This window comes from Syngnathoides biaculeatus, chromosome 3 (assembly GCF_019802595.1).
Source record: "Syngnathoides biaculeatus isolate LvHL_M chromosome 3, ASM1980259v1, whole genome shotgun sequence".
Lineage (NCBI taxonomy): Eukaryota > Metazoa > Chordata > Actinopteri > Syngnathiformes > Syngnathidae > Syngnathoides > Syngnathoides biaculeatus.
The window spans coordinates 28,787,703-28,859,791 of NC_084642.1; the positions used below are offsets into that span (position 1 = coordinate 28,787,703).

At 41.4% G+C, this 72,089-nt stretch overlaps 1 protein-coding gene and 1 non-coding gene across 3 annotated transcripts; one reads left to right on the plus strand and one right to left on the minus strand.

Moving 5' to 3' along the window:
• Nucleotides 1-30,776: 30,776 nt before the first annotated feature.
• On the minus strand, nt 30,777-54,634 carry lingo1b (leucine rich repeat and Ig domain containing 1b). 2 transcript variants are annotated; one of them, XM_061813943.1, is made up of 2 exons: nt 54,564-54,634; nt 30,777-35,010 (listed from the first exon to the last, which is right to left on the minus strand). In XM_061813943.1, the coding sequence occupies exons 1-2, from the start codon at nt 54,573-54,575 to the stop codon at nt 33,151-33,153; spliced, it is 1,872 nt and encodes a 623-aa protein (XP_061669927.1). In that variant the 5' UTR covers nt 54,576-54,634; the 3' UTR covers nt 30,777-33,150. The 2 variants fall into 2 exon arrangements, with proteins under 2 accessions (XP_061669927.1, XP_061669928.1); XM_061813944.1 differs by lacking the exon at nt 54,564-54,634 and adding an exon at nt 47,068-47,226.
• A 1,374-nt stretch (nt 54,635-56,008) lies between these two features.
• Nucleotides 56,009-56,081, plus strand: trnat-agu (transfer RNA threonine (anticodon AGU)). Its single transcript has one exon. It is a non-coding gene; the product is annotated as a tRNA-Thr (tRNA).
• The last annotated feature ends 16,008 nt before the right edge of the window (nt 56,082-72,089 follow it).

The window sequence follows — 72,089 nt, forward strand, 5'->3', positions numbered from 1 at the left end:
AAACAAAACAAAAATAACGTAAATGTACAATGTTCAAACCTATGTGTTTGAGCCAGAATACACACAGGCAGAACTTGATGTGTGGGAGAGGGGGCATGACGCTGACGAAGGATCAATCACAGAACATGGACCTCGGAGATCTTCCAGACAGGGTCATTTCGAAAGACTGGTGTTCGTGTTCTCTTTGTCACATAATGCCAACTGTGGCAGAATGCCAGTGTTGCCGTGAGTTCGAAAAGGTCAAACAAAAAATAGAGCGTATCGGAATAAACTTGGATCACACTCAACATGTCTGCATAACTTCCTTAGATCGATGCGAAGTTGTTTGTTTGGACGAAGACCTGTTACATATCAATTTACTTATGAATCATGATGGTTGGATGAAAGGACCACTTGTACATCCAGTGGAAAATCGGTGAGTACACATTTTTAACGATCTTAGAATGCTATGTGAATGCTATGGAGTATGTCCAAAATTTATCAAAAATGTGATCCTATTTTCTGAGTATGGTGTAGGACTATCTAATGGTTTATTTATATCTGGAACATAAAATGTAAAAAAAATAATAATATCTGGGAGTTGCCTAAAGTGATTACACATACATATCCATCGATCCATCCATCCATTCATCCATCCATCCATTTTCTTAGCCGCTTAGCTGCAGTAGGGTCTCCGGAGTGCTGGAGCCTATCCCAGCTGTAAATGGGCAGGAGGCAGGGTAAACCCAAGCAGACACGGAGAGAACATGCAAACTCTGCACAGGGAGGTCCAAGATTCAACCCGAGTCCTCAGAACTGTAAGGTCAACGTTTTACAGCTGCGCCACCGTGCCTCCTCATCAAGTATCTTGTTGCTTACACCGGCACATTGTGAGGCCAACGCCTTACAGCTGCGCCACTGTGCCACCTTATAAAGTATGTTGTTGCCTATACAGTACTGGTACGAGGCTATAGCTAGGCGGCTAATAACCAGTAATGGTTTGATCCGTGCAAATTTCTCCGGCTGATGAACGGGACTCAACTGTGACAGCCACAGCTTTATGCTGTCAGGTTGACCCTACGGGAGGTTAAAGAACAACACATTTGGGTGTGTTTTCTCAGTTTTGCTATAATTTGTTGCAGAACACGTTGACATCTTGGCCTAGCTAGAAGGAGTGGTCTGTATTGCTTAGCACCAGTGACATCAGAGGCAGGCGGGGTCAAGGACCTTTCTTCCGGGTCTAGATGTGAAAGCTGGCACATATCCAGATAATGCGTGGATTTAAAAAATGTTCTTTACTTTTCAATTAAGATCCAAAATATATGTAATAATAATATTACTTTGGATTGGAGGGTTTATTGTACATATGAATTTTGGACAAAGTCCTCCTTTAAGATGCTGTGAGTTCTCCAAATTCGCTGAAATAATTGACGATATTATGGACCATAGATCATGAAATCCCTAAATTCCTTGCAATTGCACGTTGAGGAATATTGCTCTTAAACTGTTGGACTATTTTCTCATGCACTTGTTCACAAAGAAGTGAACCTTGCCTCACCTTTGCCTGTGAATGACTGACCAACTCAGAGAAGCTCCTTTTATACATAATCATAACAGCCACTTGTTCCCAGTTAACCAGTTCACCTGTGGGGTGTTCCAAACGGGTGTTTGATGAGCATTCCTTAACTTTCTTGCTTGCTTTTTGGAATGCGTTGCAGCCATAAAATTCCAAGTTAATGACAGTTTGCTGAAAACAATAAATCTCATCAGTTTGAACATTCAATATCTTAAATAAATATAGGTTGAACAATTTGCAAATCATTGTACATTAATCTGTTTCTATTTAATACAATCTCTGTATTTCACTGGAATTGGATTTGTAGTTATTATTATGACAATCATGTATGCACAGAGCTACAGTATATTGCATAAAACTAACTGTCGCATGTATTTTGGATTTTACTCACGGTTACATGGCGTCTTACTGTGGTATATACAGTAATCATCATCACAGAAAAGAGCATTTATTTTGTCATGCCTTTACTAAGCCTTTTTTGTCTGAGGCTGACAATGTTTTCATGGAGAGGATAATTCGACCACCACAGTTCTGTTGCCATGACAACAGCATTCCATGGTCCAACCTTTCATTGCATCTGTCACATTTTCAACACATGGTTGTTCTCAGGTATTGTCAACACGATTTTATTTTTATTTTAAACCCTCGATAACAATTTTTTTCACATCTCCAACGTTTCAAAATACATTCTCTGCCATAAATTAATTCAAATACAAATGATCAGTCCACGTTCAGTTGCAATTGAAAAGGTAACCATAACCAAAGTGACTAATCATGTTAATGTTCTGCATAACAGGTGAAAGATTTTTTTTTAAATTATGTTTCTTAAACAGAGATATGCTTATAGCATTTATTTTATTGGATGTACACACACAAAGCACGTCAAGTGAATTTTATTGATTTAGCACCAATTCACAACAAGAGGTACCACAAAGAAAATTTGACCTCTCTTGATCTCATCGCACAGCAAGCAAACACACACGCATGCACACGCATGCACACACACACGTGAAAGAATGACACAGTTGAGCAGAAGGGGACTTATACAACAGCTCATGAAAATATGTGGGATCTAATATATCACAGAGGCAAAGTATTTTATTGTCTTGAAAAATAAAAAAATAAACAAATTTGTCTTTCAAAATCAAACAAATCTCCAAGTGTCGTTATCAAACCTTGGTCACTTCACTCACAAGCTTGCTCTGAGGATATGTTTTTTAACCATCAAGCAGGGCTGTCCCCACTGGGTTTTGTGGGGCCATTTTTGTTGTGAATCGAAAATAATAGATACATACACGAAGCAATAACAGTGTCAAACTGAATACATTCTAATTAAAAAAAAATCATACAATAAATATCTATCAGATGTGGCAAGGTGCTCCCTGTGCCTTCCATGGGTTTTCTCTCAGCACTCTAGTTTCCTCCCACATCTCAAAACCAGGCATGGTAGGTTGGGTGAAGATTCTAAATTGCCCAAGTGAATGAGTGCATGGATGGTTGTTTGTATATATGTGCCTTGTGATATGCTGGAGAGCATTTCAAGGTGGACCCCACCTCTTGCCCAAAGACAGCAGAGATATGCTAGGGATAGGAAAAAGCTGTACAGAAAATGAATTTGTGGATCAGCTAGTTTCTGTCCACTTACAGTAGAATCACTGTACCCTATCCAAGTTGATATGGGGTGAGTGACAGGGTGTACTCTGTCTCCGGTCGCCAGCCAATCTCAGATTCAATATACATTCCATCATTATCAGGTGGAATCCTTGTATTTCTAAATGTATTACTTTCCACAGGAAACAACACACCATTTTGCCAAACACGGTATCGTTTACGTTTGTATTTTACCTTATCTTCATATCTTTATTTTTAGCACAACATACACAACAGCAAATCAAGCGACACAACAACAAATTGCTGTGAACTTAACAGCAATTCAAAAATCACAACCGCCATTAACTAATCACCATAAATAACTAAACACAAATGAAGGATTGTTTTAGGGGATTTAGATCAATAAGTTCTTTGAACATGTTTGAATCATTAGCAATTTTTCACCAGTTCATTATGCATTCATGGTACTGTTCAATGCTCCAGTCTTCCACATATAGAGATCTCTCAATGCAAGCCTACTCTACCGTTTTGAAGGGAATGACTGGCCTTAAATTGACTGTGATGACACCGACACCAGCACAGACATCGCACTTCAAAGTATGCTGGTTGAACACCTGTCCATGAAGGTTTAGGCTGTCTCCTTGCAGAGTCATGCCAAGTGCAGCGCTGGATTTGTGCTTGTCACTTAAATACCCAAATATAGCTGGGATAGGCTCCAGCATGCCCCTAAGTCCCGACCTTAGTGAAGTTGTGGGGTTCAGAAAATGCATAAATGTAATCCAGTATTACTACCTTTTGCTTCATGCTAAGGGAAAAAAAAACAGCTCAAACGTACCAGTTACAAATCGTATGCACAGAAGTGGGTAGTAATGCATTACATTTACTCTGTTACATTTACTCAAGTAACATTTTGGATAAATTCTACTTGTCAAAGTAGTTTGACTAAAAAATACTTTTAGTTGAGTATTTATGTGAAGAATCGATACTTTTACTCTGTTACAATGATCGACATACAGCTCCCTAGTTTTATTTATCCGTTACGACAATGGTGTTCGCTCTCATGACCCTGATGAGGATAAGTAGCTCAGAAAATGGATGGATGGTATGCGTATGTGTTGAGAAAAAGGTCCTCATATTTAAATTTTATATTGTACTGTCGTGGAAAATTTAGAATGAATAAACTCAGTTAATTGTGGTTGTGAAGCCCGTCCGCACAAGAAGGCCATTGTGTACATCATCACTCTTTGCTGGCACATCTTTTAAATGCAGCCAGTCACCAATTGAGTTTATGAGAGTGGGTGAGCTAGTCATTAATTTGAATTTAGTTCATTAGCCAACGACAAAAATATCTGGGAACTTTGACTTGAAAAAAAAAAATACATTGTCGACTCACTAAATATTGCAGCGTTGTGATGGAATGTTATTGCTTCTGCAAAAGACAAGTGCTAGGTCAGTTTGACAGAGCTGCTCACTAAAAGACCTTTGCATCAAGGTGAGTCTATATTTATCATGTACTGTTCATGAAACTCTAACAAACTGGAATAAAATTCAGTAGTTGGTTAATTTTGTGTGTGTGTGTATCTTTGTATATATATATATATATATATATATATATATATACAGGTTCACCAATCAGACATTCATTAAACAGGACAAAAAAGGAAGCAGACACCAGTTCAAGTCCCGCGAGGAGAGAGGACTGTCTCGTACAATTCACCACTGCACTCTCTGATTATCCTCTCCTCAGCACCTCTATTTATTTAGTTTTGAGACGCCCCTTATTTACATGGATGTTACAAAAAGGAGACGACAAGCAAAACATTTTGAAACAAGGTGTCCATGTTGGTTCATGTGCGTGTACTTGTGTGGTCATCATTTCTTTAACAGGCAGCAGTTCTAACAGTCTGATGATTAGATGTTTTTGTTCTTGCTATCTCCTGCTAGGAGGCTGCCATGTTATCTGGGGCAGAGCAAAGCATTTCTTTATTGGAAGCAAATGTATGATAATTATGATCACAATTATTCCTACAATATATATATATATATATATATATATATATATATATATATATATATGCACACACACACACACACACACACACACACACACACACACACAATATCTATACTCTTATACTCCTCACAGATTTGAGGACCGAGGTTCAAATCCCGGCCTGCCTGTGTGGAGTTTGCATGTCCTCCACTCGCCTGCATGTGTTTTCTCCAGCCACTCAGCTTCCTCCAACATCCCAAAAACATGCAACATTAATTGGACACTCTAAATTGCCCCGAGGTGTGATTGTGAGTGCGACTGTTGTCTTTCTCCATGTGCCCTGCAATTGGCTGGCAACCAGTTCAGGGTGTGCCAATGACACCTGTGTTGTTTGTTCGTCTTTGGACTCAAGTACACAAGAAATGCCTTGCTAACTATCAGAGAATCTTCCCCAGACTTTTTTTTTTGACAACTCTTGAAAACTCGCTGAGTCTTTTCCCTGGTTACTCACCGGCGGGGCGTGGAGGCGAAGACGCCGTAGTGGGACAGGGGGTGGAATCCAAGTTAAACTCTGCAGGGGAGGACATAAATTGACACTCCCGTCAATTAATCTCAAAAATGTACACTCCCTTTGCAACAAAATGGACAAACTTCATCTTAAGATATAGACCCGCAAAGACATTAGACATTCTGCCGCCCTGTGTTTCATGGAGACTTGGATTTGTGGACATGTTCCCGACAGAGCCGTTACACTACCCGGCTTTCATCTTCACCAAGCGGATCACATTGTGGAGCTGGCGGGGAAAACAAAAGGCGGTCTGATATGCTTCTATATCAATGAGAAATGGTGGCGAGACATCACACAGTTCAGCACACACTGCCTTTGGAGTTGCTTGCCTCGTTCATACTCGTCGATGTTTACATTCATGAATGCAGCACTGCTAACACTGGACAAACAAGTAAGCAAGATTGAGAAAAACACCCAGAGTCAACCATCATTGTCCAAAGAGTTTTTAACAAAGCTAAACATAACCATGAAGTCCCTAAATACAAGCAGCACATATTGTCCAACGAGGGAAAATAACACTCTGGATAACTGCTATACCACAATAAAGAAATTAATATCGTACCATTCCCCGTGCTGCCCTTGGGTCCTCTGATCACTGTTGAATCCCCTTAATACCTACATAATGGAAAGTCCTTAAGTGTGCGAAGCCTTTTGTAAAATCAGTGAAAAGTGGACCAACGAGGCAAAATTCGAACTTTAAAGCTGTTTCGAAAGCACAGACTGGAGTGTCTTTGAAAATTCAGCGAACAGCCGAGATGACTACACAGATGCTGTAACTGCATATGTCAGTTACTGTGAGGAGGTGTGTGCACAACTAAAACTTTTTATATGTTCACTATCAACAAGCCATTGTTTCCAGCCAGTTTCACGCACACAAGAGGTTGCATATCATAGTTGGGATAAGACCCTCTACAACTGCAGTAGAAGCCATCCGACAAAAGAAATTAGCATTGCAAAGAGGGATTATGCAGCAAAGATGGAAAAACAGTTTGGCGCTAACAACTCCAAATCATTCTGACACGGACTACAATCGCTAACTAATTACAAACACTGATTCCCCCCCAGTAGACAACAACAGTGGGCTCGCCAACGACCTGAACAGCTTTACAGTAGATTTGAAATGGCCACGTTGACTTCACACACCCATCAAGTCACACCACCAACCACTTCAACATCTCCAACTCCTGACCATCCATGAACAAAACGTGAGACGAATTTTCAAACAACAATAGATCAACAAAGTGGTGAGCCCAAATCTTGTGTCCCCTCCTGCCTCAAAGTCTACACGAACTAACTTTCTCCAGTCTCCACAAAGATCTTGAACAGGTCTCTGTCAGGATCAAGGCTTGGCCACTGCCAAGAGGGGGGTGGCCAGGCCACTGCTGTGGGCGGTATCACCTCTGACACCTTTCACCGGGCACAGCTGTTTTTGCATTAGGCACCGTAATTAGACCAAGTATTTAGTTGGCGTATTTGTCATTGGCATTTGCCAGTTCGTTGCCCTGTGTTAGTGAGTTGCATTCACTCCCTGTGGGACTCTGCGCTTCTATGCGCAAGTTAGAGTAACCACTATTCACAGCGATTCTGTGCACTTTGATTTGATCAAGTCCTGTTAGGCTTGTTAGTTTGCCCTGTAGTCAATTGACCTTGCGAAGTGTCTTTTTGGATATATATAATAAATAGATAATAATAAATAAAAAAAAACAAAAAACAAAAGAGCAATTTCGCAGGTTGCGTGGCTTTTCTCCAGGCACTTTCCTCCCACATCCCAAAAACATCCAACATTAATTGGAGACTCTACACTGCCACTTAGGTGTGATTGTGAGTGCCACTATTGTCTGCCTCCATATGCCCTGCGATTGGCTGGCAACAGCTGGTATGGGCTCCAGCACTCCCGCGACCCGAGTGAGGCTAACCGGCTAAGAAAATGAATGGATGAATAAATGATTTTACTTTTACCTATACATTTGTGACCAGAGGTGTCAAACACTCAGCCCGTGGGCTAAAACCTGACCGGTGGGGGACTACATTGGGGTTTGCATGGTGAATTTCAAAATGAAAAATACAGAAGACATTGTGAGAGTGGGGACTAAGTATAATTTTGAGAAGTATTATGCTTATCTAAAAAAAGGAGTAGTAATTTCCAAAGTCGATTTATTTTTAAACTGAAATACTTATGTATTATTCACTGATGGTGTAATGGTACACTCGCCTGACTTTGGTGCAGGCAGCATAGGTTCATTTCCCATTCAGTGACAGTGTCAACATATGCGCTGTGATTGACTGGCGACGAGTACAGATTCTAGTCTGGCTTTTTCTCCAAGTCAACTGGGATAGGCTTCAGTGCCCTAACCACGATAAGGGTTTTGAAAATGGATGAATGGACGATACTGAATTTTTCAGTTCAAAATACTTGTCACTTATATTTTTGTGCCTTAAAGTACAATCACTGTGACCAGTTGTAATTCAGACATGTATATGACCAACTGAAGTAAAATGATGTATTTGAAATGTTCTATAGCATCAAGTTAACAGTTTATTCTTCACATTTTTGTAGGATATAGAAATGCGTAACTAGTCAAATTTGACAATTCGGTTGCAATGTCCATGTTGTGGTCATGCACATAACTTACATGGTATGAAAACAATTTGTATATCAACACTTTCAATTTTCAGTATATCACGTTGAACTAACTCAAGGACAATGATTGCTCAATGTGCATGGTACTAATCAATAGTTGCAGCCCTGAAACTAACACATTTTGACTTTGAAAGAGATTTTTCTATCCATGTACAACATTGGCTTGACTCAGGTGCTGATAGATGCTGTAGCAGGGAAAAAAAAAAAAATTGCAAAAAAAATGGAAAAAAAAAGTTATTACCAGCTTCAAAATCTATTTTTATTGTCTTCGACTGTCCGTTATCATCTGCATCTGGGATTTGTAATTTCTTGTCCAAGAATTAGACACAGATATAAATAAACTTGGAGATAATAGTTTGTTTCATCTTATCTCATGTTGTCATTTTTTTAATGTAGATCGACACCTCGATTATTGTCGAAATGGATTATGTTGCTTTTGCCTTTTACATTCTAGCCTATTGTGACAGGATTGTTGCAAGGCGTTTCTCAAATGGAAACACAAAGAGGTTTCTTCCCCATTCAGTTAGTGATGATTGTTTGGACTGTGATGTGGGTCATGGCAGATTTTCTTGGTGTAGGTGCTGTATAAGTAGTCAAAGAAACAATAGCTCACACAAGCACAGGTTGATTGCGGAAAACGTTTGTCTACCCTATCAACAGTTAACAATTCACTTTTGAATGGGAATGTTTGTGTGTTACAAACACCATTGTGCTTTTACTGTTAAATTTTAATATAATTAATATATTTAAAATATATTATAATGCTAATATTCACAAAACCTTGTTACATTCTGTTATTTTGCTGCAGATTACACAGACAGCCAATTCACAGGACAACCTCGCCTCCTCAAAATTAGGAAGGTATCATTCCTTTATGCTGCAATATACAAAAATTTTAATATCAAAACAGAAAAAGGTTTCACTGCTCAGTATCAGGAGATAGTGTAAGAGCTACATTTTACACTAAGTATACACAGCATTACAATCATGACATTACATACCACCAGACACAATGTATTAGAAAAGTTTAATTATAAATGACAGACAATGCACTCAAGATTTTACACATTTTTTTCATGCACACATTGGAAGTTTACTTTTCTGGAACAGAAAGATAAATGGGCCCCAACGTGGAGGTGTCCATTTGGAACAAATTCACTACTGAGCTCGACCACTTTTGGAGGGTTCCATGATCCTGTCATTTGATCCTGTAGAGCAGATTGTGATCATGAAATCTGCCTTCGTATGTAAGCACGCAAGAACATATAAAGCTTGATGTCTTCCATGCAGAGGTAGGTGGATGAAGACTGTTTTCTGCTATGGCAAGACAACAGATGTCAAACACTGTATCATCACAGGGGTACAGTGCTCTCTGAAGGCATTCCCCTCTGCAGACCTCTATCTTTTCTTGAGATACCTCTTTCAAATACGCTCTGCCTCCAAAAAATTCAGGTAAGGTGTACATCATCAGTGGTCGCTCACCTGGAGTTGCAGCATTTCAGCATGGGTGAATTCTGCAAGTGTTCCTGAGGTGAACAACTTTCTGCAGTTCTCTCTAAATAAAAATGGTGATGAAATCAGTTCACACATTTCATCAACCAACTGGAGTACAAATGTTGCACTTAACTAACCAATATGTAGTACAAATCAGTGCCAGTTTAAACATCTGCGCAATACTTGGCTTAACTATTAATTAAAACAAATTATTTAATTTTACAATTTTCATTTAAGTAATTATATTAAGCTGACAATACTGTCACTTTAAGGTTTAGAATATAGCCTAGAGTGAGCTCTCGACCCTCATGTCTAACTATTCATACCAGACTCAAAATAACCCGCAGGTTGGTATTCTACTTTTTGTGAAGTGGAAGACAATTGGGAGGATGGGGTTGCAGTCCTTACCTCTACTAATTCAAGACATGTGAACTGAATGAAACGTTTGTCAGGAAGTAACCAGAAAACAAGTCTAAGTCTTTTAAATCTTGGAAGCGCTTCATCCAAAACTGTGCATGTTGCCTCCTTAAAAAGCCCCACCAGTTCTCTATTCTTTGGTTGTGATTGCTCGATCTATACACATAACATCTGTGTGGAAACTTGTCCAGATGGTCGTGCCTCAAGAACCTTTGCATTTGCTCAATGAAACAATTCTCGGTGCTAAAGTCAGAACGAATTCGGACAGAAGTCCCAATTGTTGATGACAGCTTATTAACAAAGTATCCAGCAATTATCTTCAGAGCACTTTGTTGAGTAAGCATTTAGCCACATCACCATGGATGAAAACCCATTCATTGTACCATTGATGCAGATCCCATATGGTTTGAGTTTGTCATAGGAGTCTACATGCCACAAAAAGTTTGGGCCGGGTTTCTTGGACATACGGCTCAGTTGCACACCAGGCGGGTCCAGTATTTTCATCAGTCTCCTGATCGTCTCTTGAGTCACCACATAGCCAGCCTGAATGCATTTTAAATGCATCATCTTCTATCCATGGAGCATGCCATATCTGTCCAACTGATTCTGGACAAACATTGCTGTATCGAGCAGATCTGAATGTCCTTTCCTCCTGAACAAATGCAAAGTCCGCAGGTGCCAGCGTAACAACAAGTCAACAAGCTAATAACAATACCATCTATGTGACTCAAAGACAAGAGTATCTCCTAGTGTCTTAATCCCATATAAAAATGAATTTTGATCAAAGTAAATAAGATGGTCATTTTCGTTATTACGGAGTCTGCCAACAGTCACTTGTTGGTCACATCTTCTCACGTGAGTTCGATGTGTCCCGAAACCTTAATATAAAAATATAATATATAAAAATTAGTCCGAAAAACTGAAAAAAAAAACCCAGAAAAAACAGGGAGAAAAAATAGTCTGGAAAAAAAACAGGGGGAAAAATATTAGTCCATAAAAATAACCTGAAAAATGGAAAAAAAAAATCGCCTGAAAAACAGGATTTTTTTTTTGCGAGTGACAGCAATATGCTTCCGTACCATACAGTATTTTAAAAGCTAAATACAGGTGCATTTGTGCGTTTATGTAAAACCAAGACTTTTAGAGGACAATAAGACAATTATTTTAAATCACATTGTTATACTGTTGCTAACCAATGATGACAATAGTACTTCTTACCATGAATGCGACTTCTGGTGCTGCTTGTTTTTGCTGATGGCTTAAAGTCTGTTGCATAGATCTTTAGATTATGTCACATCCAAGCGGTGTGGAGGCGGACCCGAATGCAGGACTCCCAGGCAAAGGGATAATGTTCAGTGGGTTTTATTCTTCTCTAAAGAAATGCACAAATACACAGTCCAAGAAAGCAGTATCCAAAAAACGAGAAAGAGGGTTCGATGACTATGAAGGTAAGTAGTGGAGTAACCCAGGATGCGGTGAAGCATACTCATTAACACAAAGCAACGAACTGGAAAATGCCAGTCACAAAACTCCAATTTAAATACTTGGTCAATCATAGTGTCTCATGCGAAACAGCTGTGACCGGTGACAGGTGTCAGAGATGACACCTCCCAGAGCAGCAGCCCGGCCACGCCCCTCCTGGTAGTGTCCAAGCCTTGCTCATGACAAATTAAGCTTCATGCAGGCATTGACACTTCCATTCGTTAATGGTGAACATAGTTCAATTTGATTTGCCATCATGATAGTACGATGGTGAACAGTTATTGCCCACAAGGGCATGTCTTCTATTTATTTGATTATCTCGTCTTTATGCAAAGCTGTCAAAATGTTAACTGGCAACATCTAGTACGAATGCTTTGGCATACTCGCCATCGGTGAATTTAGACACAGCAGAACCCTCTCTCTCCACAAAGGCTGTCCATTCTTGTTGAAAACTTCAGTCCTCTTCATCTTTTTTTCTTTGACCGACCCTTGTCAAAAGTGTTCCCATATTTAGTTGTTCCGACCCTATTCGCGTTTGACCCTTCTGCGCCTTTGCACATCGACTGCCACAAAAAAACTACGGCAACCCCACTAGGACAAACAGTCTCTGTGTCATTTATTTTGCATGCACGACAGAAATCACATTAACAGCATGTTATGAGGGCTCTGCGAGCCATATCCAACCATCAAAAGAGCCAGATATGGCTCGCGAGGCATAGGTTCCCGACCCCTGGGTTAGCACATCCACCTCACATTTCTGTGGTGTGGGGATTTACTCTCAGCTTGGGCCTTCCTATGAGGAGTTTCGTTCTCTCTATGCTTGGAACGGTTTTTGTTCGGGATGTTGGATATTTGTTGGATATTTCAAAAAGAAGTTTATTATTAGATGATACAGATGTTTTTGGAAGATAAAGAAGGAAGGAACAAGGTACACAAGCAACAGATGTAAAAAAATATGGTCAGAATAGTTCAGTTTGTGTAGGTGCAAATAAATATAAGGCAGAGGGTGAAATTGATTGGTGGAACATAAATAGACACAATGGAGCCTCAGTAAATGTGTCATGTGGGAATTCTTTAAAACATTGCATCCAATACAGTAGATGCTGCAATGATTCTCTTAGTACAGTTATTATTTTGCTTTGTTGAACAATCCAAGGCTTGCACACTCCGAAAGACATTTGATGTGGCTGACAAAGGCTCGTTACCCTTAATGATGACATTATCAAAGGTTATTTGTGACAACAGTCCTAAATCAATGGAAGAAACCGGAACGTGTAGTTAGATATGAAAACGCTGACGAAAAATCATTATTTAAAGATCGGTAGTTTTTATGACCTTTTTACTTGATATGCAATTCGCAATCATATGAATTTATTAGCAAAGCATCCATCAAAACTGGTGTTGAGTAAATTGAAACCAACCAATTAGAAGATAAGCAGCGGGACTGTTTAGTGCATGTGATGAAACGATAATGTTGAAAAGACAATTCCAGAGGGAACACATTAAACACACTTCCTACTAACAAAATGTACAACATTGTAACAGCAGCGTCAACACATTAGCTACCTGACAAATATATACTCAGTCTGACAAAAATAACGAGACAAGAGATCTAATTTGTTTTAATGGGTTCAGGCTCCTCGCATGTTAGATAGATTTTATTTCGGGAGTTTGACTTAGCTAGTCTAAAATCTTCCACTTCTTGCCCGAGCTATCTTTCATATATTTATGAAAGATATTTATTTATTTATTCAGGTAAGACAATGTTAAACATATTCTCCTTTGCAATGCTGACCTGGTTGCAATGGTTAACACCTTTGTAATTGTAACAGCATCCCAGAAGATTCCAGACATCCTTTCTTTCTTTTTTAGCCTTTCAATTACTTTGGTTAAGTTTAATCTTAAAATCATCAGTGCATGAAACATAGACCAGTCTCTGTATGTTTGCCAATTGTCAACTTGAGCTTATTCTTCTTGCTAATGAGTGGTGGTAATTTGTGCCACTTCTTTGTCACCACTCATGTTTTGTTTCGAGTTTTTGGTTCAGTTAAGACTTTCTTTGTTACTTGGTGAGTTTGCTTCTATTCCATGTGCCTTGTTTACCTTTTCTGAAAATTAAATACCATTTTGTTGAGACTCCTTGGACTCCTGCACTTGGATCCTCTATGTCTTTGCCTTGCCTTCCTCGCGTTCACAAACCCCAACCGTGGCAGTTCATGCCCTGTGGACGTTGTTCCTTGTTGTCGCAAACAATTATTTTAGGGTATTGCTTTGGAGCCCTCTAAATATTTGTTATCAATGGATGTGACAGTATAGCAGTGAAAGAAATTTCACATTTGGGACATTATGAACAGTTTTATTGGCTATGGCTAAAGTGGTTGATGATCTTTAAGTCCATCTATTTCAACATGTTTGTTTTTCACCCATAAACACCTCTCTGAGTTGCAAATTGGCGATACTTCAAAGTGTTTTTGAGTCACAAGAAAAAGATTATAACTCCCCTGAAATTTGTGGATCACTCCATAAATTGATTCTGAAATATAATCTTGATTGTTATCTAAATGAAACCAATAAAGTTGATTTGAAGTAATAATACGCAAATGATGTTTTTATTTAATGGACAAAATGTAATTCATTCAAAGTGCAGGGTTAAAAAGGTATTTGAACCCCAACATAAACTGTCATGATCCTCCCGCTCCAGCACGAGCTGTGCGGGTGCCCGCGCAGGTGCGCTGATTGGGAGTTGCACACCTGCGCCTCATGCAGGCTTATTATGCTGTGGATTTATATGCCCGCGATGACAACCGGCCGGCGCCACTTCGTTGATCTTCATGTCCCGTTCGTATGCTCCGGTATCCCTGATCGAACCTGTGTGTACCGACCTTCGTCCGTTCTCCGACCAACCTTGTAAGACTGACTCCTTCGTTACTTCTGCCTGCTTTGATTGTTCTCCTGTGTACCGACTCCTGTCTGTCCGCTCACCTGCTCTCTTCGCCCGACGTCCCAACTACCGCTGCTGCACCGGACTGCCTGCTCGATCCCCTACCTCTGCATATAATAAACGTTTCTCCTTGAACTACCTGGCATCTTCCGAGTCCTGCATTTGGGTCCTACTCCCGTTCCGATGGGACGTGACAGAACGAACTGGCCACAACAGGACCCAGCAGGAAAGACCCGGCGTCGCCGGGACCGACGCAAGGTAGACCGTCTGCCGGAGGCTCCAAGCCTGTCCAATCCGGGTAGGCTCCCTGACGTCCTCCGCTTCCGTGTCTTACGCTCCGCCAGCGAGGTATGAATACGTCACGAACACGACCCGTCCAGCTCCTCATATTCTTCTGGACTCTGACTTTTCGGAATATGAGGAGGACTGTGATTTGTATGACCGGCTGCCTGAGTACGACTCCGATGACTTTGATTTTGAATCTCTTTGCCCGGCTTTTCATCCCAGTCAGTTTGCTCCACCTCCCCGCGTTCTCAGCACCCGAACGTCTTCGCCCGGTGGATACAAATACACCAATCCGTTTGAGGGAACCCGGTTGGCCATCTACCCGGGACCTCCGCGTGGCGACCAGAGGAGACGCCCCGGCCGGGCGCTCCCCGGTTCCTCCCGCTGCGCGGCAACTGAGACATCGTCCTCCCACTCCTCGCCGGCAACAGCGAAACCGGCAGACCCGCAGCAGGTGGCGAAGCTTCCAGCCCAGAGGGAGGAGGAGCCGCCAAATCGCGATGCATTCTACCGTGAAATGCGGGCGGCGATAGAGCGGCAGAGCGCCGAATTGGCGGCTCTCACGTCCCAGGTCCGGCATGGATTGGCGAACCAGCCGAGCTATGCTGACGTCGCAACGGCGACAGACTTGCTGCTGACGCAGGTTCACGTGGCAGTTTGAACTGACCCGCTCTCAAGACACGCCCACGTGTCAGTTTCGACTGACTCTCTGCCTACTCTCGTTCACGTTGCCGTGGAAACAGACCCGCCCCCTCGCCAAGCGCATGCCGCAGTGGGTACGGACTCGCCACCTCGTCAAGTGCACGTCGCAGTGGGAATGGACTCGCCACCTCGTCAAGTGTACGTCGCAGTGGGTACGGACTCGCCACCTCGCCAAGCGCACGTAGGTGTGGAAACTGACCCGCCTCCTCGCCATTCCCATGTCGAGGTTTTGGCTGTTCCCAGCAGAGTTCACGCGCCAGTTGACCCGCTCCCGAGACACGCCCACGTGTCAGTTTCGACTGACTCTCTGCCGACTCTCATTCACGTTGCCCTGGAAACAGATTCGCCACCGCGCCACGCCCACGTTTCTGTTTCAACGGATGCACTGCAAGCTCACGTGGCAGTGGGGACCGACCCGATGGCGCCTCACGTTGCTGTCCAGGAGGTGGCGACGTCTCCACAGCCGCTTCTCGTCCGTACTCTGGAGTACCAGTGGCGACCGGCCCGCGGATGCTCAACACTCCTGCTCTGTCGGCGCCCGGCCCGCGGTCGCTCCCCGTTCCTACTCTGTCGGCGACGGGCACACCCGTACGTTCCCGTCCAGGAGGTGGCGACGGTGACATTGACACTCCCTTCTCACGTTCCTGTCCAGGAGGCAGCGACGGTTCCCCAGCCGCCTCACGCTCCTGTCCAGGAGGAGGTGGAGTTGGTGATGCTGCCTCCGACTTCTCACGTTCCTGTCCAGGAGGAGGTGGTACTGGTGCCGCCTTCTCACGTTGCTGTCCAGGAGGTGGCGATGGTGTCGCCGCCTTCTCACGTTGCTGTCCAGGAGGAGGCGATGGTGTCGCCGCCTTCTCACGTTGCTGTCCAGGAGGAGACGATGGTGTCACCGCCTTCTCACGTTGAGGTCCAGGAGGAGCTGATGGTGTCGCCGCCTTCTCACGTTGAGGTCCAGGAGGAGCACCACCATCCTATGCTGACATAAACAGCTAATTGGAATCAGAATTCAGTCAAATTAGAGTCCAACGGATTTGATATCCCCTAGTTATAGTTTCCATTATCAAGAAGTGCAGCCCAAAGAAACCATCTCTTGTAGAGCTGTCAGAATACCTACAATTATTCTAAGTATTGTTAGATTGCATGAAGCTAAAAAAGATCATGGGCATGGGTTAAATTCACACTCAGTGACAGTGTGAATGGTCTTTTTTTGTGGCATCAGATTTAGTTTTGTCCTGTAATGGGTATAGTTGGCCATTTCCCCAAAAGTCAAGAGGGACTTACTTGCAACCCATAACAGGATAGGCGGTATGGAAAATCGATATATAAATCGACAGATTTATGAATTCCCAAGATTAGCAAGACCTTTGAAGGAGATCTTCAAATGTTTCAGACCATCTATCTCCAAATTGAAGCTTGACAGAACATGGTGTAAGGCAAAAGGACAACCCAAAGGATAGAAGTACGTCGATCAACAGCTTTCGATTAAAAGATAATATCCCATCTCGAGTGGCCCAGTCAGAGTCCTGACCTCCATCCGACTGAAATGCTGTGACACTACCTAAGAAAAACAATTAGCTGACGTTATTACTGCCAAAGGAGTTCATACCAAAATTAAATCCAAAGGTTCACATACTTTTCATACACAACATGGACTGTGACATTATATTAACATGGAAACATCAAATTATTTGAATTGCATTAGTTTTAAGAAAACTGTGTTTTTGTTCATTATAGTGATGTCCTGTATTTGAAGGTTAGCTTTTTTTATTTACTATTCCAAAGGATAAAATACTGTTAATGTAGACTTCAAAACAGAAATTCTCAAACTGAGCCTAATCATCAAGATATATTTATCGCTCCACTAATCAATGCAATACAAGCACATGGCAACAGAATATTTCAGTTACCATATTTTCTGCACTATAAGGCTCATTATATCATTATAAGGCGCATAGAATAGACGCTACAGTAGATGCAACTGCTCATTTTTGTTGATTTGGTGCAGACCATCTTGTTGCTTCCTCCACTTCCAGACCACTGATTCGTGAATGTTAAATTCTCGCTGCTGCTCTATTCCCATGTTCTACTGTGTGACTGATTGCCTTGAGTTTAAACTCTGCGTTGTAAGCATGGCTCTTTTATAGGAGCCATTTTGGGGTCTTTAAACAAACACACAAATGTAAATGCAATGGCCTACTTCACACCGTCATATATCCCAGCATGCACCGTGCACTTCCTCTTCTCCAGGGGAAAATGGAGTTGACGGACGCTTACGGTAGTTGTGAGACCTGTTGCGGCTCACTATTGATCCTTATATAAGGCGCACCGGATTGTAAGGTGCATTTTGAGAAAATTAAAGGCTCTTACGTGTGCCTTATAATTCGAAAAATATGGTACATGTTCCAGTAATTTTTCTCACATGAAAATGGGTGCGTTCAAATTATCTGAATCAGATCTAACTGCAGTACTTGGAAATTGCAGATACAATTGAGGTATCTTGATCACGAACATATATATTTTTTTTACGTCAAACCCAAATGGTTGCCTTCTACACCAATATCAAAGGAATTTGCTGCACTGTTCCAATAACGTTTGATGGGACAATATGTGGTACCATGTTTTGATACATGACAAGAAAATTGTATTCTAGACGTCAATATATTTGTTGTTGGTGGACCTACAAGATGGGAGTTTCAGTCATTGTAGACAGTATAATAGATAAGTTTACATGACTATACTGTGCAGGTACAAAAGAATGCTATTTTACAGGAGTCAGAATAACCATGTAGTCAAAACCATTTAGATCATCCTCATTTATCTTTCAGTCGAGAATCACAGAAATAGGGATTCAAGCTATCAGTGATCCTCTTTTGTCTTCCACATCTTAAGGTGATTTGTCTCAACGGTACTGCATTAGGGCCAGATATATCAAGCATGAAAGGTGGAAATTGGATTTCTTATCTGGCTAATTCCCAATGTATGTCTTCAATCATAAGTAGATTTTATCTGGAATGGAGACGCAAGAGGTGACAAGTGTAAGTTGTCCTTTAAAGATTTAATAGATTAAAAGATTAATCAAATGATTAGATTTTGACTACTGGGCCTCTTAATTACTCGTATTTGGGCCCTATTAGGGCAGCTTTCTTTCAAATTGATTTTAAACCAAGTGTTTCACTGGTATCTGGCTACGCACTCCAAGATAAACTGTCAGTTTTGTTTCTCCACAGGCATATTTTTTTGTGCTTTTCCTGCCCCGTTATTGAGGTTATTTCCTGGCAATGTGACTAATCTTAATCTCATCACAAAGATGTATTTATAAATAAACTTTTTTTGTTCTGAGGTGGTAAACAGAGAATATCTCTAGAAAGATTGTTTTTCCAACCCCAAATCTCTGCAGGTATTAGTTCATGTTGATAGAGGTGATGGATTTTGGAAACTGGGGCATACGTTTTCTATTGACGACAGCTCAAGGTCTATGAAGAGGGTTTTGGTCTAGAGCTTTATTATTTTTTTTTTTAGTTTGTTTGTTTATTTTTTTAGAATTTCCACACCTTCTGGTTCTTCTCAACAGAGAGTTTTTTTTTTTCAGGGTAACTTCTTGGCTCAACCTGGTTCAAAAGCTTTATGAGTGTATGTGCCTGTTTAATCCTAAAGTGTGTCTGCCTCACTTGTCTTCTTGGCAGTCAGGGTATAAATATGATTATATATCCTTTCAACACTCTGAACATCACTGTTATCACTGGGGCTTTTGAGAGCTGCTCCATGCTTGCAGTGGAGTGTTTGAGTGGTTAAGAAAATCTAGTAAGTCATTGGGAATGGCTTTTACTGTTAGCTTTTTGTGATTTAGACAATACATTTCTTTCTGTATACAGTAACCTTGGTTCAATAATCATACTGGGAACACTTTTTTGCAAACAAAACAAAATAAATGTCTGCCTCTGATCTCATCTTTTGGATTTGGGGATATGTATTATGACACCATCCCAAAGCAGCTTCTGGAATCAGGCATACATCACATTCTGACTGAATCATAGAAATGAGGATTTCCAAACTGAATTCATCTTGATCTTGAGACATCTCACTGGGATAGTTTAAGAAGTCAGAATTTAATAGTAGAATGTTCAATGCCCCCGCCAAAAAACATTTTTTTCTGTTCATGAACAGGCCTGAAAGGGGAAATCCAGTGGTTTCCATGAACAATCTATCCAATATGTCATATAATATGTACTCTATTTTGACAATGTGATATTAAATCCTCTCTCATTTAATAGTGTTTTGAGAAAATTTTTATCGACAATTACAAATTTTCAAGGCGCTGCCATTTTCGCGAGTCACATGACCTATGTGCGTGGATGTGAAATATATCATGCTGCAACAAAGGCTCGATTACATGGGACACCTTTCATGCCCAGCACTGATTTCTCGGATTTATCCTCATCTGATGAAGAAACAACAGTATCGGTTGAACGGGAAGACGGAGGAATACTTCCACACACAGCCATGAGTGGCACGGCCGTGAGCAGCTCGGCCGCTTGGTTGATCGGGAAGACGGAGGAATATTTCCATACAGATTTGAACCTATGGCTGCCGTGACCCTGTTCCCTGGCTGAGCGAGCTCCTGGCTCGGCGGGAAGCGAGCTCACGGCCCGCCGCTCTGCTTGGAAATATTCCTCCGTCTTCCCGATCAACCAATACTGCTATTTCTCCATAAGATAATGATAAATCTGAGAAATCAGCGCCTGGCATAACGGTGTCCCATGTAAACACGTGTTTGGAAGGCACATGTGAATGTCATGTGACTCGCAAAAATGGCAGCACCCCTGAAAATTCGTAATTGTCGATAAAAATCTTCTCAAAACGCTATTAAATGAGAGAGGATTTAACATCACATTGTCAAGATAGAGTACATATTAGATGACCTATTGGATACATTGTTAATGCAAACCACTGGATTTCCCCTTTAAATATTACCATGATCTGTTTGTGCATAAGTCTTTTTTTTTTTTTATTTGTGTGCAACCACCGAAGAAGTAAGACTCATCGACGTGGAAAGCTGACTGTAAAGCATGAAGCGTGGAGTTTTACTGAGACTTGTATATGTCATTGAAATCCATTTGGGAAATATAGCTGACTTTATATATGATAATACCTTCTGTAGCTGATGTGGTGTCGCCAGTGATATGTTGCATTGCTCCATCAAACGCACTACACTTTGATGGAGAATTTTTGAAATGAATCAGATTAAAGTAATCTTGCCTTGAATGCCGACTGAACCCATGTTTGTCGGTCCATCAATAAAAAATTGTGTGTGCCTGCCGTTCTATAGTTTAGCAGAACTCAATCTTACTTGCACCACAGACCAACAAGTCACTTAAACGTATTTGTGAACTGGCGTGGAGAATAAAAACAAATGATTCAGTATCTAATTTATTTTTGCAGCATTCCGATGACTGTAGTTATTTTAGTAGTGAACCCTGGGCTTTCAAAAATAAAAAAAATATTGAGCCACATGCAGCATATTTCAAGCGCTGGCATCGCAGAGGTGAAAAACCATCAACTGGTGCAGATATTTTTTGCCAATTGCTAAAACATTCAAAATTCAGGAATCAGTGTAATGTTGTTGGAAGAATTCTATAAAAACTTTTGTGTCAAGATACACATTTTGGATTTCCTTTTGTGGGAATTCAAATGGATTCAACAAAACAATTCTATCTGGTATTGACTGACACATTTGTGAACTGATGAACATGCTAAACAATATCTTCTCAATTTCTACAGCCTGCTGAGTTAAACTACCCTTACAAGATTAATGGAATACATTATTTGTGACAGTATTGTGTATAACCTCAAGACTTCATTGGTAAATGAAAGATATCCTGTACATACACTATATTGCAAAAAGTATTCAGTCAGATAAATACTGTACATCCAATTCCAAACTCATTGGGTTCAATGTGAGGTTGCACCTATAACAACTTCAACTCTTCTGGGAAGGCTGTTCACAAGGTTTAGGAGCGTGTTTATGGGAGCTATTGACCATTCTTCCAGAAGTGCATTTCTAAGATCACACACTGATGGACAAAACCCCTTGGCTTTCAGTCTCTGCTGTAATGTATCCCAAAGGTGTTCTGGTGGGTTGAGCTCAGAACTTTGTGCAAGTCAATCAAGTCTATCCACGCCAAACCCCATCATCCATGTCTTCATGGACCTTGTTTAGCGCACTGGTGCAAAGCCATGTTCGAAATGGAAGCGATGCTGCCAAAAAGTTGGGCGCACAGAATTATCGTTTCTATTGCATAGAAAACCAGACACCTTCCGCCAACTGTTCTACCCCGTTTGGACCCATTTCTTCACTTCTTTACCACACTCTCCATTGCTCTGTATTGTTGACCCCCAAGTATTTGAAGTCATTAACACTCGCTATCTCTTCTCCCTGGAGCTTCACTCCTCCTCCTCTGCCAATGCGTGCATCATCTTTCTAATTGTTCCTCCGCCTGCTCCCTGCTTTGACTGCAGATCACAATATCATCTGCGAACATCATAGTCCAAGGGGATTCCAGTCTAACCTCATCTGTGAGCCTATCCATTACTACCGCAAACAGGAAGGGGCTCAGCGCGGATCCCTGATGCAGTCACACCTCCACCTAAATTCTTCTGACACACCATTGGCACACCTCACCGCTGTTCTGCTGCCCTCATACATGTCATGTACTATTCTTATATATTTCTCTGCCACACCAGACTTGCGCATGCAATACCACAGTTCCTCTCTTGGTACTCTGTCACAGGCTTTCTCTACTTCCACAAAGACACAATGTAGCTCCTTCTGACCATCTCTGTACTTTTCCACGAGCATCCTCAAGGCAAAAAAGGCATCTGTGGTACTCTTTCTAGGCATGAAACCATAGTGTTGCTCGCAGATACTTACTTCTGTCCTGAGTCTAGCCTCCACTAATCTTTCCCATTATTTCATTGTGTGATTCATCATCTTTATTCCTCTCTAGTTTCCACAGCTCTGAACATCGCCTTTGTTCTTAAAAATGGGGACTAGCATACTTTTCCGCCATTCTTCTGGCATCTTCTGTCCTGCTAGTATTCTATTGAATAAGTTGATCAAAAACTCCACAGTTACCTCTCCAAATTGCTTCCATACTTCCATTGGTATATCATCAGGACCAACTGCCTTTCCATTTTTCATTCTGTTTAGTGCCTTTCTAACTACCCCCTTACTAATCATTGCCACTTCCCGGTCATTCACACTTGCCTCTTCTTCTCTACCTTCTCTTGCATTTTCTTCATTCATTAACTTCTCAAAGTGCTCTTTCCATCTACTTAGTACACTACTGGCACCAGTCAACACATTTCCATTTACTTGCTGCACATCCTTCCCATCTCTATCTCTCTGTCCGGCCAACCTGTAGAGATCCTTTTCTCCCTCTTTAGTATCCAACCTTGTGTACATGTCGTCACATGCCTCTTGTTGAGCCTTCGCCACCTCTACCTTTGCCCTACATTGCATGTCGATGTATTCCTTCCACCTCTCATCAGTCCTCTCCATGTCCCACTTATTCTTGGCTAATATTTTTCCTTGGATGACTTCCTATATTTTGGGGTTACATCACCACGTCGCCTTCTCCCCTTTCCTACAAGAAGGCACCCCAAGTACTCTGCTGCCTGCCTCTCTGAGTACCTTGACAGTAGTATTCCAATCTTCCGGGAGCTTGCTGTCCATCTAGAGCCTGTCTCACTTCTTTCCGAAACGCTACACAACATTTTTCCTTCCTCAACTTCCACCACCTGATTCTCTACTCCACCTTTGACTTCTTAAGCTTCCTACCCGCTACCAGAGTCATCCTACACACCACCATCCTATGCTGTCGAGTTACACTCTCTCCCACCACTACCTTACAATCAGTAACCCCTTTCAAATTACATCGTCAACAAAATATAATCTACCTGAGTGCTCCTGCCTCTGCTCTTGTAAGTCACTCTATGTTCCTATCTCTTCTGGAAATAAGTGTTCACCACTGCCAATTCCATCCTTTTTGCGAAGTCCACCACCACCTGACCCTCAAAGTTCCTTTGCTGAATGCCGTACTTACCCATCACATCTTCATCGCCCCTGTTTAATTCACCAACATGTCCATTGAAATCTGCACCAATCACAACTCTCTCTCTGGGATGCTCAGGACTACTTCATCTAGTTCCTTCCAGAATTTCTCTTTCAACTCGAGGTCACATCCCAGTTGTGGGGCATAGCCGCTAATCACATTATACACAATAGCCCCAATTTCAAATTTCAGCCTCATCACTCCATCTGATACTCTTTTCACCTCCAAGACATTCTTAGCCAGCTGTTCCTTTAAAATAACCCCTACTCCATTTGTCTTCCCATCTACTCAATGGTAAAATAATTTAAACCCTGCTCCTAAGCTTCAAGCCTTATTCCTTTTCCACTTGCTTTCTTGGATGCACAATACATCGACCTTTCTCCTAATCATCATGTCAACTAACTCCTGAGCTGTTGCCGACATGGTCCCAACATTCAAAGACACGAGAGAAGAAATTGCACAACCCCACATGGCCTGAAAGGGCTACAGAGAAATTGCCAAGCAGTTTGGTGAAAAAAGGTCCACTGTTGGAGCAATCATTAGAAAATGGAAGAAGCTAAATGTCATGGTCAATCTCAATCAGATTGGAGCCCCATGCAAGATATCACCTCGTGGGGTCTCAATGATCTTTAGAAAGGTGAGGAATCAGCCCCAGACTACACGACAGGACTTGGTCAGTGACCTGAAAAGAGCTGGGACCACTATTTCCAAAGTGACTGTTGGTAATACACTAAGACGTCATGGTTTGAAATCATGCATGGCACGGAAGGTTCCCCTGCTTAAACCAGCACATGTCAAGGCCTGTCTTAAGTTTGACAATGACCATTTGGATGATAAAGAGGAGTCATGGGAGAAAGTTTTGTGGTCAGATGAGATCAAAATGGAACTTTTTGGTCATAATTCCACTAACCGTGTTTGGAGGAAGACGAATGATGAGTTCCATCCCAAGAACACCATCCCAACTGTGAAGCATGGTGGTGGTAGCATCATGCTTTGGGCATGTTTTTCTGCACATGGAACAGGCCAACTGCACTGTATTAAGGAGAGGACGACTGCAGCCATGTATTGTGAGATTTTGGGGAACAACCTCTTTCCTTCAGTCAGAGCATTGAAGATGTGTCGTGGCTGGGTCTTTCAACATGACATTGACCCTAAGCACACAGCCAGGAAAACCAAGGAGTGGCTCCGTAAGAAGCATATCAAGGTTTTGGCGTGGCCTAGCCAGTCTCCAGACCTAAACCCAATAGAAAATCTTTGGAGGGAGCTGAAACTTTGTGTTTCTCAGCGACAGCCCAGAAACCTGTCTGATCTAGAGATTTGTGTGGAGGAATGTGCCAAAATCCCTCCTGCAGTGTGTGCAAACCTGGTGAACAACTACAGGAAACGTTCGACCTCTGTAATTGCAAACAAAGGCTACTGTACCAAATATTAACATTGGTTTTCTCAGGTGTTTAAATACTTATTTTCAGCTGGATAAGACAAATAAATCATTAAAAAAATCATACATTGTGACTTCTAGATTTTTCTTTTTAGATTATCTCTCTCACAGAGGACATACACCTACGATGAAAATTTTAGACACCTCCATGATTTCTAAGTGGGAGAAATTGCAATACAGCGGGGGGTTCAAATACATGTTTTCTTCACTGTGTTTTGTTGTTGAGTTGTCTGTGGCTTCAAGCCCTTGGTATGTTCACCCATGGCAAACAGATCCTAAGTGAGGGACCAGACAAAGTACTACTCCAAAACCCCCATGATGAGTACAACAATTGTATCTTGGTTTTTCCTTGCCTGGATGCGAGTCACCGGGTCCCTCTGGAGCCAGGCCTGGAGGTGGGGCTCGAAGGCGAGCGCCTGGTGGGCGGGCCTCCTCCCATGGGGCTCGGCCGGGCACAGCTTGAAAAGGTAACATGGGTCCCCCTTCCCATGGGCTCATCACATGTGAGAGGGGCCATAGGGGTCAGGTGAAAAGTGAGTTGGGCTGTGCCCAAAGGCAGGGACCTAGGCGATCCGATCTCTGGCTACAGAAAATAGCTCTAGGGACATGGAATGTCACCTCTTTGGCAGGAAGGAGCTGGTGCGTGAGGTCAAGAAGTTCCAACTAGTTATGGCCACGTGAGCAATGACATTTAGACCTGGAAAGGCTTGATTGGGAAGAACCCCCCTCCAATCAGAACTCGAGTGGTGTTCTGTTACTCGACTTCTGTGCTTACCACGGATTGTCCACAATAAACACAATGTTCAGGCATAAGGGTGTTCACATGTCCAGCTGGCACCAGGACACCCTATGGGCACAAGCTGTGGGTCATGACCGAAAGAACAAGATCCCGGATACAAGCGGCTGAAATGAGTTACCTCTGTAGGGTGTCCGGGCAGTCCCTAGCAATAGGGTGAGAAGCTTGGTCATCCGGGAGGGGCTCATTGTTGAGTTGCTGCTCCTCTGCATTGAGAAGAGCCAGATGAGGTGGCTGGGGCATCTGATTCGGATGCCTCCCGAACACCTCCTGGTGAGGTGTTCTGGGCATGTCTCATCGGAAAAAGACCCCGAGGACGACCACGGAAATGCTGGAGAGACTATGTCTTTCGGCTGGCTTGGGAATGCCTCGGGATCCCTCCAGAAGAGGTGGAAGAAGTGGCAGAGGAAAGGGAAGTCTGGGTATCCCTGCTGAAACTACTTCACCCGTGAACCGACCCGGAAAAGCGGTAGATAATGGACGGATGGATGGATGGATGGATGTTAAAAAATTCCCTACATGCACTCCTGAACCTTGTGGAAAGGCGCCGAAAGAGTTAAACCTGTCATAGCTGTAAAAGATGGACAGATGTCATAATAAACCCTACTGATTAAGAAGGGGATGTCACCTCAGATCAAACGTGAGTCTAGGCAGGTTAGTGAATACTTTTAACGGTGGAATGTTGTCATATTTAGAATAATTGTGTGTTTTCAAAATAGGTACAGTAGAAATTGCTGGTAGTAGCTTTTATTTCCTTACACACAAGCATTGGCAACACTGCATATTCTATTCCAAATCAAACCATGACAGGAAATCATTTAAAAAAAATGGGAAGAAAAGGAAACATCGGCCTGTTCAAAAGCAGTGTCTGCATTTTTCTTTACAAACTTTTCAAACTTACTAGATAAGCTGAAAAAGCTTGAAGATTTCGCCTTACTGTGAATACCTAAACCAATAACTAAGTTTCGACAGTTGTTTCTGACAAATGCTTCATCTCTAACACTTTTGAAATGGTATTCCAATCTGGGACAATAATTCATCTGCGTGTCTGAGTTTCATCCCAGAAACAACATTTTGTCAGAAGTATTGGTGTGTTTGAGGCCACATTCTTCCAGAAACATCCATTTCAATGGCTTTTTTACTCTAAGAATTCTCAGCCTGAAATGATTCATAATGGCAGGACTGCCTCTAGCCAATGTGTTGCCCTCGTAAATTTTATGTGCTATACATATGCTTACAAAAAAATCGAATAGAAATAATATTGCTTTGAATCCCTGTTAACATGCAACACATTTTAAAATATAAGACTGAACATTTTCATAATTATATCGTCACTGACAAACAAACCATTCGAGTTACTTGCTGTTGCGACACCTAATGCAAGACACTAGAAGTCACAACAACTTTACTCCTCTTTTTTTCATTTTGCCCTTTTTTTCTTCTTTCCTGTGTCCTGGACACTTTGGGTCATTTTAACATATTTCCAGAGTAAATTTGCCACTAGTCCAACAGAGAGGCAGCAGTAGCCTACAGCAATCAGATAGAGGAGGGAATAAAATAATTATTGCCATTTCTTGAAATGCAAATCTATGTTGTCAATTTTTACCCTGTTGAACGTTAGTTGTCAAGTTATTGTGAATATTTGCCGTTTCCCCACTTGAAAGTGAATGATTCAGCGCTGGAAGATTCCATCTGGGTTTTACTCAGTCACCAAGCAACATTTTCCTTTTGTTCCCTTTTATTTTAAGATTCAGTAGTGTGAAAGTTTATCAAGAAATTTAATTCCTTACATTTGTTGCCACCACTGAGGGGATTTAAGAGCATTGACATCTGCATTTTAATCTTATTTAGGATTCTGAGAAATGTCTATAAAAACAACATGAGAAAATGTTTTGGTGAATAGGTGTCAAGTAGAAAGAAAGGAACATCAACCCATCCATTTTCCGTATCGCTCATCCTCACAAGGGTTGTGGGTGTGCTGGAGACTATCCCAGCTGACTCTGACCGAGAAACAGGGTACACCCTGTATTGATGTTTTTCATTTTCTGCCACTGTTGTTCTAACTTTTTAATTCAAAATTCAATAATTATTGGATTTACATGTTGTTATCGTTCTTTAATATTATAACAAACTGTTATGTGTTTTTATTCTTGTGTGTTGCTTTTGTGGCGCAGGGTGGGAGTTGTGAGAGAAAGAAATGTGCTATTGTGCTCGGTTGTATTAATTTTGAGGGCTTTGAATGCATCACTCAGCCCATTGTGGGGGAAACGGGAACAAGATGTGAGCTGATACCAAAGTACTTTACATAGCTCGCCTTGCTCTTCGTCTTTTTTTGTTTGTATTAATTTAATTGTAATTTTATTTTTATATAATTGTACTGCTGATGATTTCACCCAGCTAAAAAAAACGTTTTCCTCCAAACAATACAAAAGATAATAAAAAGAAAACATTGTTTTCACTCAACGTTTGGCATCCCCTTGATGCCCGCGCCACCCTGAGCATTTGCTGACCCCGCCCTGTGGGTGGGCCAGCCCTACTGAAATGAATTCTTACTTGTGTCCAAGAAAAAAAAGCACAAACCATAGTTTGAGAGACATTTCCATAAACCATTGTAGGACTTTGGACAATCTGCATGAGGGCCCCAGACCCGAAAAGAACAATGTTATTAATCAAGCGTTCACAAAATATTTCTCCTTAGCCCAGTCATTGTCTTTTAGAAATTCTAACCTTTTGTTGATGTTCAATAATAGGATTATACACGGGCCTCCTGTTGACAATTTTGTTTCACATTGGCTTCTTCAAGTAACGCAGAAGAATGTTGTTCACCCATCCCAGTCTGGTATACCAGTTCACACTAGCTAAAACCGAAGTGACATGTTTCTCTTAAACAGTGGTTATACAAAAAAAAAAAAAAAAAAAAAAAAAACTCGGTGTGCTTCTGTTAAAGAAAGAAAATCGCACTATGGATGCAGAAATATGTTGAAATTGAAAACAATGATAATACTAAATTCACCCCAAAAAATAACGGGCATTGCTTTATTGGCGGTCCAACCTAATTCATTTTTAAATGAACTACAAAAACAAACAAACGATGATACCATTAGGTGAGTCAAGCACGGCCATCAAATAGAATGTGTGATTATCAAAGTGTGATTTTTGCACCTGTTCACCAATATTTGGGTCCAGCCCTCATATTAGCAAACTGGTCCAGCTATCTCATATTTTATTGATGCCATCTTCATGCTGCATGTTTTGGCTTCTTCCACAGATGTTGAACAGAATTTAGGTCAGGGCTCTTTAGAATAGTCCAATGAATTGTTCTTAGCCATTCTTTATTATTAAAAATAACTTAAAAATAACAAATAAAACTTCGTACAGTTTTTGGGTCGTTATCCTGTTGTACGACTTGTGAGCTGCTGAGCCCAAGCTTTCTCACATTACTCAGCACATTTTGTTGCAGAACACCTTGATATTTTATTATACCCTGCAGAATTTAAAGACCGGATGCATCATAGTAATACCCGAACACAACCTTTTCTTTGCTTTTCGTCGTATGCTCATTTTTATTTTACTCTCAGTAAAGATAGACCTGACATAAAGTGCTCAAAATGAAGAAAAAACAAAACAAAAACAACAACAAAAATCCTTAGGTTTTGTTTTGTTTTTATAAAGGATATTTACTAAAACACTTATCATTATGTATTTTGGCAATTTCTAGTCTCATCAGTTACAATATATTTCAGCCAACATGGTTGCTTTGGTGCATCTGATAGTGGGTATCTTCAACCTATGCTGGGTATAAATAAATAAATTCTTGAGATTACCAAGACATTGTGGAACCACAGGTGCTGCATGGAGACAAAAATCTTGATCCCAACCACAAGTAGGAATTTGTTCCTCCTACAAAATAATGACCCAAAAGCAGCCAGTTGAAAAAAATAATAAGTGTCTAACGTAAAACATTGGATTTAATGTTGTTGTGTTTTAAAATATTGTTTTCTATAATATTCTGGAGTTTATTCACTAAAACCACCACCACCACAACACATTTTTTTCAAAATGACTCAAAATATAGTGTTTCAAATTATTGGACACATCATTTAAAAGCAAAGAAAGGGTTATAAAGAACTCTGAAGAAAATATTTCATATTTCTCTTTTTACACCAAGATCAATTTTGATATACTGTATAAATATGTTAATATAGGAACCACCACGCTTTCATATCAACTCGTCTCTCATCCTTTGAATGTGTCTGATTTGCCCCCATTAAAAACTAATGAGAGCTCTCAGAGTTGCAGTTGGGAAGTTTTACTTCTAAGCATCCTCATAGAGTAAAGATGTTTCATAGGTTCTCAAAAGCCTTGAGGTCAGTAGATAAAGGTCTCCACACCATTAGTTTTGGTCCCTTTTTACCGATAACGACAACTGCTTTGGTGGTATTTTCATCAGTCTGGGCAAGGCTCTTCTCTAACATGGTCAGTTAGAGACTTTACATATTTTCTCTGAGGTCATTTTGACACCTGAGGCAACCTAAATCATGCTACCATCTCATTCCATATTATTCTAGCCAACAACCTTCCCAGGCCACCTCCTCATTCACGCTGCAACCTCGGCGACATGGTGGCCCTCGCCAACTACCCAGAATTCTATATTATGGAATTATTCATTGAATACAAATTTTGAACATTTGTTCTCACGCGCTTCATTTCCAAGCCTACTGCAATCTTCTTTCATGGTGAGATTGGTTCAAGATGGACGAAATACAGCTTTATGCAAGACTGCAAGACTTTGGAGGAGGAGAGGTTCTTGGGCCACCAAATGACACTAACAGCTTGAAATGCCTGGTTGCTGCTCCACAATGGATTTTTAGCTCTTATAATAAAATCCTTTTTCCTGACAGAAACTTTCCATCCTACGCCTTTATCGCAACAAATATGTTTGCCCTCAGAACCACACACAAATTATTTAACATTAGATTACAAGGATTTTGTTTTTTTTTTTACATGTATTGTTTCCATTCCTTCTGCAAGGCAATGGGCCATTCTACACTTTTGACCAGCAGAATGTTCATTATTTAATATTGTGTAATAATCTCCTTCAGTATTTTTTCTTAAACCAAGCTCACTTGACAACTAATTATAAAACCTGTCAAAAATTGATAGCAGTTATCTAAATATACAGGAGAAAAAAATGTGAAAAACTTCGCTGCAAACTAAACAGAAAAAAAAATTATTAACATTGTCATAAATTCTAACTGTCGGACAGAAAACCCCTCTGATCACATTTTGTCAATTTCATATGATTTCACGAATCATTATTCTGTTAGTTTGACAAACTATTGACCATCCTTAACCCGCTGAAAATGGCTTGCTCGCTTTGAAGATACACTGTTAATTGCTCAACAAACATGCGGTTTTTTGGGTTTCCTGAAAAATCTTGGTTTTAGCGATGTGAGAATTCCGCCCAACAGCAGCAATATGTACTGTTGAATAAATTTGAAGCCCGTGTGCTGCAAATAAATAGCAAATTGTGTGCATTTTCTTTATGTTTTGTTGTGGACGAGAATGTTAGTGTTCCCACTGTTTTTACATTTATGGAAATAATAGCAACAATTTAAGATTTTCTCACTCAAAAAAAACAGCTACTATTGCCCCTATACCTTTAGCACTAGATTATATTTTATTTCAAATCAGTTATCTTGTATACTACTCATTTGGTGATTTTTGAACAAGTGTTGGGAACTTAAACAATATCCCTGCTTTCTCTCTTGAACAAGGTACACCAAATATAGTTTTTAATATGTAAATTTGCTGTTGAAGTTATACAATATGCTGAAATCCCACATCCACGAAAACCATTGGAAAGAAATATGTAAAACGAAAACAAACCAACAACAACAAAGCATTTGTCACAACATGTCAAAACATCTGAGATATTTTCTTTGCTGCAGGAAAATATTACATACTGTACTCATACTGTTCTTGGTGTGTTAACATGCACACTATTTATTATCATGCAGTGTAACCAGATTAAGGAAAATTTTATTTATCATGCTTGACCATTAAAGCTGAATAAATGGAACACAAATTTCAATGTTGAATAAACAGTCTTTTACAAACATTTAGCTTGTTTACATATACATCTTCAGTCATATGTGGAAAAATTAAGACATTGCACAAATAAACAAATACAAATGGCTGTTAGACGGGCTCATCAGAATATGCCGCTGTCAATAAAATCATTAAGTTAGTGTTTTGATCTCTTCAAATAGCAATGTATCCATCCATTTTCAAATCCATATCACTTATCCCATTTAGAGATGCAGGAAGCTGGAGTCTTTCCCGCCTGACTTTGAGTAGGCAGACTACACTCTGGACCGGTCACCGGTCAGTCATAGTGCACACCAGACAGACAGATAAACATTCTCAGTCAGTATCATGCTGTCACTTAGTTGAAACTGAACCAAAAATTCCTCCACTGAAGCCGGGCCAACGTACAGTACTTGTACCGCTACACTGTCTGTGACTTGCTTCACTTCACATATGTAAATGTCATTAGCTGACCGGCCAATCTTGGATTTGACATGGCCTTATTCTCAAATTAGGAATTCATACATTCAATATAGTACTTGCTTTATTAAACAACAAAATAGTAATGCCCTTTATATTATTCATTTTGTGTTGGGACAATAGGCACATTAAGGCTAACAGGAACAGTGTTTAATAGGCATTGTATATCTGAAAGAGAATTTATGCTTGCTTATTCTGTGCTGATAAGAAGATACTCTAGTAGCATTATTGATGTATTTATTTAATGCTTATGGGAACTTGTAACACTTGTGCTTCTCATTGACTATTACCTTAATTTGGTTACAGGCACGTATCCAATACAGTATATGTGTGCATGTTAACACACTAGAGTATTGCCAGTACAGTGTTTACAGTTATGCAACAAGTTCTTTTTGTAAAAAATAACAGTAAGTACATAGAGTCAAGATGGGTTTGCAGCTGTGTAATTGCTATCACACAAGTACTGTTAAACATTTGAAGCAAAGAATGTGCATCCCAACTGGAGTTCATCCAGTAACTCTCCAGTGTTTGATCACTTTTTAGGGTTCACATGATTTTCATGTTGAACTGTATGGGTGTCTCTGCTGGACTAGCCTCTTCTGTTTCTTCTTTGCGTGGCACATACTCAACCTCTATACTTGGTTTTGTGTTGTTTTTCCCTCTGCTCCAGAGGAAAAGAATTACAAGACAAAAGAGTACTACACCAAGGAATGAGATGAACCCCATTGTGGTAGCAATCATTAGGGTCTTTACATCGAACGGAAATGGAATTGTGGTCCGGGTCACATTGGCTCCTTCATCGCTGGGTTGGTTGGAAATGAAGGCAAATGTCTTGTTGGGTTGATGGGGCCAATTAGGGGAGTAGCTGTGCACAAAGAGATGAGCAACTTTTGTGTCATTGCCTGCTGCATTGCTTGCAATGCACAAGTAGGTCCCATTGTCTTGGATTTGGGCATAACGAACCTCTAGTTCGCCATCATCGGACACAGAAAGCCTTGTCCCCACAGTTTTGGTGGTGATGTAGTCTTTCTTAGGAGAAAGCCACATGATTACAGGGGCTGGCTCACCCTCAGCTTGGCAAGTAAAACTGACTGTAGTTCCTTCATCCACATGGCTCTCTTGAACCTTGTTATCCACAATCTTAGATTTATGGCAGATGAAATAATCAGAAGGAAGGATATCTGGGAAGTCCTTGAACTCCTTTCCCTGCACAACATCAGGTGATGCACAGATGGGCTGCTGTCTATTAAAGTTCAATCTCCACCGTCGCCGAAAAACCCAGAGCAAGCGACAGTCGCAGGCCAAAGGGTTGTCATGCAAAGCCAGAGTTTCCAAATTACCCACTGAGTGGAAGACAGACTCCTCCAAGGTGCTCAATCTATTACTAGAAACGTTAAGAATGTGCATATGATTTAGTCCACGAAAAGAGTAAGGCTCAATGGTAATTAATCTTCCACCAGCCAAATGAAAAACCTGGAGCTTCTGTAGATTGTGAAGTTGGTTCCCTTCAACAGTAAGAATGGGATTAAAAGACATGTTTAGAAATCGTAAATAACTTAGATGACTGATAGCCTTGTAAGGGATGGCAGTAAAATTACAATTAGTTATTGCTAAAGATGTTAAATTCATTCCGAACAAGCATTTTGGGGTCATGGTATCCAGGGAAGGCATCTGTGATATTTCTAGAGCTCGGAGCCTATACAGACGCTTAAATGAGTAATCCCTAATGGCAGTGATGTTTAGATACCGTAATCGCAGTGACAGGAGGTTGTGCAGATGGCTCAGGGCATCAGTAGGCACTGAAGACAGCTTGTAACCCTCAATGTTGAGGGTTTCAAGATTGCTGAGGCCATGAAACGATCGTGGTGAAATGAAAACGAGGTCATTGTCACCGACTTCCAGTACCCTCAAGTTGTAGAGCTCCTGGAACATGTAGTCCAGCAGAATGACAATTTTATTCTCACTAATATCCAGATGCGTAAGGTTATTAAGGCCTGTGAACACCCCAAGCTGAATGAGCTTCAACTGGTTGTTGCGCAACCCGAGATTCCGTAGATTCATGAGGTTGCTAAAAGCCCCTGACTCAATAGAGGAAATGATGTTTTCATTTAGCTGCAGCTCTTCCAGCTGTGGGTAGTTGATAAATTCCTCTGGCCCAAGAAGTTTTACACGATTCTTGCTCAGATCCAGGAGCTTTGTTTCAGTGGGAATGCCCTCAGGAAAAGTAGCCAATCGTCTTCGATGGCACACGACCGAGCGCTCTTGGGCATTGCAGTCACATCGGGAGGGGCATCCAGTGGTTGAGCCAGAGAGGACGGTGCCCAGCATCAGGACTAGGATGGGCTGCCAACATGCCACTAGGTAGCTGTGGCCCCCTGCCTCAGCAGAGACCATCCTACTGTGAACCTATGGGGACACAGGAGGAAAAAAGCAAACAGTTAAGGGATGGATAAAGATAAAAAATAATCTTAGTCTTAATAGTGCACATACATATGGTGTTCAGTTTATGATGAGATTAATTTCTTATGGCAGTGGTGAAACCCCTGTTCCTAATTTGGACTGCACTGTAGGACATCACTAACCTATACTAAAACAGTACCAAAGTTATAATTACAGTATTATTTTCATGAAAAATAATCCTAGGACATAAATATGTAATAATCAAAGTAAAAACAGTGAGTAACTGAACGTGGCAAGAAATATCCTATTACTACACGTCGCACTGTATGTGAAATATTATTGGTCAGGCCCTTCGTAAAATGAGGATACCCATTACAGATTGAAATTCTCTCACATCTACATCACAATCATGTTCATTGGCTAAGTATGTCAACAACACAAAACACTGGTTAACATTTACTAATTACCTCCACTAGCTACCAATGATAACAACCCACCTTTGAGCATATGAAGCATTTATTTAACTAAAAAGGCCCTACATGACAAACACTTGAAGACGAGACATAGTGGTTCCAGTATAATGTCGGTTCTCTGTAGTGGTACATCAAAGTATCACTGCTATCCATCCATCCATCCATCCATCCATCCATCCATCCATCCATCCATCCATCCATCCATCCATCCATCCATCCATCCATCCATCCATCCATCCAATTTCTTAGCCGCTTATCCACACATGGGTTGCGGGAAGTGCTGGAGCCTATCCCAGCTGTCAACGGGCAGGAGGCGGGGTACACCCCTAACTGGTTCCCAGCCAATTGCAGGGCACATCGAGACAAACAGTCACACTCACAATCACACCTAGGTGCAATTTAGAGTCTCCAATTAATGGTGCATGTTTTTGGGATGTGGGAGGAAACCGGAGTACCTAGAGAAAACCCATGCAGACACGGGGAGAGCATGCAAACTCCACACAGGCGGGGCCGGGATTGAACCCTGGTCTTCAGAACTGCGAGGCCAACGCTTTACCAGCTGCCCTGCTAAGTACATTTCAGTTGTATTTAAACTGACATTTTTAAGATGCAATTTCCAAAATTAAAAAATGGTGTTAATGCTAAAACTGTGCATAATGTTACACTGGCTTAAACATTTTAAACATTTTAGGAATAAAACCTTTTACACCTTTGAAGACATAAACACCATTTTTGTACTTGATCTGTATCTGTACTTGTACACATTGAGCTGTACACTGTACTTAATCACATTTCTTAAAACCAAAAAAAGATAGATTAAGAGTTAAGGAAGAAGCAGGTTGCTAAAGAGAGACGTTGCTAGTGAGAATTAAAGGGAACATGCTTGTATTGTATAAATATTTGCAAGGAAGCTGCTACCTCCTTTTATGTTTTAATGTACCGAGCGAGAAATGCGATCAAGTACAATATACTGTATATACAGCATCAAACGTCTACACAGGGTTTCTGTTCAGGCCGTCCAAATATACAGTCGCAATTTCGGCTGGACGTCACCTTCCATCTGCGGGGCCTATCCTTCCCGCTATGCCGGGGCCAATCATGTTGAATGCAGCACGGGTCTCAATGAGAAAGGCTGTGAAATTTCCAAAAATTTCTATGAAATGAGGGCCTCTCTTTCCAGGTATCTGCTATTGTTAATTTGTTTCGTCTTTGGTTTTTGTTTTCTGAAATCTAAAAGTGTTTCGTGTTTTGTTTTTGTTGTTGTTGTTGAAGTGTTTCACGATTTGTTATATTGTTTTGCACTTGCAGGCCACCGCACCGCTTAGAAGTGTGATATAGGCAATGAGATACTGCAGTAACAAAGAAAGTAAAAATCGTGATCAAATATTGGTATTGTAGCTAATCTTTCACAGAATTTGAAAAATATATGCACACGAGGTCTGTTACATTGCCTGTTTGTATTTAATTATACGGCTTTTCTGTATGAATATTTATTATTTTGAGAGATATAAGTGCTGCAACTTCGATGATTAGTAGTTACAAAGGCACTAAGTAGCATGAAAAATGGAAAGGCAGTTGGTCTGGATGACATTACAGCAGCGGTAGGAAAGCACCTAAAAGAGGTGGGTGTGGAGTCTTTAATCAGGTTGTGCAACAGAATTCCAGTGGGTGAGAAGACACTTGAGGAATGCACATAAAGTGTACTGGAGCACATTTTTAAGAATAAGGGTGATGTGCAGAGCTATGGGAACTATAAAGGAATAAACTTGATGAGGCACATAGTGAAGTTATGGGAAAGAGTAGTGGAGGCTAGACTCTAGATAGTAGTGCTTATTTGTGGGCAACAGAATAATTTAATTCCTAAAAAGGGCAAATTATTATTATTTGCCATGAGGGTGTTGATGATGAAGTAAAGAGAAGGTCGGAAACTACATTGTGTCTTTGTAGATCTCGAGAAAGCCCGTGACAGATTACCCAAAGAGACACTGTGGTACAGCGTGCGGGTATCTGGAGTGGCAGAGAACTATGTTAGAATAGTGCAGGACATGTATAATGGCAGCAGGAAAGTTGTGAGGTGTGACAAAAGATTTTAAGGTGGAGGTAGGACTGCATCAAGGATCAGCTCTGAGCCCCTTCCTCTTTGCTGTGGTAATGGATAGGCTGACAGATGAGGTTAGACTGGAATCCCCTTGGACTTTGTGGTTCGCAGATGACATTGTGATCTGCAGTGAAAGAAGGGAGCAGGTGGACAAACAATAAGAAAGGAAAAGGCATGCACTGGAAAGGAGAAGAATGAAAATTAGCCGAACTAAAAAATAATATATGTGTGTGAATGAGAGGGGTGGAAGGGGAAGAGTGAGTACAGGGAGAAGAGATCGCGAGGGTGGACGACTTCAAATATTTAGGGTCAACAATCCAGAGCGATGGTGAGTGTGGTAAGAAAGTGAAGAAACGGGTCCAAGCGGGGTGGAACAGCTGGGGGAAGGTGTCTGGTGTGTTATGTGACAGAAGAGTGTCTATTAGGATGTAGGGCAAAGTTTATAAAACAGCGGTGAGGTCGGCCATGATGTATGGATTAGAGACGGTGGCAATGACAACAGGAAGCACAACTGGAGGTGGCAGAAATTAAGATGTTGAGGTTCTCGCTAGGAGTGTGCAGGTTGGATAAGATTAGAAATGAGCTAATTAGAGGGACAGCCAAAGTTTGATGTTTTGGAGACAATGTTCGAGAGAGCAGACTTCGATGGTTTGGACGTGTCCAGAGGAAAGAGAATGAGCATTTTGCTCGAAGGGTGCTGAGGATGGAGCTGCCAGGCAAAAGAGCGAGAGGAAGACAGATAGTTCAAAGACTGTATCTACACACCACTAATCTGTATGCTTCATTTGACCAAATATTTGTGAATGTAACAAATTACGTCTGACTGGCATGTTGATTTGGGAGGAATATTAAATAATAATTCTGCCAATAGTACAGATAGACAATCTGATTTCACTTTGTGGTAGAGTGGTGCAAATGTAGAGCGTTGACCTCACAAATCTGAGGACTGGGGTTAAAATCCCACCTGTGTGGTGTTTGTATATTCTCCCCGTGCCAGGCACTCTGGTTTCCTCCCACATCTGTCTGTCTCCACGTGCCCTGCGATTGGCTAGCAACCAGTTCAGGGTGAACTCTGCCTCCAACCCGAGGACAGCTGGGATAAGCTCCAGCACTGCCGCGACACTCGTGAGGATAAGCAGCTCATAAAATTGATGGATAGCTGGTATCTTAATTTGCTTAACCTGAGCTACTTCAAAGTCCCTCTATGTTTTTAGTCACTGTTACTTGTGTAACATCATTTTAAGGCATCACAGGATAGAAAAGCATTATGTGAAGCAAATGTATCTGGAAATTGGAACAAATTGAAATGCTATTTTATTTCCAACAATGAAAAAATGAATCATTTACATGGGCTTTTTGGTTCTACTTTCATCCACTGTATTAATCATATTCTGTTTTTTTTAAGTTCAAATTTTGCACATGTGATCCTTTTAAAAGGTTTTTGACATCCACCAGCCCACCTCTTTCATAATTATAACAAGAAGCAAATTTTTCTCTATTGAGAAAAGATAAATTATGAGTCAGTTAGAGCTTATTGAGGATGGAAACAGCTAAAATATCAAGAAAATGAAAATAGAATAGGAACTTGCATTTGACTCTTTACTTCACACATGCACAACACAAACATCTCATATGTAGTGGAACTGTTAAAAAAAAATCGCACAAAACACAGGCAAAAGGGTTCATCCAAAATACTGGTTTAACATCTCATTTAAATTAACTTGCATATGTTACCAAATGAAGCAACAAAAAAAAAAATGTAATTCCAATAAACTGAGTAAGTGTTTATGGTTATTGGCAAACACAAAGTAATATTGGTGAGCCAATTAACCCGTAAAGCCAGTGACGTTTGTCTCTTTGCCGTATTATGAGTTTGTTGTATCAAAAAAGAAGTTTGAATGAGCATGAGAGCCAAGCCTTTGTCTTTGCAAATCCAAAGCAAATAAATGTAAATGCTGTGGTGATTTTCTTAGTAGAGCACATGCATGATTTATGATGCTGAGAATTGTAAGGAATAGGGAGCCATCTCTCTAATCTTGCCTTATCGCACGTATCTCACCTCACCATTACAGCACTTTGTCTTGACCTTGAGCGACGGCTTAGAAATAGCAATTTCTCAAATAACACTTTTACAATCTTCATGAACAGTTGTCATGCATCACAACTAACTTCTATTTGTTTTTTGTGTTCCTTCCCAGTGAGAAAATAAATAAATATTAACGCTTACTAACATCAGAAGATCTTTTCCACGCAAGAGCATGAACATCAATAAAATAAAAATAACCCCAAAAAACATGATTGTGCAAATTGGTGTCTGTCTGTGTTAGTCTGCATGTGCCTGCATGTGAGCCAGATTCGCAAGTACCCAAGAGATGGATGTTTTACAGTTACATATAATAAAATATACAGCTCATGTGGGCTAACATGCAAAGCCAAAACAACAACAAAAAGAAAACATCTGCAATCTACCGCAAGGTGTTTTCTCAAGTTAGAGGTGGCCTGAAATCACCACGTTTGGACAAACAGCGCCATACAAATACTACAATAGATGAGAAATGTTGTTTTCCTTCATCTGAATGGAAACACAAGTGGTGTGCCGTTGTCTTCTTACAACGTGGTCACCACGTAACATGTTGATTGTGCGGGCGGGCAGCCTTATCTAGCATTAATACGGATGCCGAAGACTAAATTGTGTCATTTGATCAGTGTACTACATATAAAGGTCACTGGTGCTCAAATTGGATTGACGCAAACAGGGTGCGGGACAGAACTCGAAGTCATTATTGAAAAAGGCATAATGAAGAAAAAGTACAGTTTCTTCTTAACATAAATATTCGAGAATATATATATTTATATATAATTTTGATTGCCATGTGTGTCTGCCTTTTGAGCAAGTCTTTTTCTTTTTGTTTTGTTTTGTACAGTAGAATAATGCCTGCCTATTGCTGTTTACATTGCCCCATTCCCGCACTATTCTAATTAAGCTCCTTCAGAATTTCGTTAGGGTGGCACAGTGAGGAACTGGTTAGAGCGTTGGCCTCACTGTTTTGCGGACTGGGGTTCAAATCCTAACCCGCCTGTGTGGAGTTTGCATGTTCTCCCCGTGCCTGTGTGGGCTTTCTCCGGGCCCTTCAATTTCCTTCCCACATCCCCAAAACATGTAACATTAATTGGAGACTCTAAATTGCCCCTAGGTGTGATTGTGAGTGTGACTGTTGTCTGTCTCTATGTGCTCTGCAATTGCCTAGCAACCAGTTGAGGTTGTATCCCACCTCCTGGCCAATGACAGCTGAGATAGGCTCCAGCACTCCCGTGATGCCTGTGAGGATAAGCAGCTCAGAAAATGAATGGATGGAAAGAGGATTTAGGTCGATTTCTGAACAAGACAAATCCTTATTTCTTGCACAGAAAAAAAGAAAAACAAACTATTTGTAAGTGTTGTTTATTTATTCACTGTTAAACTTATGCGACATAAACTCAAGGCACTACAGTATAAATAGAACATCACAATATGGAGCAAATGTATCAGGACATTGGATCAAATTAAATTCAGATTTTAAGATAAAAAGACTAAAATATTAATGTTGCGTGATAGACCACTTGGCTCAACATTAAAGTAGTGAGTGACCCGCTCGGTAAGTGTTTCAAAGGACAGTGTTGTCTTGATCTACCAGTTGAATTTGTTCCACGACCATCTTGTAAATTTAAATACAACTATCTGAAATCATCTTTCCCGATTAAAATAAAATTGATATAACATTCATCCATTCCAGCCTTCCCAAAAGAATGTAAGTTTCTTCTTTGTGCTTTAAAAAAAAAAAAAAAAAAAAATATATATATATATAGATATATATATATATCTATATATATATATAGATATATATATATATATATAGTAGGTAAAAATAACATGCTTTACAATTCTACTTGCCATAATATCTCATGTTTAATGTGCACCGATCTATAATAATTCTGTAAAACTCTTCCAGGTATGTATAATGCATTTTTACAATGCATGATTTTGTTTTGAACCATCTGACCAAATTGAACCTAATTGTTATCTGTATTTTGTTATTTTAAAGAATTATTCTCAAGCTAAACACTCTATTGGAACACGTAATATGTTGTTTTCATAAAGGAGAAAATCCACAGTTGAGCTCATATTTGATGTGCCAGGCAGAATTTTTCAGATGGGTAAAATTCTTTAAAGTATGAGGGGCCAGGCGAAACCCATATAATCTTTTTTTTAAAGGGATTCAAATTAAACTAGCAAGCATTTCAGAAGAGCATTATAATTAAACAATACATAGCCACAAAGAAGTTAATGATGGTTGTTGTTCAGTCATCAATCATATTTAAAAAACAAAACAAAAAACATCCATCAATCTATCCATTTTCTGATCCGCTTATCCTCACAAGGGTCACGGGAGTGCTGGAGCCTAGCCCAGCTGTCATCGTGCAGGAGGCAAGGTACACCCTGAACTGGTTGTCAGCCAATCGCAGGGCACATGAAGACAGACAACAGTTGCACTCATAATCACAGAAATTTACAACTAACATAGATTTTGGGATATTGGAGGAAACTGGAGTACTCTGAGAAAACTCACGCAGGCATGGGGGAGAACATACAAAGTCTACACAGGTGAGGCTCGGATTTGAACCCCAGTCCTCAAAACATTTAGGTGAAAGTATTTTTTTCTTCCATTTTCCCCTGCCAGGTTGACCTGGCAGTTGACCTACCAATGTATAATGCGCACTATTGTCTTTTGATACATGAGAAATTATGGTCATAGAAACATATTATAATGCTGTAATTAAATATAAGATTTAATGTTTTCACACCATCTTCGTTTTCAGTTACCCGATACCATTGAAACTCACACTTAAAGGGAGTCGCCACACATTTTGCACGATTTAAAGAGCCTCTTATTAACCATAAATGAAATTCTGATGCTCTAGTTGACTTTTCTAAACATTTTACATATAGACATATTCCAGCTCAACTTAGGGTCTGCCGCTTCCACAGCACCAGAGGAATCCCATTATTTAAAGACATTATTCAAGAGAAGAGTACAACAACTACTACTACTACTAATAATAACGATGATAATAATGAAATTGCAAGGCATAATGTATACCATAGAGCACAGTGAAGACTTTCATCATGAAGTTGAGAAAATGTGACACAATACTGACATTACCAAGAACTGGAGACCCCTCCAAAATTGATGGAAAAGTGAGAAGAAAATTGAACAAAAGAGAACTTAAGGAATTTATAGGAGTGATAATTAGATTTAAAGATTATGATTCATTCAGCATTTGTTAAGGACAAGAAGCAGCTTTAAATAGTCTGAAGAGTTACAATAGAATTGCAGCTTCCTTTTCACCGTTGATTTCAGATAAGGTATACACAAAACCAGAGTCCGATGCACAATGGGCTATGTAAAAAGAAGTTGTAAAATGGAAAAAAAAAACTTAATTTGTGGTGCATTTTGATAATCTCATTCAAATCAGCCTACAAAAGATAATTTTACTAAACAACAGGAAAATAACTAATAAACAGTGAGATTGTAGCGCCGGAGAAAAGGAGTCGGAGGCGGAGTGTCGGACACAGGAACAGAACTTGCTTTATTGTTCGACATCAAAACACTACTCGCATAACAGCGGGAACTCTGTTAACCTTTACTCCAGAAGCGCAACAACAAAAACAGTCCGTCCGCACCCCAACTCGAGGTCCCGCGGGTGAATTATGTAAACACCACACAAGCCGCCCCAGAATTCACCCATAGTCAAAATCCTTGTGCCGTGGAGGGATGACGACCCGACCCCGGCGGGTGTGCACTGTAGAGGCCGAGGGGGGCGGGACCGCACTGTCCATTGAGTCACGGGACAAGGGCCCAGGCGGGGTCAAGGGCACCCCGGCAGGCGCAGGGGCACAGGGCAAAGGGGGACGACCCCGGCGCTGGGGGAGGGCCAACCCCAAAGGCTGGGCAATGTCCAGGTGCGCGAATTTGACCCTGTCCACGGAAACAGTCTCGGGTCTGCCGCCAATGTCCACGAGCAGGCTCTTATCCCCGTGCTCCAGGACCCTGAACGGCCCGTCGTATGGGGGGCGGAGAGGTCCACGGTGGGCGTCATGACGAACAAACACAAAATCCGCAGAGCGCAAGTGACGGGGCAGCCGGGCAGCTGGGGTGCCATGTTGCGACGTGGGAACCGGCGCGAACCCTTTTGCGGCCTCCAGCAGGGAGGACCGTTGCCTGGCTGCGGACCAGGGCGCTGTGGCGTCCGGGATGAATTCGCCGGGGACCCGCAGTGGCTGGCCGTAGACGAGTTCGGCGGATGAGGACAACAGGTCCTCCTTGGGGGCGCACCTGAGGCCGAGCATGACCCACGGGAGCTTATCCAACCAGTTGCCGTCCGTCAAGCCGGCACGCAGGGCTGCTTTCATGGAGCGGTGGAACCGCTTGCAAAGACCGTTCGCCTGGGGGTGATAGGCGGTAGTGCGGTGCAGCTTGACCCCCAAACTCTCAGCGACTGCGTTCCAGAGTTCAGAGGTAAACTGAGGGCCACGATCTGAGGAAAGGTCGCACGGTGTCCCGAAGCGTGCAACCCACGTGCCGATGAACGCCCGGGCCACGTCTGACGACGTTGTCGAGGAGAGGGGAACGGCTTCGGGCCAGCGGGTCGTCCTGTCCACCATGGTGAGCAAGTAGGTGAATCCGTGCGAGGGAGGAAGTGGACCTACCAAGTCGACCTTGACGTGGTCAAACCTCCTCTCGGGGGCAGCGAAGGGCTCCAAGGGGGCTTTTGTGTGGCGATGCACCTTAGCCCGCTGACAGGCCACGCACGAGTCGACCCAGGCCTGCACATCTTTCTTGAGACCGCACCACACGAACTTCTGGGCCACCAGCCTCACGGACGGTTTCCTTCCGGGGTGGGAGAGGTTGTGGACCGCCTCGAAAACAGCTCTTCGCCAGTTTGCAGGGACCAGCGGCCGAGGCTGGTCAGCCGAGAGGTCGCACAGCAACCTGACGCCTGAGTCACCAAGCGCGACTTCCTCCAGGCACAAACCCGTGTCAGAAGTCTTGAGGGCCTGCACCCCGTGGTCCGAGGCCTGGTCTGCGCTCATGCGGGAGTAGTCGAGACCCAGATGCACAGTGCCGACGATCGCCCTGGAGAGGCAGTCCGCGCCTACATTGGATTTGCCGGCGATGTGGATGTCCGTAGTGTACTCAGAGATGAACGTCAGTTGGCATTGCTGGTGGGCGGACCACAGCTCGGCCACCTTGGACATGGCGAAAGTGAGGGGTTTATGGTCCACATATGCCATGAACTCACGGCCTTCCAATAGGGAGTGGAAGTGGCGTATCGCCAGCCAGAGGCCGAGGAGCTCTCTATCGAACGTGCTGTATTTACGCTCCCTGGGGACCATCTGATCATCGGCTGAAGAAGGCAAGCGGTTGCCAGGCGCCGCCGACCCATTGTTCGAATACGGCTCCAACAGCGTAGTCCGATGCATCGGTAGTGAGAGCGACAGGGGCCCCGTGGGTCGGGTGGGCCAGGATAGCGGCACGACTCAGCGCGGCCTTCGTAGCTTCGAAGGCTTCCATCCTCTCGGCCGTCCATTCAACGTCCCGGTTGGGGGCCTTGTCTTGAAGAGCCTCACAGAGCGGGCGCATGATGTGGGCCGCCCGGCGGGTTGATGATCAGGCCATGCTGCTCAAGTCTTGCGAAGAGGTCGCGGAGGTGCATCAGATGTTCATCCTCCGAGGAGCTGGCAACGAGGATGTCATCCAAATAGACGAACACAAATGGCAAGTCCCTGAGCACAGAATCCATTAAACGCTGGAAAGATTGTGCCGTGTTTTTAAGATCAAACAGCATCCTCAGAAACTCGAACAGTCCAAACGGAGTGATTACAGCTGTCTTGGGATCGTCTGAGGGGTGCACGGGAACCTGGTGATACCCGCGCACCATGACGACCTTGGAGAACAGGATTTTGCCCGCCAGGTGGGCTGAGAAGTCCTGAATGTGTGGAACAGGGTAGCGGTCAGGCATAGTGGCGTCGTTAAGGCGGCGGTTGTCACCACACGGTCGCCACCCGCCACTCGGTTTAGGGATGATGTGTAGTGGTGAGGCCCACGGGCTATCCGAGCGGCGGACGATGCCCAGACGCTCCATGTTGGCAAACTCGGACTTAGCGACTGCTAGCTTCTCGGGGTCAAGCCGTCGGGGTCTCGCGTGAATCGGGGGGCCCTTGGTCTCAATGTGGAATCATCTGAGATCCCGCATAGGGCGAACCGAGCCTCCGTCTGTGCGAACCACGCTGCCGCGGACGTCTCCCAAAACTCCGGCAATTTGAGGATGGCGGTTGCCATGTTCGTTTCAGTCTCGAAAACACCGGGACTGACGTCGGGGTCACCAGTGTAGCGCCGGAGAAAAGGAACAGAACTTGCTTTATTGTTCGGCATCAAAACACTACTCGCATAACGGCGAGAACTCTGTTAACCTTTACTCCGGAAGCGCAACAACAAAAACAGTCCGTGCGGAACCCCGCACCTCAACTCGAGGTCCCGCGGGTGAATTATGTAACCACACGATAATCTTTATTTTCTAGCACAATGAATTTTGAGATTCATTCTCTGATAACTTGTGCCCCTAACACAGAAACATACTGCAGCTCACAGTCAACTTTATGGGCCAGATATAGCATCCAAATATTGTGTTTGTATTCCAAAGAGGAATATAAAGCAATGCAATAATCAGTAGTTTATCAGGAAGAAAAAAAAACTAATAATGAATAATCATCATTGCTTAGTTTTTAATTAGGGCATAAATGCCCGCAGAAATGCAACTGGGAAATTACACATCAGAGCTTCAACACTATATGCCTAAGCTGTTGCATTGACGCAAAACAGAGCGCTGCTGCTTGGATCACAAGGCTTAATGGACACACACATTAATAGGAGTTGAGAGATTAGCATGCATTGGGTGTCTTGCCTGACAGAATGTTAGTTCCACAACAACAAAATATATTTGCATATAAGTGGTGCCTGGAGAGCCAAGCAACTTCTGAGTTTTTCGAGATACAAGTTGACATTCAGCCGTTTCATTTCTTTGCTTTGAATTACGAGTGCAGACTTGAGATACGAGCTTAATAAACTCAATTTTGCAACACAATCAACAGCAGTTTGGTTTTAAAAAAGGGTTCACTGTTTTTAATGCCACTCCCACTCCCAGTTGAGCTTTTATGAGAAGCTAATAATAGCTTGACATTAAAATTCCACTGGATGGTCAATTAAATAGCTTAAAGGAAACAAAGACAAATGCGGAGTGTATTTAAAACGGCAACATAACTGCCTCAGGAAAGTCCATTTAGGTTAATACTAAGAAACAATGCAAAACACCATTCGCATGCTTACAGTTAGCACCAATAGTTGCTGAGCCCAAACCATGAAGTAACACGTAACAGATAACAACAATACTCACAGGCACATATTTTTTTATCCTCTATGAAAAATTACTATATGCCTTGTAATCGGCTGGTGGCCAGTTCAGGGTGTATTCCGCATTTCAACCGATTGTCAGGATAAGCGGCTCAGAAAATGGATGGTTCGTAAAATAACTTCTATTAAAGTGTCTTACTGAATCCTTTACAGTAGTAATACTGTAGAAGAAAAAAATATATATTTCTCTTCTTCATTTATGTCTGCATGACTGCACAGATGTTATACTGCCTCCTGATGGTCAAGGGTGGCACACCATGAGCAACACATGGATTGAATTGCAGCACTTGGATCACAATGCACAAATTGCTTATATGTTTACATTCTACTTATTTAGGTAAATAGTCTATGGTTTTATAAAATGCACATTTATGATAAGGTACAAAAGACGGAGCACTATTTCTCTTTAATAATTGACAAACACAAATTAATTTGTCTGTGGTGGAGATATTGGAACGGAGCAATGGCATTTCCCTTGGTTTCATTGAGGTAAGAACATTTGAAGTTTGAGTGTTTAGAATTATGAGTGTCCTCACAGAACAAATAAAAACAAATTCGTATATCATAGAACAACTATAAAGTATATAGCTCGCCAATCGCTTGCCACTTAAAAAAAGAAATACAAACCGTTGCTGTTCCCTTTCCTTCTTATTACTGTGTATTCTATGGGGAATGAAATCTCTTATTTGATCCATCCATCCATCCATCCATCCATTTTCTTAGCCACTTATCGTCACAAGGGTCATGGGAGTGCTGGAGCATATCCCAGGTATCTTTGGGCAAGAAGCGGCGTACACCTCAACTGGTTCCCAACCAATCGCAGAGCAGCTCGAGACAAACAGCCGCACTCACAATCACACCTAGGGCCAATTTAGAGTCTGCAATTAATGTTGCGTGCATTTAGGATGTGGGAGGAAACTGGAGTGCCCGGAGAAAACCCACGCAGACACGGGGAGAACATGTATACTCCACACAGGTGATGCCAGGATCAAACCCGGGTCCTCAGAACTGTGAGGCCAATGCTTTACCAGCTGATCCACTGTGCCAACAACATTTTTTATTATAAATCTAATTGATGTTTCCAAAGTGAATTCTTGTGTGTTATGTCTTGTTTTAGGATGTGGGAGGAAACGCAAGCATGCACGGGGAGAACATGCAAACTTCAGACAGGGAGGACTGGGATTGAACCCGGGTCCTCAGAAGTGCAGTGCCAATACGTTCCAGCTGCCCGACCGTGCCACATCTTTTATTTGATGTTACATCAATGTTTAAATATAAGGGTAGCTTCTGATCTTAAGGTGCCTGAGGATATTCTGGATTTAACCCAAATTATCCCAAAACAAATCTCAAAATATTTTGATTATGCAAGTATGAAAAGATGAATTCTGACTATGAGATGAAGAATATACACTACAAGCTATATAAGGTATGAAGACTAACAATAAAAACAGACAGACTCCATTTTTACTAGAGACAACACTTGGTTTTGGTGGTTGGTTGTTGTTTTAATGTTTTACAGAGGTTAACTTCTTATTGCCCTTAAAAAACAAAACAAGTCCCCGTTTAGTCTATAATGGTTTTAGGAGGGGAACTGTTTGGCCTTAGGAAGTGTTCTTTTTATTTCCATAAGTTTCTATGCGGGTTGAATTTAAATGGTGAGTGACTGATTAGAGCGCTAGTCTCACTTTTCTGAGGACAGGGGTTAAAATCCCACCCTCGCCTATGTGGAGTTTGCATGTTCTCCCCATGCCTGTGTGCCTTTTCTCAGGGGCACTCCGGTTTCCTCCCACAACCCCATGCATTAATTGGAGACTTTAAATTGCCCCTAGGTGTGATTGTGAGTGCAATTGGTAGTTTTTCTCTCTGTGCCCTGTGATTGGCTGGCAACCAGCTCATGGTGTACCCAGCCCCCTGCCCGAAGCGAGCTGGCATAGCCTCCAGCACTCCTGAGGCCCTTGTGAGGATAGGTGTCTCAGATAATGGATGGATGGATTTTCTCTGCAAGAAACTAAACACGTATTAACAAAACAGAGGTTGATCAGCAATGAGGTAAATAGAATACGACAGCTAGAAAGATAGATACAACATACATGTTAAGTCTTTTTTAAATTATTTTATTCAATCAGGTATTTGCTGAAGATCAGCACATATCCTGTTTTCTGCTACTTTAACAGGACAGACCTGTAAGCCGAAGTTCCTATCATAAGAACATTTGGATTTAATGTCAACATGATTTTCCTCTTCCGTGGTAACAAAACTTTGTGCAGTTTCAAAGAAATCCTGTGATTTTTAATTAATGCTAATGTACTCAAAGATAGTAAGTGATGGCTGTCCAACAAGGGTGTGTACCTCAGGCTCATAACAGTTGAGAGCGTTCATGTTTTTAAATTTCACAAATGGAATTTTATTGTGACCAGTATTGGATTAAGAAAAAATCATTAATGCATGCATCCATCTAGTTTGTATTGCACTTGACCTGATTAGGGTCATGGGTCAACTGGAGCCCATCACCCTGGTCTGATTGTCAGTCCTGCGTAGACAAGCAACCATTCATATTCATGGACAATGTAAAGTCTTCAATGAACCTAATGTGAATATGTTTGGAATGTGGGAGAAAGCTGGCGGTCAGAGCAAAGACTCAAACCTTGAACCTCAGAACTGTGAAGCAAATGTGCTGACCACTCGTGCTCTGTGCTGCCCATATATTAACACAAACACATTAATTCATTTGAATATTCAGCCATAATTGTATAAACGATTCAAAAGTTCAATTTTTGTTATCAGCGTTAGGTTCTCATAAGCAGCACATGTTCGTTCAGACTTGTGGTGTGGTGGAAGCGAGAGTGGCCATGTGTTCACTGCATGTGCCACACACTATCTCCACACTAAATTTAAACAGATCTTTTCCGCTCCTGTGAACATTCTTGAAATGCCAGAAACAAAAATTATTGTGACGTATCTATTTTGCAATGTAATTGGGGCACTTCCCCATGATCTAAAGGAGCTGACTTGGAGCCAGTCACTTCTTTGAACTCTGCGTCTAGAGTCATTTCAGTGCACTGTGGCAGTTGGTGCTTGTCCTCGACCAAAGTCGTTTTTCAGATGTCCTACTTGAAAGCTCAACGGATACTCAGGAAGAACATGGCTTTTATGTAGTTTATGTCCTTCCCCAAATTAATGCAGTGATTGATTTTGTTTCTGTCATTCAATAATACTTGATGGCGAATTGTTGCTCCTCAGCCTGTTTTAATGAAAACATATCCTCGACATGTTATTAGGACATCTGGAATTTGTTTGTAACTTGTTAAACCAAATTCATATACATACAAAATACTGTATGTCTCCTTTAAAACCACTGGGTATTGGTCTTTTTTTTTCGGGTTATGTGAGAAATTCCAATCTTCTTTTGACACTTCTGTCTACAATTTTGCTTCACAGTGGAAACAATGATGAGTGGATTGCTCCAAGCCAGAAGCGTTTGTGCTGCCAATGGTTTTATACGGTGGGGTCAGTGAGAGCCAGAGAGACGAACCCTGACAGAAATAAGAGTCTGAAAGCTGGAGGGAGGGCCATGAACATTTTACACTTACAATCAACAGCACTATTATCACTTTTACAGTACAAAGTATTATGTAACACACAGTACAAGGAGGCAGGATAGTTGGGTAGTCGTCAGTACATCCACCTCTCAATCGGTCCGGGGTTTGAATCTCAGATATTCATGTTCTCATGCTTTTTTATGGGATGCCAGCTTCCTCCTCTCAATCAAACACTCAAAATCAGGGGTGTCAAACATATTGTAGTTCAAGGGCAATGCACAGCCTGCTTTAATGTTTAAAAGGCTGCAGCGCTAAAATCAAACCATATTTACTATAATATAATAATATATTTCCCCTTCATTTTAATGCGGAAAGAAATAAGTGCAGGAGGAAAATATTTAGGTTTAATTACTTTCAAAACAACCCCTGATTTCTTGAGAATATTTTCCTGCAGTTTTTCATCTATAAATGTGCATAATAACTGATCAGAGTAATTGTATTTTAAGGTGAGAACATTTTGTCATGTGTATTTGGAACAAAAGAATATTAGACTGGAATTATTACTGCACCATTTTTGACACGAGCATGATGATTCTAAATTACCCATAGTGTACACTACCACAAAAATATATGCATTTTTTTTTTTTTTCAAATTCATCCTGAGATCGAATTGTTCACCCGAGCAGGCCGGTTGCGTAGCCCACCGGCTGTATATTTGGTACCTCTCCTCTAATTTGTCCATGATGTGAGTATGAATAGTTGGTTGTCTGTATGAACCAAATGGTTCAAAGTCGACGACGCCTCTTATCCTCAGTCAGCTGGGAAAGGGTTGTAATGAGAATAAGCAAAATATATCCATCCATCCATTTTCTTCACCGCTTATTCTCACTAGGGTCGCGGGGAGTGCTGGAGCCTATCCCAGCTATCAGGAGGCAGGAGGTAGGGTACACCCTCAACTGGTTGCCAGCTAATCGCAGGGCACATAGAGACAAACAGCCGCACTCACAATCACATCTAGGGGCAATTTAGTGTCCAATTAATGTTAATGTTAATTAATGATTATGGGGATGTGGGAGGAAACTGGAGTCCCCGGAGAAAGCCATGCAGGCACAGGGAGAACATGCAAACTCTACATTGAACGTATGTGTGAATGATCTTTATCCATTCTGTAACAATTTGCATTGTTTATTAGTGAGGTACACACATTTGTCATCTAGTTGACTGGTAACCCACTTGCTTTCATTGTTTATGCAATTCACTTTTATTAAATAAGGGATGCATCAGAGAACCTTCATATAAATCAAACCATTTAATGATCAGCTCTATCAAGGCTTGGCCTGTGTAATGCAATTCTCTCTCACTTCCAATATTTCGTTGATTGGTGAAGCATGTACAGGAATATGACTGATTCCCTTTTGATTTTTCCAAAAATATTCCAAAGACTGCTTCCCTTTTGACCTTTATAGAAAGCATGGGAACATAATAAGATGATGCCTTTCAATTGCCCCAGGGCAGCTGTGGGTACACAAGTAGCTTACCACCACTAGGGTGTGACTGATGAGTCTGTGAATAATGCATGAAATTGTGAAGCGTCTTGTGTCTAGAAAAGCGCTATCTAAGTATTTATTTATTTGTTTTTTGCCGCTAAGTGTCTGATTGCAAGCAAATATAGAAAATAGTGAAATTTCGGAAAGCAATACATCAGACTTGGTGAGTTAGAAGAGAATCATGTTATCACGATTCCATTGGGCAGCTTTAATTAACTGTGGCCCAGTCTAGATTGGGATTTGTGGAAATACCTCACAGTAATTAATCATTCCATTTTATTCCACTGATTGAAACCAGGGCAGTATTGTGAGAAGTACAAATTTATTGTATATCACAAACCATGCATGAGTAACAACATGAGAACAAGAGCAAATTAGGCTATAAGCCCATTATATGTCCTGTATGCTCACTGCAGATGTCCAATATTGTGATGACACTGTAAAAACAGCCATGAGTTTTTTTATGTGACACAACCATACTCTTCCTTTTACTGACCTTTGTACAATTAAAATGAAGCGAGGAAGGCTGCCGCAGAGGAGCAGTAATTTGACTCTTTGAAGACATTCATTGAACGCAAATTGCAGTATCCAGTGGCAGATATCCCTTCACGGTCACCCCTGAATATCAACAGCGCACGCATAGTGTGCTGGGCAGTCACTGCTTCGGTCACCTTCCCTTTTCTGGAGGGCTAATGTTAACATAATATTAGGATGCAATATAGGTTGTTCTCTTTTCTGAGTCAGGTTTGATATAAGGTAGTAAGTGGACTCCTCAAAATGTATTAGAGCATAAATTAAAGGGCGACTGCATTCGATATTACATGCATTCCAGGGGGGCTGCCGTCTGTAGGATTTCTCTAGCCTAACAGGAGAAGAAATCCACTGGGAGTAACATAACAATGACGCAAAAAACACCATACAAAATAGGTGTGATCATTCAAAGCAGTGAGGAAAAAGTCTGTGTGCGCAACTTTAAGTGTATGTGATTCGACTCTCTTGGATATTCATTTAAAATCATTTAAACTGCACCACTCAGATGGGAATGTATCGTCACCATTTCTAATATTCACATTCACGTCTCTTGGGCCATTTGTGAAAAACATTTCAGTGCACTGTCTGTAATTATGCATGTTTGAACCAACTAAAACAAACAAAACGACTGTTGAGAATGCTTTAGAATAAACATTATGTTTAAAGAAAAGCATTGTTTAAAAGAGAAATAAACAAATGAACGTGATTGTGAGTGTGGCTGTTGGCTGTCTCCATGTGCCCTGCAATTGGCTGGCAACCAGTTCAAAGTGTACCCTGCCTCCTGCCTGTTGACAGCTGGGATAGGCTCAAGCACTCCATGCGACCCTTGTGGGGATAAGCGGCTTGAAAAATTGATGGGTGGATGGAATTTGTTTCCTGTCAATTATGGCAGAAAAGGGATACATTCAACATACTGTTTGACAAACTGATTTAAGAATAGGATTTCCAGACAAAACCTTTGTTGCTCATGTCCATCCCCTGAAATAATGACCAGCACATGTGTAACAAGTGAACTGGAGAAATAATTCACATTTAAATTATTCAAATTAGTCATCTCAATTAAGACTTTGAGAAGTCCAGGGCAGATGTTTGACTCCAACATTGCACGGTTTGATGAAGCTATTCAGAAAAAAAGGAAAAGTAGCTTAGCTGTCTCCTTGCTGCAGCAATGCAGCCACACTTATGTTTATGCAAATATTATGTACAGTAGGTTTTAAAATTGAGAGATCATTCATTTGTCCCACATATATCATCCAAGTCTATCCCCCTTCCCCTAAGCCAAACCTCCCCACCTGTGCTGCCACCCATTGCTATGACCTGTGGCAAATCAGCCAACAGCAAAAGGTAGCACTGAATACATTAAGAGTGATTCTGGCAGACTTTACTGGCATTTGAAGGAACATGAATCTTAATGAGATGGCAGCTTAGTAGGCATCAACAACCTCCCTCGTACAACAGTCAGTGAGAAAAAAAAAAAAAAAAAAAAAAAAACAGGCAGTGCTCAGTCTTACACCTTCATTTGTGGTTACAAAAACTCACTTGATACTGGAACTACCCCTGTATGTATGTGCTTAAATTACAGCGTTTTGTAGCAGTGTTTGATATCTACCACAGGAGCGTGTGTTCTGCACATTGCACACGGCACAAACCAAATGAAATCCATTTGGATGACAAAGCACAAATGAGACATGAAGTCCACCTTAGTGGACCATCCTCCCTCCTTCCCTTTCTGCCACTACCTCCTAATTTTATTCCTGAGATCAATTTGCTCCCTGGCTATCACATGGCGCCACCACTGCGCCATATTAAATCGGATCAAATACCCCAGAAGTCAAAGTCCACCAGAGAGACAGAGTACTTACCAGGACTGTCATGCAGAGAATTCTAATTCAAGCAGCTCCATGATGCCAAGGAAATTCAGAATGCCCCCAAAAGCATGGAGACAGGGATGCAGCAAACAAGACGGGCTCAGATCTAAGAGCTAAAGGTGGATGTATGTCCGGCAGCAATGAGAATCCCTTTTCAATTTCATTTGGGGCATCCGCAAAATGCCTTCGTCCTCTACAGATGCGCGAAATCCAGCTGCACTGATAGGCTGATATGTAAACACATGGGCGGCTGTGCTGCCTCACACACGCTCACATACATGCTGCACCTAGCAGAGATGGAGAGGAGGATGGAGGGAGGGAGGGCTGGCGGATGAGAGCTGTGGAAGGAGGAGCTGCAGTGCCCTGGAAGAATGAAAGGACACATGAAGAGAGTTGAAAAGAAACAGAAAGAACTGTCCTCTCGTTGCCCTGGCTGCAACATGACCTGATTGGCTGTACTAGTGGTTGTTTGCTTTTCATACAGGGATATTTTTGCTGTAGTAAACTATAATACTGACAAAAAGTCCCAGATAGTGCTGACAAAGAACTGGAGGTTAGAGAGGAAGACATATGGATTCACAAAAATAAGCGACAGTCGGGGGATGAAGATGAGAGTCGATGAGATTATGATAGCTAAGAGTACATTTTGTTATTTTGAGAATAAATGGCTTATAAAACACAGACATTGGCTCATTTGTTGTAGATAAGGATGGACAAATGCTTAATTTATCGCCCTACTTGTGGGTAAATTCCAACTGAAGTGATCATTATCATCATCAGGGAAACCCATTTTTTATTTTGAGTGCAGTGTTAAGTGTATGTTGCTGAGGCTTAGCAGGTCAAATTGCTCTTGCAGGAGCACAAAATTTGGTAGTGCCAAGCAAGGTCCACCAGGCAATTATTATGGGAAATGATGTGGCAGAGGATTTACTGGTGTGGACATGAGAAGCTTGTTACTACTCAACGAGTCATGTGACAATACTTCCAGAAAGCAGAGAAAAGTATTCATTTGGTACATTTTCCTTTTGCTTGGAATTTGAATGAGTTAATTGTAAAAGTATGCAAATCCAAAGACAAAGGGGCAGCATGGTGGCACAGCTGTAGAGTGTTGGCCTCAAAGTTCTGAGGACTAGCGTTCAAATCCCACCCCTGCTTGCTTGCCTAGGCAAAATCCTTTAAACTATCCTTTTAATCATGTATTAAATATTGTATAATCGTGCTTTAAGATAAGAGTGCCTTGAATTCCATTTCTTTTCTTTTCCTTTTTTTAATCTTCCATTTATTTTAAATGGGCACCTTTCTCCATTGAAAAGAAATGGAACTCAAGGCACTCAAGCTCCGAATGCTTAGCGATAAGAGTGTGGCTATGGAACAAATTAAAATTATTATATCAATGTACCATTTTCTCTGTTTTTTAGTACATTAGCTACTCAACAGGAGGCCCCATAGATCAGTGGTTAGAGCATTGGTTTAGTAAACCAGGGGTCATGAGTTCATATCTCACTGGGGCCTCTACTCCCCAAGACAGGTTGTGTTAGAATGGGCATCCAGTGTAGAAATTGTGCAAAATAAATGTGAGCGTTCATCTGAGATTCTACACTGTGGCGACCCCTAACTTACTTATTAATTAGTCAAGAAGATGTTTCCCAGGTATCACAAAAAATAAGTAAATGTGACATCTCTTTCAAAATTTGGACATTTATTCAAAGAATACCGAACTGTGACGTGACATCAATTCATATTGATTATGATGGTTTAATTGTAAAGAGTGAAAGTAAAGTTTCACACAGTTTATACATGAAAGATTTTGGTTTTCAGGAACGCTATCTCTCATACAAAGTGCATGTGTTCTATCAACCAACATAGCACCCACCCGTAATACACACAAAGCACTTACCAGTACATACTTCATTTGCTCTCTCTGTGACAACAGCGACATGAAGAATTAAATGACTGGCACACGTCAGGAGGCTGCTTGTGGTTGCACTTACTGCTTTAAATGAAAGCTTGAAGGACTTTTGAAGCCATGTTTACTTGTTTTTGTCATACTTGACTATGATGCTGTGGAAAGGGATAGCCTGTCTATCAATACGGAAGGTGTGACTGTGTGAACAGAAGATTAAATAAAATGAGAAGACATGGAGAAGGGCTAGTGAGGATTATTTATGATATCATTATTGCGGGCAGACAGAGTTGGACTTTAAATACATGTCTTAGGGCTAATGAAAGTAAGTCTGGGTTCATTACTTTGGATTTAGACTCCCAAACTTTGTCATGACATCTCATCAAGCCTTGTCATGACAATTTATCGCTTTCTCTGATAAGATGGACAGTGATATAAGCTTCTGAACATTTTGAATGGGAATTTCAATGCCACATTTTAATTGGTTGCCAGCTGCACAATATGAATCTGATCTTGATGAAACTTGATTTGACTTTACACTTTTTGACCTTTTGGTAATTCTCATTTATATTAATCACATGTGGACAAAGATATGATTCTATGTACGCAATGTATAGGCCATAAGGGATGTGTAGTGTCCCAATAATCCATCCATCCATCCATTCATTTTTTTAGCCGCATATTCTCACAAGGGTCGCGGGAACGTTGGAGACTATCCCAGCTATCATCGAGCACGAAGTGGTGTACACCCTGTACTGGTTGCCAGCCAATCGCAGGGCACATTGATACAAACAGCCGCACTAACAATCACACCTCGGGGCAATTCAGAGATTTTAGAGGAAACCGGAGTGCCAGGAGAAAACCCATGCAGACCTCCTAATGACCTCCTATGATGATTTAACATGATGGACCTCACTTCCCTGGAGTTGGGGCTCAATGGCAATCACTGAGGACTAAGCTGGAAAGAAAGAAATGTAAGAGAATGAAAATAAATTAATATGTGAAATAAATTAAATAAGGACACAGTATTTTACCCCAAAATCTTTGTTGTGAGGAAATAGCAGTTAATAAGATTGAATAAAATAAATTAAAATTAACCAGTTAAGTGCACGGCTGGGAAGCGTTGGCCTCACAGTTCTGAGGACCAGAGTTCAATCTCGGCCCACCTGTGTGGAGTTCGCATGTTTTCCCCGGGCCTGCATGGGTTTTTTCCTGGCACTCCAGTTTCCTCCCACATCCCAAAAACATGCAACATTAATTGGACACTCTAAATTACCCCTAGGTGGGATTGTGAGTGTGACTTGTGTGTCTCCATGTGCCCTGATATTGGCTGGCAAACAGTTCAGGGTATACCCTGCCTCCTGCCCGTTGACAGCTGGAATAGGCTCCAGCACTCCCGCGACCCTTGTGAGGATGAGCAGCTATGGAAATGGATGGATGGGTGGAATTTGTTGAGACCATCAAACCCCAAATAAAAATCATAATAAAAACTGATAAAATGTTAACCATAAGAGGACATAAAAATCCATCAATTTTCCAAGCCCCCTATCCACCCAAGCGCCATGTGAGGGAAAAATCGATAAGTATGTAACAGTTGAAAAAATACATTAAAAAACGATGAATAAATTATTGGTTGGCAACCAGTTCAGGGTGTATCCCGCCTCCTGCCCGTTGACAACTGGGATAGGCTCCAGCATTCCTCGTGACCCGCGTGAGGTTAAGGGGCAAAGATAATGGATGGATGGATGAATAAATTAAGTGGCACAATGGTGTGGCTGTACAGCGTACACCTCACAGTACTGAGGACTGGGGTTCAAATCCCAGCCTGCCATGTGTGGGGTCTGCATGTTCTCCTGGTGCCTGCGTGGGGTTTCTCTGGGCACTCCGGATTCATCTCACATTTCAAAAACATGCAGTAATTGGAGACTCTAAATTGCCCGTAGGTGTGATTGTGAATGCGATCGGTTGTTGTCTCTATCTGTCCTACAATTGGCTAGAAAACAGTTCTGTCATGGTCCTGCTGGTCCAGCCCTGGCTGTGTGGGTTCCCGCACGGCCGCGCTGATTGGGAGGTGCACACCTGCGCCTCATGCTGGCTGATTGCCCCGGTGTATATAGGAAAATGGGGACGACTGCTCCGGCACCAGATCGTTGCAACTCATGCCCCGTTCCTGCACTCCCGTATCTCTGATCATCAACCTGTGTGTACCCACCTCCGCCTGTTCTCTGACCGACCCCCTAAGCCTGACTCCTTTGATACTCCTGCTTGCTTTGATCGTTCTCCCGTGTACCGATTCCTGCCTGCCCACGGACCTGCTCTCTACGCCTGAGGTCCTTACTACCGCTGCTGCACCTGACTGCCTGCCCGATCCCCAACCGTGGAATAATAAACATTTTCCCCGAATTACCTCTGCGTCTCCCGACTCCTGCATTTGGGTCCTACCTCTGTATCGATGGGTCGTGACAAGTTCATGGTTCAGGCTGTCAAGGGTTCTGTCCGATGAAAGCTGGGATTGGCTCCAGCACTTCCATTGCCCTTGTGAGGATAAGGGGTTCAGAAAATGGATGGATGGATGAATAAATTATGGCGCCACAGTGTGGCAACTAGTTTGCGCGTTTCCCTCACAGTTCTGAGGACCGGGATTCATGTCCGAGCCTCGTCTGTGTGGAGTTTGCATGTTTTCCTTGTGCCTTCATGCATTTTCTCCAGCAGTCCGGTTTCCTCCCATATCCCAAAAACATGCATTAATTGGAGATTCTAAATTGACTTTAGGTAGATGGGAAATGTTTAGAAAATCGTGTTAAATGGATGGATTGATGAATAAATTATAGAATCTAAAAGTTTAGTCAAAAGGAAGGTGAAAACAAATGTTTTATCCATCCATTTTCTGAGCCCCTTATACTCACAAGTGTTGTCAGTGGGAAAGCTACAGCCTATCACAGCTATCATGGGGCAGTAGCCAGGGTATACCCTGAACTGGTTGCCAGCCAATTGCAGGGCATTCACAATCACACCTAAGGGCAATTTACAGTCTCCAATCAATGCCTGTTTTGGGGTTGCAGGAGGAAAGGCCCATGCAGGCACAGGGAAAACATACAAAGTCCACACAGGCAGGCTGGGATTTTAACATCAGTCATTTCCAGCTTTGCTGCATAAACTCTCTTTGCGATGTTAATTTATTTAGTCAGCTGGTTTGTAGTACGATTGTATAGTGCACTATCCCCACTACAATATTCAACCTTTTTAGCCTGGCGAAGTTGCCACGGCTTCTTGTTATTGAACATGTGAAAAGTTTTCATTGATACACACACCTGGTCACAGAAACTGATATAAGATGTAACAGCATCTGTATATTTGTCTTGGCTACTCCCTGAATTTTCAAAGACACTCCAGTCTGTGCAGTCAAAACAGCTTTGAAGGTCTAATTTTGCCTCGTTGTTCCATTTTTTTTCACTGATTTCACCGAAGATTTTGCCCACTGCAGGTATTAAGTAATTAAGCAGTGATCAGAGGAATCTAGACCAGCGCAGGGGATGGCACGGTATGCGTTATTTACTGTGTTATAGCAGAGGTCTAAACTGTTATTTTCCCTGGTCAGACAGTTGATGTGCTGGTTATATTTAGAGAGTTGAGTTGTTGTTGTTGTTGAGTTTAGCTTCATTAAAATCTCTGAGAATAATAGAGGGGGAATCTGGATGTTTTTTCCCAATCTCGTTTACTTGTTTGGTGAGCATAAGCACTGCTGTGTTCATGCTAGCTTGGGGCGGAATATAGTCACCGACCAGCATGAACAAGGCAAACTCACGCAGTGAGTAAAATGGTTTACAGTTCAAGAACAGTGACCGTAAGAGGTGGCTGCAGTGTCTGCTGATTTGTCTCACTTCCATGCACCATTTTCATCACCGGCTTTTGTTTTCCCTGATAGCACCGCGATGAAATCCATGCGGTAAACATAGAAGCTGGGTAGTGCTATATCTCAGTCGGGAATGCATGCGCAAAGTCTCCGTGAAGTCACCTGCGGCGTCGCCGCCTCCATGCTCCGTAAACTGCAGTCACTGCTCAAGCGAGTATATTAGGGAGAAAACTCAACGAATTTGAGAGTGTTGTTGAAAAAATGTCCTGGGAAGAGTCCCAGATGTTAGCAAGTCTTCCCTTGTGTTCAGGAGTTGAGATGACCGAAAACACAAAAACATAGACATTACTAGGGAGCACCATTCTGAGGTGACCACACGGGTAGTTGCCATCTTGGATAGAAGATGTGATTTTGGTCTAACTTTTGCACCAGTTAAAAGATCTGAACACCTGAGAGTTCTGGAGGGTTCATAGTCTAAAAGCATATCAGATAAATTGGGAAGGAGGGGGGGCACAGACCATTAAGAGTTTTAAAAATCTGTAAAACAATCTTAAAATTGATCCTGAAGCCCATAGAGATGCAGTCTTTCAAATAGGCGTAACGTGAGCTCTCATTCTCATCTGTAAACCTTGTCTTGGGACATTTCACAGACATCTTCCTAGTAAGAGTGCAAGCAATATTATGGTCTGCAAGGTCGGGAGAGTGCCGAGACTGAGCAGTCGGGGTGACATCTCCAGCAGTTTGACATGGCCCAGGGCCCCTTTTTTCTCCAGTACAGTACACCCATGACTCGCGATCAAATTCCTGCGAGTGACGAGAAGTGAGGTTCGTGTCCAGTGTGAACGTTGCATTTGAACCCCATCTCTATGGCCTCAAGACTAGCTGGAGACCTGAAGGTGACTTCTGTCTCTGGTGGTTGTGGAGACATTTCCATGTCTGTCATGGTGAAATCAAGCAATTTGATATCATTCGAGAGTCTCTCTCTGTCTCTCTCACTCTCTCTATCTTTCTCTCTCTCTCTTTCTCTCTCTCTCTCTCTCTTTCACACACACCACACACACACACACACACCACACACACACACACTCACACACGCATACGCTTACACGCACATACACACACACACGCAAGTAATCCATCCATTTTCTTTGCTGGTTAGCCTCACGAGGGTCGTGGGGAGTGCTGGAGCCCAGCTGTCCTAGCTGTTAACAGGCAGGAGGCGGGGTACACCCTGAAGTGGTTGCTAGCCAATCGCAGGGCACATTGAGACAAACAGCTGCACTCACAATCACACCTAGGGGCAATTTAGAGTGTCCAATTAATGTTGCATGTTTTTGGGATGTGGGAGGAAACCGGAGTGCCCGGAGAAAACCACGCAGGCACGGGGAGAACCTGCAAACTCCGCACAGGCAGGGTCAACACTTTACCAATTGATCCACCGTGCCGCCCACACAAGTAAACTATTTATTTAAAGAATATGTAGATATACTAAAATGTAAATATACCAGTGACTTAGAGGTAAATTGGTTGTCATGTTGTCTGGAGACATCTCCCAGGCATCATTATGGTGAGAGAGCAAACAATATTTTATATCTTTAGGGTTCAGGTGTCTCCACGTCTGATCCCTCTCGACAGTCTTGATGACATCTCCACCAAAGAGCTAGGGACCAAAAGGATTACATTCCTACCCTCACCTATGGTCACAAGCTGTGGGTTGTAACCGAAAGAACAAGATTGCAGACACAAGCAGCTGAAATGTGGTCCTCCACAGGGTGTCCGAGTTCTTCCTTTGAAATTGGATGAAAAGCAATGTGAATCGGGACAGGCTTATAGTATAGTAAGAAAATGATTTTTATTTATTTTTTATTTTTACATGGTACATTTTTATAATACATACATAGATTTATATATAGTACATTTTAAATTTAATTATATAGAATGGTAATATTATTTAGGAGGCGTGGTGGTGCAGCTGTAGAGTGGTGTGCCTAAGAAAATGGATGGATGGATGAAAAAAGTGTGCAGTTATTAAACTACTTCGACAATCACAATTTATTCCAAATGCTACTTGAGTAATTGTAACCGAGCACATAAATACCTCATTTAATGTCTGCCTATTTTTTTCTTTTGCACAGAAAAATAACATCTGCCTATTGCTGTCTAATAACATTGCTCCTTTTCCGCTGTTAGTGTGTTGGCCTCACAGTTCTGAAGACCGGAGTTCAAATCCCACTCTGGCTGTGTGGAGTTTGCAAGTTCTCCCCGTGCCGACGTGGGTTTTCTTCAGCTACTCCGGTTCCCTCCCACATCGCAAAAACATGGAACATTAATTGGACACTCTAAATTGCACCTAGGTGTGACTGTGAGTGCGGCTGTTTGTCTCCATTGGCTGGCGACCAGTTCAGGGTGTACCCCACCTCCTGCCTATTGAGAGCTGGGATTGGCTCCAGCACTCCTGCGACCCTCATGAGGATAAGCGGTGAAGAAAATGGATGGATGGATGGATGGATGGATGGATGGATGGATGGATGGATGGATGGATGGCAATTCAGAGCCTCCAATGGTCCTAACATGCATGTTTTTGTGATGTGAGCGGAGAACATCAGGAGAACACACAAGCACACACTGGGGCAGCGTGCAAACAGTACACATGAGGCTTGAGCCTGGATTTGAACCCATACCCTCAGAACGATGCCAACTACTCATTTATTGTACTACCTGGAATAAACATTTAATGATCTCAACTATCTTCAAGCTCATCATTTTGGTAGACAGTCAAAGAGTGTCACCTTGTGGAAAAGTACATAAACAACAGTTTTCTGTTAATAGAGAAATTAAATACAAATAATAATAAATAATAATAATGATAATAATAATAAAAGTAACAATAGACTTCAAAATTATTCTTGCTTAAATCAACATTTATCATTGTTTTATTATAATTATGTGAAAAGTACTTTCACTGTACATTTATAAGAACGCTTCAGTAAATCATCTGATTATTTGTCTTATTCAGCTGCTCTGCAAAACGAACGTAATTTTACGACCAGCTTATGGACTGAGATTCATTTACTTGGAGTGTTTCCAGTTTTACACGCAGATAAATTCAGTGAATAACTCCCAGAGGAACCCAAACACATGGGTTTTTCTGGCCTGATCCTGGTTGAGGACCGTGTCAAAGAACACTGTGGTGCAGGGCTCAACAACCTTTTTGAGGCTGAGGGCTACTTCGTGAGCACCGATTCTATGAAGGGCTACGTGACCTGTTTGGGGCAAATTTCAGACTCAGTTCATTACACGTACATAAAATATTTTTGTTTTCATTTATTGTAGAAAATGACATTACAGGTATTTTAAAATTTTAATTCACGTAAGCAAGTCAAGTTCCGAATTTAAAGCACAAATAATAGTAGTAATTTGTGGCCTATGGTATTTTTAGAATATACCTCGCGGGGGCCTTATATGGTCCTCCACTGTGTTGGTGAACCCTGCTATAGTGTGTGTGACTTACTTGAGAAATGACTTACACAATCTGTTGAGATCTTTTTCTTTTTCTTTTTGTTTTTCCGTCACACGTTTCCTAAAAACGACATAAAATTGCAGCAAGCACAGAGGTGATTGCATTTAAATAAATACTAATACAAGGTCACTAATGGTATAGTGGTACACACGCCTGACTTTGGTGCAGGCTGTGCGATCATTTCCCGTTCAGGCATGGTCTTGATGTTTTTCCCTGCGACTGACTGGCGACCAATTCAGGGTGTGATCTGCTTTTCACCCATTGGTAGTGGGATAGGCTCTCACACTCCCGCGACCCTTGTGAGGATAACCAGCTTGGAAAATGGATGGATAAATATTAATACATAGTAACATAACATCAGAAAATGAACTAAAATACACTTTAACAATAGAGAGCTGTTAAGGGATGTTTGGGTGAGAAAGGAAGGGAAATGACATCGGATGGTTATGAACTACAGTATTTACAAGTAACATTGGAATAGAAAAGGTGGTGAGTAGCAATTCAGTAGATATTCATTCCAAACAGTGACTGTAACGGCTCAAACATAACAGAAGTTGTAGTCGTCTTCAGTATCAAGATTAAGACCCTCAAAAAGTCTGTCGCACACCATTTCAATCGCTTTGTCGCTGTTAGTGTCATTTTCTTCTCGAGTTACAAGTTACTCTTGACATTAATATATTTTTTAAATTGTGTACTCTCTGAATGTTAGTCAAGTAAATATTTGGATGACTATTTCTTACTGTTACTTGAGTAACTCTCTGCCACCATTTGACATTAGAAATGCTCAAATCCAAGACATTCACTGGCCTTACAGAAACATTATTTGGTGTATTCACTAAAATGACTGAACGAAGAAGCTGTTTGCTAAACAGACTTATTGATAGTGTGCATGTGAGTGTGTGTGCGTGTGTGAGCGTGTATGTGTAAACTCATGAGAGAGAGTGAGCGAGACAAAGAGACCTTTATTTTTTGAAACTTTGTAAACACTTGCATAGCTACTTTTTGTTTTTTCTAAGATGAGTCATTTTGATAGATTCGCCAAAGGTTTGAGTGCAGCCACGTGACTGCCTTGTGCCACTTGATTAATAATTTAGAGTCGAATGACACTAGCAATCACATTAGATTGATGCAACGCCCCCTCCCCCCCAAGCAGAAGTAAAACTTGAAATCTAAAAACAGAAACACAGTAATGGAAAAATAAAAGTACCAAGCGGCATTTTTATCATTGCAACGGGGTAAAAATATTGATTTTTTTTTTTGTTTGTTTGATGCATTCAGACTATGCTGACAATTTATTCAAAATGTTACTTGAGTAAAGTAAATGTTGTACTACAACACATCTCTGGCAGTAACAGTAAACAGTATATATTATGCCTTTTTAATTATTACGTGCTTAGATTTATACAAAATGCATCTATGATAATGGCCATATCTGTTGTTATTTGAACAGGTTTTTTTTTATAATTACAGGGAAAAGACAGTTGCTAGACATTGTATTTATAAAAGCGCTTGCTTTCTTCTGATTATATGGATTCAGCAGGTCTAGGTTCATGTCCCCACGGATTACCTCACTTTTTTTCATTTTTTTCCTGTTTGTCAATTTTTCATTCAATATTTTGAGGCATGATCTTAGTAATCTATAAATGCCTCTTATTATTATGTTAATTGAATTTCTGGGGGTTGTGGATTTCACTTGTTAGAAGCATCACCATATTGTTTATTGCTGGTCATATAATGACGTTTAAAGCTATTTATCACACACAAAGGTTTAAATACAGCAAAACAATTTTAATATCACTCAGAGACAACCCAAGTAAATGCTAAATGCAGCTTTCAAATGACAATTCAACTTATTAAGGCACAAAAACAAATAAAAGTCCAAACCTTTCTGACACCATGTGAAAAGGTAATCCCCCTTGTTAAATCACAAAGTCATTGTGACAACCCCCACATTTGGGAAAGGTGAGTCTGGAAAAGGTTACAAATCCATTTCCAAGGCTTTGGAGCTTCGCCAACCACTGCCAGAGCCATTATCCACAATTGGAGAAAACTGCCAATAGTGGCAAACCTTACCAGACGTTGACGACCAACTAAAATGACTCCAGGAGTGGACATTATCTGGACTGAGGAGTCAAAAATTGAAAGTTTTGGAAGGTGTCCAGCCCATCACATCTGGCGTTAAAATGGCACAGCATTTGATAAAAAGAACTTTATGCCAACAGTGAAGCATGATGAGGGCTGTGTGATGGTCTGCCACTGCTTTGTTGCCTCAGGACACGGACAATTTGCTGTGATTGATGGGACAATGAATTGTGGTGTGTACCAGAAAATCCTGAAGGAGAATGTCCGGCCATCAGTTTGTGCCCTCGAACTCAAGCGGTCTTGGTTTACGCAGCAGGACAACAATGCGAAACACACCAGTAAGTCAACCTCTGAATGGCTCAAAAGAAACAAAATTAAGGTTTTGGAGTGGCCAAGTCAAAGTCCAGATTGAAATCCAAATGAAATGTTGTGGTGTGACCTTAAACTGGCAGTTTGTCCTAGAAAATCCTCCATTCTGGCAGAGTTGAAACAATTCTGCAAATAAGAATGGGACAAAATTCATCCAGAGCGATGTTGAAAGACTTATCACCAATTATTGCAAATGCTTGATTTTACTTATTGCTGCAGTTAGTAGGTTCAGGGGACAATTACATTTTATGGTCTAAGCAAAGTTTGGATTTTTTTACTACGTCTTAAAAATTGAATTGTCATTTGAAGACTGCATTTTCTATTTCCTTGGATTGTCTCTGAGTGATATTAAAATTGGTTTAATGATTTGAAACCTTTGTGTGTGATAGATATGCCCAAAAAATAGAACTCAGGAGAGGGTAAATAATTTTTCACAGCACTGTACAAAAATCCATACCTATGAGAAATTTAGAGTCTTGAATTTAATGTACCCTGCATGTTTTTGGAATGTGTGGGGAAACCGGAGTACCTTGAGAAAACCCACACAGGCATGGAGAAAACATGCAAACGCCACACAAGGCCGGAATTTCAACCCCTGTCATCAGAACTGTGAGGCCAGTCATGCCACCGTGCTCCCATCAAGGTGTACAATTCGTATATATTAAAAACTGGTCCCAATTAATGACAGAACAATACAAAACATAAAGTAAATTAGTGTCATAAGTGAGATGTAGTATAGTACATCAGCGTGCTTCTCAATTAAATAGCATAATGCTCCATCTAAGTCAATTTCATTTTAGCAGATAATAATAAACACAATCCTGACTATCACAACATCATGTTTTTGTTCTTGTGTGTTTAGCAATGATAAAGAGGACATTTCACATTTGTTAAGACAACTCAGCTAAAACTGTTTGTTCGTCTGGAATAATTGCAGTTTAAATCCGTGCCTGCAGATGGTGGTGAAAATCCACGACTGAATTTCATGCCATTTCATTGGTCATCCCTACTAAGTTCATACTGTAGTTTAGCGTAGTAATACCACCCAATCATTTTTTCTGGACATTCCCTTGACGCTAAATTAAAAATAGATTTGTTCTGTACAGTAATGTAACAGTAATGCAAGTCAGTTCTCTCCAGGTTCTACTTTACAAAAAGAAAAAAAAAGCCTCTCTCAATCTCCACAAATAAAAGCGAATGCAACCATACAAACACACACACCCCTGCACATACACGCAAATACAGCACTTCTTCATGAACAGTATAGAGACTTGGCAAGGCACTGATGATCCTGGGTGAGAAAAGTTGACCTGTGAGACCAGCATGACTTGCGTTGACCAAGTGGGTGGGGGTGAGGTGGGACTCCACATTGTGCTGCAAGATGATATCCCCACGGGCAGAACCTTTCTCGTGAGGAGGCTGCCATGAAAAGGCACTGGAGTAAAGGAGTAAAACAGGATGAAAAAACAAAAACAAAGTCGATTGAATAGATAAATAAATGTATAAAAAATAATAATCAGTTAAAAGCTAAGTAAATAATATATCAATTATTTTGTATTTTAAAACTGCATAAACACTAAAATCAACATTATTATGCAATTAATACAACCTTAGACTCAAGGAGCAAAACATCATCTTAAATTTGTACCACAATAAATAAAATGTCACTCTCACATGTTTTGCAAAACAATACACAAAGTAATTTGCAAAACACTAAACATTCATTTATATATGCAACCCCTTACAATTACATTACAATTTCATTAGACTTACAATTTCATAGTACAGAGTATCAAAATAGTACAACCTTTGGTTAAACAATCAGATTAAAGCCCCACTGACATCCCTATATACATTGCAAAATAGATATTGTAATGAAAAATACATATAACATTATTCACTTCAATATCTATACGAAAAAATAAATATGAGCTGAGAATGTGTCATCCATGCGCAAAGTTGCGGAAGTGTCACTATACATCTAAGTGGTAGCCATATTGCCTGCAACGTCATCAGCAGATGTTACACCGGGACATTCGCCATTGAAAACGCATAGTGGCCCCTGCTATGGAACATGGAAGCTCCTTTCGAAGAAGAGAACATCTCACAATCGAGTGAAGTGACCGGCGCAATATTACCCTATCGTTTCGAGTCACATTTAGATGATATGTGGATCACTTCTAACTAACAACAGACTCCCCAAGAGAATGTGTGAGACACCCCGGCCGAAGCCACGTGAGGCGGACGAGGAACCGCCGATGCCGTCCGCGGTGGACCTTTAGGATTCAAATGCTTTCATGCACACAAACTACTGAAAGGAACTAATAAACACAAGTCAAATGTGCTTCTAAACACAATCATAGCACTCGTACACACTCCCATAAACACTATTCAAACATGCTCATAAACCCTCGTTAAATGCTCTTATAAACATGAATCAAATATGCAACGGTGAAAGTCTTGCTCTCCAAACACTACTCAAACGTTCTCATGAACGGCCTAATGGGCTCACGCAAGCATGTCACTGGCATTCTTGCATTCCTGTCACTGACGCTCATGCACACGTCAATCACATTCACGTGTCGCTAAGATTCACACGTTCATGCTCACCCACACATCGATCATGCTCACAAGTGAATAGTCCATCCATCCATCCATCCATCATCCATCCATCCATCCATCCATCCATCCATCCATCCATCCATCCATCCATCCATCCATCCATCCATCCATCCATCCATCCATCCATTATCCTCATGAGGGTCACGGGAGTGCTGGAGCCTATGGCAGCTGACAATGGGCAGGAGGCGGGGTACACCCTGAACTGGTTTTGAGCCAATCGCAGGGCACATGAAGACAGACAACAGTCGCACTCATAGTCACACCTAAGGTCAATTTAGAGTCTCCAATTAATGCATGTTTTTGGAGTGTGGGAGGAAACCGGAGTGCCTGGAGGAAACCCACGCAGACATGGGGAGAACATGCAAACCCCACACAGGCGGGTCTGGCATTGAACCCGGGACCTCAGAACTGTGAGGCCAACGCTTTCTAGCTGAGTCACCATGCAGCCCCACATGAATCGTGTAAATCTTAATACACTCCAGTTGTTCATTTCAAAAAGTCAAACTCAGAGATGCACTGCTCACACTCAGAGTGAAGTATTTCATCTTCAAAATATATACGTATGAATAATCTTAGTGATTATAGCACAAAATAAATAAAAATGCAAATTCCCCACATTGAGAAACTAAAATATAATGTGAACAGAAATAATTACGTCAAGAAAAAATGTGTCATAGCACAACAAAAATAATAATGCTAATATCTAATTCCCGATATTGAGAAACTAGAATATGAGTGAGTGAGTGAGTGAGTGAGTGAGTGAGTGAGTGAGTGAGTGAGTGAGTGAGTGAGTGAGTGAGTGAGTGAGAGAAAAACAATTGATTGAAGAAATAATGTGATTTTTATTGTACAAATTAGGCTGGAATTTCCCCCTTGGAAAGTATTTCGATTTTTAAACAATCAATTAGCACTAAAGAAAAGTGGACTTTTCAACTACATTCTAATTTATTAAGATTTACCCATTGAAAAAAAAAAATCTGTAGTCTGTGGTGCATCTCTGTTTTACTATGATAATAAAATTCCTTAATTCCCTTTGGCCAGCTCATTAGCTGTATTGGTGCAGGAGAGTTTTTTGTGTGACTATCTGGCTAAGCTGTCTGCAAGGAACTCTGTACTCTTCAGATTACATTGCAGAATCGAAAATCTGTCTTGAGTCCAGGAATAAACACACATCCACTTCAGCCTCAAAGGCACGTTTATTTGACAGTACCCATGTTCAGAAAATGCCGTCTGCTTCTGGGTAGATGAGCCAGCCTCCAGCCTCCGTCATACACAACATGGCTTCTGAGTGGCTGACCACCACGTCATGCAGTGAAGAAAATACGTTTTTGAACACCCTGCTCTATTGTAAATTTTCCCACTTAGAAATCATGGAGAGATCTGAAATTTTCATTGTAGGTGCATGTCCACTGTGAGAGAGATAATGTAAAAAGAAAAATCCAGAAATCACAATGTATGATTTTTTTTAACGATTTATTTGCGTGCTACAGACCCAAATAAGTATTTGAACACCTGTCAATCAGCTAGAATTCTGATCCTGAAAGACCTGTTACTCCGCCTTCAAAAGTCCCACTCCACTGCATGTATTATCCTGAATCAGATGCACCCATGTGAGGTCGTTCGCTCCATAAAGACACCTGTCCACCCCATACAATCACTAAGACTAAACTTGAAACATGGCCAAGACCAAAGACCTGTCCAAAGACACCAGAAACAAAATAGTACAACCCACATGACTAGAAAGGGCTATGGAGAACTTGCCAAGCAGTTTGGTGAAAAAAAGTCCACTGTTGAAGCAATCATTAGAAAATGGAAGAAGCTGGTCAATCTCAATTGGATTGGAGCCCCATGCAAGATATCACCTCATGGGGTCTCAATGATCCTTAGAAAGTTGAGGAATCAGCCCAGGACTATACGACAGGACCTGAAAAGAGCAGGAACCACCGTTTCCAAGGTGACTGTTGGTAATACACTAAGACATCATGGTTTGAATTCATGCATGGCATGGAAGGTCCCTCTGCTTCAACCAGCTCATGTCAAGGCCCTTCTTAAATTTGCCAATGATCATTCTGATGATACAGAGGAGTCACGAGTGAAAGTTTTGTGGTCAGATGAGACCAAAATGGAACTTTTAGGAGATAGTTGCACGAACCGTGTTTAGTGGAAGACGAATGATGAGTTCCATCCCAAGAACACCATCCCTACTGTGAAGCATGGGGATGGTAGCATCATGCTTTGGGGGTGTTTTTCTGCACATGGGACAGGACGACTGCCCCGTATTCAGGAGAGGATGACCGCGGCCATGTATTGTGAGATTTTGGGGAACAACCTCTTTCCCTCAGTCAGAGCATTGAAGATGGGTTGTGGCTCTTTCAACATGACAATGACCCGAAGCACACATCCAGGAAAACCAAGGAGTGGCTCCGTAAGAAGCATATCAAGGTTCTGGTGGGGCCTAGCCAGTCTCCAGACCTAAACCTAATAGAAAATCTTTGGAGAGAGCTGGGTTTCTCAATGACAGCCCAGAAACCTGTCTGATCTCGAGAAGATCTGTGTGGAGGAGTGGGCCAAAATCCCTCCTGCAGTGTGTGCAAACCTGGTGAACAACTTCAGGAAATGTTTGACCTCTGTAATTGCAAACAAAGGCTACTGTACCATATATATAAATACAATATATCTGTCTCTCACAGTGGACATGCACCTACGATGAAAATTTCCCCTCCATGATTTCTAAGTCGGAGAACTTGCAATAAAGCAATGTTTTCAAATACTTATTTTCTTCACTGTATTTTACAACACTTACAGATTAGAAGCAACCATAGTTAATCAATGAGGAAAAGTGTTATTTTACCAATAATCAAATATATGATATCTATGTAATAAATATACAAACCTAATTCCAATTTGGGATGTTGTGGTAAACAAATAAAAACAGAATACAATAACTCAAAAATCATGTTCAACCAAATGTAATCAAATACACTACAAAGATATATTTCATGTTCAAAAAGATAAAGTTTATTGTTTGTAGCAAATAATCATTAATTTAGAATTTCATGGCCGTAAGACATTCCAAAAAAGCTGGGGCAGGGTCATATTTACCACTGTGTTACATCACATTTTCTTTTGATAATGGTAAATAAATGTTTGAGAACTGAGAAGATGAATTGT